The sequence below is a fragment of the Cryptomeria japonica genome, chromosome 9 (assembly GCF_030272615.1).
Source record: "Cryptomeria japonica chromosome 9, Sugi_1.0, whole genome shotgun sequence".
In the NCBI taxonomy this organism is placed as follows: Eukaryota; Viridiplantae; Streptophyta; class Pinopsida; order Cupressales; family Cupressaceae; genus Cryptomeria; species Cryptomeria japonica.
In genome coordinates this window covers 650,449,012-650,521,100 of record NC_081413.1, presented here as the reverse complement: position 1 = coordinate 650,521,100, position 72,089 = coordinate 650,449,012, and the positions used below count along the sequence as shown (strand labels likewise).

The 72,089-nt window shown below is 36.4% G+C and overlaps 1 protein-coding gene across 1 annotated transcript; it reads right to left on the bottom strand.

The window, feature by feature from the left end:
- Nucleotides 1-20,850: 20,850 nt before the first annotated feature.
- Nucleotides 20,851-46,333, bottom strand: LOC131045741 (COP9 signalosome complex subunit 2). Its single transcript, XM_057979333.2, has 12 exons — nt 46,142-46,333; nt 45,883-45,975; nt 24,437-24,515; nt 23,998-24,238; nt 23,835-23,909; nt 23,541-23,675; nt 22,509-22,696; nt 22,323-22,391; nt 22,119-22,209; nt 21,890-22,024; nt 21,407-21,522; nt 20,851-21,299 (listed from the first exon to the last, which is right to left on the bottom strand). The coding sequence occupies exons 1-12, from the start codon at nt 46,146-46,148 to the stop codon at nt 21,209-21,211; spliced, it is 1,320 nt and encodes a 439-aa protein (XP_057835316.2). The 5' UTR covers nt 46,149-46,333; the 3' UTR covers nt 20,851-21,208.
- Between the last annotated feature and the right edge of the window lie 25,756 nt (nt 46,334-72,089).

Sequence of the window (72,089 nt, the reverse complement as noted above, 5' to 3'; positions counted from 1 at the left end):
ATATCTCCAACCACGGTTTTGATCCTTATGTCATATTGTTGAATGGTTTCACCTTGAACCATCCTCATGTCTTCAAATTTTCGTCTTTCTTATTTAGCTTGCTTGACATGCTCATCACCATCATAAATAGTTTCCAATGTGTCCCATACATACTTAGGAGTGTCCTTATCTTGTACATCAATGAACTCAATATCGGACAAACCACTAATAAGGGCTTCCATAACTTGCCCATTTTATTGAATCTCTCTATTCTGATCATCGGTTAGAGTGCCAATGGGGATTACATAGACATTCTCAACATAGCTCCAGTGTTGAGCACCCAAACTCTTGATATAGATCTTCATTCTGTCCTTCCATATTTTGAAGTTATCTCTATTGAACTTTGGACCTTCCCTCTTCATCATTAAGGCATGATCTTTTACCTCAAGCGCTGAAGCTTATATCACCGAGGACCTGGAGTCGCTCTGATACCAATTGATGAATAATGATGAATAGCAAATATCCTAACTGGTACTAAGAGGGGGGGTGAATCAGTACATACAAAAACTTCTCTGCAACTAATCAAGTTAGAAAAATGCTAACCGGTTGTCTTCATTACTGAACTTAACCATGGCAATACCGGTTAAATACAATAAGATTTCAAACAACATAAACCGGTAAAACTGAACACTTCAAATATCATTCAATACTTGATAACTACTTCACCCATAAACATATGCATGTGGTGTATCAGCAATACCATAACCATTAGCTTTGCATGCATAATCACTTAAACAACGAATGCTTAATCATCACATGAAAAATGCACAACTCATGACACACAGATTTTTCACGTGGAAACCCAAATGGGAAAAACCACGGTGGGGATGAATACCCACAATCTTGTTTTGAACTCTTTTAAAGCTCGCTCTGTTAAGAGCCTAGTCCGGTTAAATACTTTACAATAAGGTTCTGCTAGGAACTGATCCTGTTAAAGATCACTCGGTTAAGGGATGGCTATATACCCTGTTAAAGGTTACCTCTCTAGAGGATTTAAAGAACTCAATGAACTTGAGTCGCCTGGTTAGAGGATTTACAGTAAGCCTGTTAAAGCTACCCAACAAAAGGATTTTCCTTCTATTGAAATGGTTAGAAGACAACATGTAAATCTCTGATCTAGATAACAACACTATATGCTAAGGCAGATCCTTTTCAGTTCCTCTATTTTGCAATCACACTCTGCAGTTTTCACTCACTGGTCTGGCAAGTATCTCATCACTCGGATACACACACAACTTTTTCCAACAACAACAATATCAAAACTCATCGACCTTATAGACAAGAATTAGGTCGGTAACTCAAACCCTAAACCCTAAGCATCTTAGGTTACAATTTCAAGCGGTCTAATCCTGACCGTCCAAACACTTTTCATAGAATGAAACAATATCAAATAGATTACAAGTCATTATGGATCGTCCATTCTTCATCACACATAGAAATCAATAACCCATCACGCTTTCTTCTCATACCGCAAAGAAGAATATTCATTCCTGAGGTAGACATTTAATGCATTCGATATTCACATGCAAGATCCTCAAGGAAATCCTTCACGTGCACAAAACTGACGTGGCATCTCAATCTCATCCTTATTTCTTAGCTAACTCATCATAGAATATCATCGATTGCATCGCACAAGCTAGATTTTCAAACCGGAAACGCTAAAGCTGAGACTACCAACAGGTAGTCACACTTAGTGAAACCCTGACACCGGTTCACTACATCTCTTCATACCATTCTCCAACTTGATCATCAATAACAATTTCTTCCAATCTTCATACCGGTTGACCACTGCAACTAAAATATCTTAGTGTAGCATTGCAATTATAAGCATCATAGACCACTGCAACTAAAATATCTTCATCTTATATCATACATCAGATATCTTCTCCCCTATCATATATCTTCTCCCCTATCATGCCAAAGTGGAGGCACAAGCTTCCATACTCCACTATGTTGCTACCCCTATGGAGTAGCATCCTTCAACACATCAATCCTGAAAGATTTGTCACTATGATACCTGACTGATGTGAAGCACACATCTTTAGTTTACTTCATGAAAAGGCAAAACCCCTAGTTCAACTCTCAAATAGGTAAATATAGTCTTCGGTAAGGGCTTAGTGAATATGTCTGCTAGATGCTCCTTACTAGAAACATGTTGTAATATGACCTCTCTGTTTTGAACCTTCTCTCTCAAAAAATGATACTTGAGCTCAATGTGCTTAGTTCTAGCATGCAATACCGGATTCTTGGAAATATTGATTGCACTAGTATTATCACAGAAAATACTCACCAATTCAGATATAGGTACTTTGAAGCAATTCAGTACATGCTTCATCCAGATTGCCTGAGTGCAGTTCATAAATGCTGCCAAATATTCTGCTTCAACTGTAGACTGAGAAATACAGCTCTGATTTTTCCTTGTCTAGGAGACTAGTCTTCCACCAAGAAAGAATGCTCCACCGGTTGTGCTATTCTGGTCATCCACATTACCTGTCCAATCTGCATCGGTAAACACTTTGAGATTAAAATCACCATTGTATGGATACCACAATCCATAGTCAACAGTCCCTTTCAGGTATCTAAGAATCCTCTTTACCGCTACCAAGTGGGATTCTCTTGGACTCTTCTGAAAACGAGCTAATATGCCTGCTGCATGAGCAATATTTGGTCTGTTGCGCACCACATAGTGCAGCTTAGCGATCATTGACCGGTACTCCTCATTCACCAACGCTTAATCATCTTCCTTAGTTAATTTACAACAAGTCACCATCGGTGTACCAACCGGTTTTCTCTCCTCCATGTCAAAGGTCATCAATACCTCTTTGACATACATGGACTGGGTAATAAAGATATCCTCTTTCATTTGTTGAATCTGTAAACCAATGAAGAACTTTATCTCTCCAATCAGAGACATCTCAGACTCTTTCTTCATTTCATCTGCAAAAGCATGGCTCATTTCATCATCTCCTCCAAAGATTATGTCATCTACAAATACTTTACTAATCAAAATCTGATCACCTTCAGATTTTAGGTATATGTTACTGTCCTCACTTGTTCTCTAAAATCCTATTTTCATAAGATGAGAGTGTAACCGTTCATACCATGCCCTTGGTGCTTGTTTCAATCCATAAAGGGATTTGTGTAATCTACACACCATGTTACTATCTTCTGAGAAGGCAAACCCATCTGGTTGCTCAATATACACTTCCTCTTCTAGGATTCCATTCAAGAACACAGACTTCACATCCATCCGGTATACCTTAAATCCCTTAAATTTTGCAAATGCAAGTAGCATTCGAACACCTTCTAGTCTAGCCACAAGAGCAAAGGTTTCTCCATAGTCTTCTCCCTCTTCCTGAGCATATCCCTTGCATACAAGTCTTGCTTTCTTCCTCACAATTGTGCCTTCTTCATTTAGCTTGTTACTGAAGACCCATTTGGTACCTATGACATTCTTGTGTTCTGGTTTGGGTACCAAGGACCATGTTGCATTCTTTTCTATATAGTCTAGCTCCTCTTCCATTGCCTTAATCCACTCTACATCTGTAAGTGCTTCTCAGGAAGTCTTGGGCTCCAATTCAGAAATCATGCGAGAGTTTTCTTTCACCTTTCTTCTTGTGAGTATCCGTGCATCTTTATCTCCTATGATCTGCTTCGGATCATGATGTAGTTTCACATATCTAGGAATGACTACAGTTGGTTCTTCTTGCTTCTCTTCTTCTTCTTCACTTACTTCTTCTTCTTCACCTACTGCAGCTTCTACCAGTACAGAAATATTGAGGTCTTTACTTGTTTCTTTCTTAATCGGTTCCCAAAAGACTATACCCGGTTCATCTTCAACTTTCTCGCTGTAGGTTTCCTCAGGCTCCTCGGGGAATTCATCAACCCTGACATTGATACTACCAACAAATTTTTGAGTCCTATTATTGTAGCATTTGAGAGCTTTGCTCTTAGTGGAATATCCCAAAAATATTCCTTCATCACATTTAGCATCAAACTTGCTCAAATCCTCACATCTCTTGATGTAACACTTACTGCCAAATACTTTAAAATAACCCATAGTGGGAGTCTTCCTGGTCCAATACTCATAAGGGGTTTTATTTTTATCTTTCCTGATGAGTACCCGGTTTATAGTATAGACCGCAAAGCTCACCGCTTTTCTCCAAAAAGTGTGAGCAACCTTTCCTTGGATCAGCATTGTTTTGGCCGCTTCAACTAGAGTCCTGTTATTCCTTTCAGCTATGCCATTCTATTCTGGTGTCCTTGGGGTAGACAACTGCCTCTTGATACCGCTATCTTCACAATACTTGTTGAATTCATCAGAAGTGAATTCACCTCCTTGATTAGTTCTTAGGAATTTTATCTTTTGACCAATTTCCTTCTCTATTAATGCTCTAAAGGCTTTAAACTTTCCAAATGCCTCAGACTTGTCTTTCAAGAATTTGAACCACATCATTCTTGAGTAGTCCTCACTAAGAATCATGAAATACCTATCTCCCTGAATACTTATAGTTTTCACAGGACCACACAAATCGGTATGCACAAGATCAAGTAAGTTCTTTGTTGAAAAAGACTTACCTTTGAAAGTTGAGGAAGACATCTTCCCAAGTTGATATTCTCTGCATAAATCATTCTCCAGTTTGTTCAACAAAGGTAATCCTCTTATTGCCTTGATCTTACTAGCCTTTACAATATTATCAAAGTTCATATGACAAAGTCTCCTACACCATATCCAACTATCATCAAATTTTCCCATCAGACACCGACTAATCTTGGCATTTAGCTGAAACAAGTTACCTCTGGTCTGCTTACCGGTGGCAATAAGTTCACCACTCTTTCCAATTATACTGCAGACTCCACCTTTGAACTCCAAAATGAGTCCTTTATCATTTAGTTGAGAAACACTTAACAGGTTATGCTTAAGACCTTCTACCCAGTAGACGTCATCTGCACTGCTCTTTCCATTCAGTGAGATGGATCATTTTCCTTTTACCAAGCATGGTGCATCGTATCCAAATCTGACAACACCTCCATCATATTCTTCTAGAGACAGAAACTTTCCCTGGTCACCAGTCATGTGGTGAGAACAACCACTATCAATAATCCACGCATTAGTGTTGTCAATGCGATAGACAAGTGCTTCTTTGTCAAACACTTCTTCCTTTACAGCTACAAACACTATGTCCTCATTCTCTTCATCCTCATATTCTTCATCAGTAACACCTTCATCCACTCTAACAAGACAATTTCTTCTATTTCCTCCTTTATACTTTATAAACCTCTTTGGTTTATCCTTATTGTCATTCTTAGGATAGTTAACAGCTATATGTCCTCTCTTATTACAGGAAAAACATTTTAAAGGAATCTCACCTCTGTATTTTCCAGTGCCTTTTGGAAGTCTCTTGGCAAGAAGAGCTTCAAACTCCATCAGAATCTCTTCATCATCCATATCCCTACATTCCCTGGATTCATAACTAGTACTTACTTCTTTTCCTTTTCTGGTTGGTATAGCAGATGCTCTAAAGGTTGACTCATTCTTCTAAACACTTTCATCATAGCTATTCAACTCATATGTAGTCAACTTTGCAATGATAGAGTCTAAGGATACCTTGGTTTTGTCAATAGACCTTAGCTCCTGAATAGCAGCAACTCTGATTGCATAGAGCGGTAACAATGATCTCAAAAATTTACTGGCAACACTAGCATCTTCAATTGTTCCACCAGTGCTCTTGATATCTCCAACCACGGTTTTGATCCTTATATCATATTGTTGAATGGTTTCACCTTCAACCATCCTCATGTCTTCAAATTTTCATCTAAGGCTCTCTTCTTTAGCTTGCTTGACATGCTCATCACCGTCATAAATAGTTTCCAATGTGTCCCATACATACTTAGGAGTGTCCTTATCTTGTACATCAATGAACTCAATATCGGACAAACCGCTAATAAGGGCTTCCATAACTTGCCCATTTTATTGAATCTCTCTTTTCTGATCATCGGTTAGAGTGCCAGTGGGGATTACATAGACATTCTCAACATAGCTCTAGTGTTGAGCACCCAAACTCTTGATATAGATCTTCATTCTATCCTTCCGTATTTTGAAGTTATCTCTATTGAACTTAGGACCTTCCCTCTTCATCATTAAGGCATGATCTTTTACCTCAAGTGGTTAAGCTTATATCACCGAGGACCTGGAGTTGCTTTGATACCAATTGATGAATAATGATGAACAACAAATATCCTAACTGGTACTGAGAGGGGGGGTGAATCAGTACATACAAAAACTTCTCTGCAACTAATCAAGTTAGAACAATGCTAACCGGTTGTCTTCATTACTAAACTTAACCATGGCAATACTAGTTAAACACAGTAAGACTTCAGACAACATAAACCGGTAAAATTGAACACTTCAAATATCATTCAATACTTGATAACTACTTCACCCATAAATATATGCATGTGGTGTATCAACAATAACATAACCATTAGCTCTTCATGCATAATCACTTAAACAAAGAATACTTAATCATCACATGAAAAATGCACAACTCATGACACACAGATTTTTCACGTGGAAACCCAAATGGGAAAAACCATGATGGGGATGAATAACCACAAGCTTGTTTTGAACTCTTTTGAAGCTCGCTATGTTAGGAGCCTATTTTGGTTAAAGAATTTACAATAAGGTTCTGCTAGGAACTGATCCTGTTAAAGATCACCTAGTTAAGGGATGGCTATATACCTTGTTAAAGGTTGAGACCCTGTTAAAGGTTACCTCGCTAAAGGATTTAAAGAACTTAATGAACTTGAGTCACCTGGTTAGAGGATTTACAGTAAGCCTGTTAAAGCTACCCGGCAAAGGGATTTTCCTTCTATTGAAATGGTTAGAAGATAACAGGTAAAATTCTGATCTGATAACAGCACTATATGCTAAGGCAGATCCTTTTCAGTTCCTCTATTTTGCAGTCACACTCTGCAGTTTTTTCTCACTGGTCTAGCAAGTATATCATCACTCGAATACACACACAACTTTTGCCAACAACAACAATATCAAAAATCATCAACCTTATAGACAAGAATTAGGTCAGTAACTCAAACCCTAAACCCTAAGCATCTTAGGTTTACTATTACAAGCGGTCCAATCCTGACAGTCCAAACACTTTTCATAGAATGAAACAATCTCAAACAGATCACAAGTCATTCTACATCATCCATTCTTCACCGCACATAGAAATCAGTAACCCATCACGCTTTCTTCTCATACCGCTAAGAAGAATGTTCATTCTCAAGGTAGACATTTAATGCAGTCGATCTTCACATGCAAGATTCTCAAGGAAATCCTTCACGTGCACAAAACTAACGTGGCATCTCGATCTCATCCTTATTTCTTAGCTAACTTATCACAGAATATCATCGGTTGCATCGCACAAGCTAGATTGCCAAACCAGAAACCCTAAAACTGAGACTACCAACCGGTACTCACACAGTGAAACCCTGACACCGGTTCACTACATCTCTTCATATCGGTTCTCCAACTTGATCATCAATAACAACTTCTTCCAATCTTCATACTGGTTGACCTATACTTATTGACATCAATGACAACATTTATTATTATCATACCGGTTCATCATATGCCAACAACTCTATGGGATAGGTCATTCAAGGATAGCTTTTAACTTGTATGGATTCTAGGACCATCTACTAAGACAATGAATACCAGGTACACCAACTCTTTCCTCACAAGCTACACTTCTTGAAGTTAATCAACAACTTTTTATCTCTTAAATTTTAAAATACCTTACAAATATGCATCAAAATAAAAATATCATCTAAGTAAATAATAACAAATTTACATAAAAACTCTTTTGGTACCTTGTTCATGAGCCGCATGAATGTACTCGATGCTTGGTCAGTACCAAAAGGGCATGACTAACCACTCATACAATCCCTTCTTAACTTTGAATGATGTTTTCCATTCATCTCTTTTTGTAATCCAAATTTGGTGATATTCACTCTTTCGATCTATCTTTGTGAAATACTCAAATCCACGCAAACAATCCATAATGTCATCCATTCTCGACAGGGGAAATCTATACTTGATGGCAATCTTGTTAATAGATTGAGAGTTTGTACACATTGTTCATTCTACATTCCTTTTTCATGTTAGTATTGCAGATATTGCACATAGACTCAAACTATTTTGGATCAATCTCTTTTGCAACAACTCTTGTACTTGTCTATTCAACTCTTTAATTTTTATTAGAGTCATTTTATGGGTTGCCTTATTTTGAAAATTAGCTTTAGGAATTAGGTCCATCTGGTGCCTTATCTTACTCATCGATGGTAATTCTTCAGATACAATATCTTGAAAATCATCCAACAAATTTGCAACTTCTACAGGTACATCTTCTACTTCCTCTTTGTTAACTTTATGAATTGAAACAAAATACATATGCTCATGCTCATGCCATGTAAAAAATTTCTTCCATCTACTAAACATATTCTTGCATTACTACATACCTTTCCCTCTACCTGCTTCAATGACTTCAGTTTGTGTCGAACTCCATGTCCTTTTTGAAAGAATAGGTATTTGCATACCCCTCATGTACAACATGATGATCAAATGATATGTTCTCCCTAAAGATATATGACAAACATCCCTAGGCATTATATCATACAATACCTTATCATGGTTGTTTCCAATTTTGAACTTTACTAGACATTGTTCATGGACCAAAGCATTGTTGTCCTACAACCAAGCAATTCAGTAAGGATTTGGATGCCTTCTCTCTAAATTCGATTTACTAACCACCTCCTCTAAAACAAGGTTATCAGTACTACCACCATCTATAATAACTTTGCAAACTTTACCATTACACTTAATCTTGTCCAAAACAAATTCTTCCTTTGGTTTGGTTCTTTCTCATTATTCAACAAGGCTTTTCTAGTAACACGAACCTCTCCTCTCTCTACATCCTCAAAATGTGAAGACTCGACATGTTCATCTACTCAAGAAAATCGTGCATTACCCTTAGGTCTTCTATTTGTCCTCCCTTGATGTTGGGGACACTCATAGGCTCTATGTCCTTCTCTGCACTAGAAACATGTGACACAAAATCCTCCTCTTCCTAGACCTTGTCCTTGTCCTCTTCCTCTTCCTCTTCCTCTTTGATCTACATTATTTTGATCATGGGGATAGTAGGAATTATTTCCCTTTTGATTCTAATTGTTTCTATATTCTTCATTCTTCTTAAAACCTTCATTTCAGCCTCCATAAGATAACCCACCAGTCCTTCCACCATGACCTCTACCATTTTGCTTGCTCCCATATCTTCAGTTCAACTTCTCTACTACCTTCAAAGCAAATTGATATGTGTCTTAAATGGTAGACATTATTACCAAACTCAATTCTTATTGAATACTTGACTTCAACCCATTTATGTAGCAGACAACTTTCTCCTTGTTGGCCTCATAATGGCTGCTCCCAATCAAGACTCGATAGAACTATTATGTATATTCCTTGATATATTTTCCCACTTGCTTCAACCCTTGTATCTTCTTCAACAAATCAAGCTCATAATCAACAGGAATGAACTATCTCTTCAATTTTTCTATCATCCAATCCAATCTCATTATTATCTTCTTTTCTCTTCTATTAGTTTCTAATGGAACTTCTTTCCACCAAATATTAGTATGACCTTCCAACTTGGTCTTTGCAAATTAAACATCTCCAAATCATCTACTTCATACTCAAAATAGTCTTCCATATCATTAATCCAATTAATCAATTCTTATGGATTAAGATTTCTAGAAAAGGATGAAACTTTAACCTTTTGTCTTTTCCAATCTTGCTTCTTGTTCTTCTTCAAATTGGCCTCCTTTAAATTCATCCTCACTTTCATCTATTGCCCTAATATCAAATTCTCTATGTGGCTCCTCTTGCAGTGCCTAAACTTGTCTCTGGAAGGCTCTAAAACCCTCTTCTATCACAACATCTCTTCCACAATAGTTCCCTTGTGGAGGTATTTTCTCACTTTTCTCACAAACCCACAACCACAATCTTGGTGCAAACGGCTTCACGTTCAACAATCTATTTACACACTAAAGAATTTTTGCTCTAATACTATTTGATGAAGGGTATTGCCCTTAACAACCCAAACACACAACAACAAAAGAGTAATAAATAGAAAATGCAAGAAAAAAACACTTGCTTTTCAGTATCCCTATAAATGAGAACTACAACATTCAAAAGATTACATGCTACAAGCACATGGGCTCAAATCATTATAAAGAAAGGAAACACTTGCTTTCTATTATCCCAGTGAAATGAATTACAACATTTATGCTACAGCCACATGGGCTTTCTCATTACAATAATCCACAAGGTAGAGTCACAATCTGCACTACTAGAACTATGTTTTGTAACCCTTGTTCACCTTCTTTATCTATAATGTATAACCTTCCTAGAATGATTTGGAAAGTGAAATCCCCCATTTTTGGGTGCCAAAAGACTAGTCGGCCACTTTCCCACTTAATAAAATATTTTTTTAGATTTTCAATAATCGAATTTCTCTAGAAGCCATAACTTTCAAACCAACCATTGAATCTTCAATCATCATTTAATGATGGAAATCTGGTGAGGAGACCTACAAAAATGAAGTGTGTCGATGTAACTCCAATCAACTTTTGAGCCCATAAGAGGCCTCTATGACCCTCAAAATTGCATTTGAAGGTGTATTGGGCAATTTTTTCTAGAAAAATTTAATTCTCGAATGCCACAAGATATTGGGATGATTCTTTCACCATTCAGGAGGTCTATATAAGCTTTTGTGCAAAACTAATAACTTACTAAAAATAGTAACATTGTCAAAAATAGTAACCCTGTCATTATTAGCCCTTATTGAAAAATTAAATAAAAACAATTTGGGCGATGCAATATTTCTCTTACACCCTAGATGCTCCTACATCAAAAGTAGACTACTTGTGACATGCGATGTCATGTGAAGGTGTTAAGGTGGACCCTAAAAATATTGCAATAGTAAAAGAATGGCCAAAACCTAAAAAATATCAAAGGTTTGGGAGGATTTTTGGGCCAATAAGTTACTACAGAAGATCTGTTTATAACTATGTTTTATTATTACACCCTTAACAACATTATCAAAGAAGGATTCATTATTATGGTCAAAGCTAGCCACTCAAAGCTTCCAACAACTAAAAGAAGCTCCCAATTAAACATGTGTGCTAGCTACCCTAGACTTCTCTAAAAAATTTATGGTAAAATGTGATGCTTTTGGACATGAGACTGGGGTGGTATTAATGCAAGAAGGGTGTCCCATAGTAGTTGAGATTCGACAGCTCATAGGCAAAAACTTGATAAGATCAACATATGATAAGGAAATATTAGCCATTATTCATGCAATTAAACAATGGTGACAATATTTAATGGGAAAGAATTTCAATGTCAAGATAAATCATGAGTTTAAAATATTTTTTTGAGCAACTATTATCTTCAACATAACAACAAAAAATAAGTTACCAAGATATTAGGGTATGAATTTGAAATTATTTATGAAAAAGATAAGGAAAATATTGTAGTTGATGCTCTTTTTCACCAAAAAGTAGAGGAAGCAAATAATTGTCATTTCCTTATTACAACCTATATGGTTAGCAGTTGCACGAGAATGGTGGTAGCTTGATCCTCAAATACAAAATTTCATTCTAAAACTTCAATGTGACTCATCTTTTTTCAATAAGTAAATTTGGAAAAAGATTCATTATGGTACAAAGATATTATTTTATGTAAAAATCCATAGTTGAAAGATGGCATATTATCTCAAACACATGATTCACCAATAGGACCTATCATTTTATAAAGAAAGAATTGTTCTAGGAAGGTCATAGCAAATGTAAAGAATTTTTTGGTTGAATATTTGATATATCAAAGAAATAAAGGTGAACAATAAATACTCCATGCCTCTTACAACCATTAGGGATTCCAACTCGGTTGTGAGGAAATATCAATGGACTTCATTATGGGGTTACTAAAGTTAGATAATCTTGATGTAATTTTGGTTTTTGTGGATAGACTTGCTAAAAGCTCGTATTTTTGTAGACTCTCACATCCACTTCATGCTAGTATTGTAACCAAAGTATTAATTGGAAGTTTACAAAAACTTCAAGGAATTCCCCAAATCATAGTGAGTATGACCCTATCTTCATCAACATATTTTGGACAAATCTATGCATAGCATGGGTACAAAACTAAGACATAGATCATCTTATCATCCACAATCAAATGGCCAAGTAAAATTCTGAATAAATATTTGGAAGGATATTTATGTTTTTCTACCTCTGATAAAAAATTAAAAAAAAAAAAACACAATGGTCCAAATGGCTATCACTAGCAAACTGGTTGTACAACACATCATTTCACACATCCACTAAAATGTCACCACTTGAGACCCTTTATGGCTACTCCCCACCATCTACTACTTTTTATTTACAATCTCATTCCAAAGCTCATGCAATAGAGGATCATATACAACACTAGCAAGAAAAGCTACAAATCTTGAAGCACAATTTAGTTGTAGCTCAAAATTAAATGAAACAACAAGATGATCAACATTACAGTCAAAGGCATTTTAAAAGAGATTGGGCATTTCTTCAATTGCAAACTTATAAACAAATTTCCATTAAGAAACATAAGAACGTGAAGCTTGCACCTATATTTTATGGTCATTATAAGGTTCGTCATTAAATAGAAGTGTAGCTTATAAGCTAGAACTTCCACCCTCTTCCAAAATTCATCATGTTTTCTATGTCTCTTGTAAAATAGAGTTATCCTTGAGTTTCTAATCAAGTGGAAGAATATGTTAATTGAAGATGCAACATGGAAAGATGAACTGTTCGTATTGAAGCGTCTAGAGTTGTTAAGCATTGAAGACAATATGTTTTTGAAGGGTAGGACCATGTTAGGTTCCTAATATTCTATCTTTATAAATATGACAAGGTGAAGCACTTGTAACATGCCTAATTAATACATTAATCCCTCTTAATTAAGATGAAGGGTTGTTTCCCTACATAGTTAAGCGTATAAATAAATAGATGTTCCCTCCAAACCATAACAAAGATGTTTGCTATTTTACATTTATTTGGAAAAATATCATAACATCTTGAAAAGAATATGAGGAAAGAAATATATAAGCCTCTAAAATATTCTCAGATGTCGCAATGTCAGAAGTACCAATCTTAACTAAAGAAGTTGACTATGTAGAACAATGTAAAAAAAGATGTAGAGCATGCCTCAAAGATGATGATGAGCCCTTCAAATGTTGCTCTAAGAAAATGTGAACTGTGACAAACAGTGATATAAGGAATTAGGTACAACTGCAAAAGATATTAACATGAATGGTGACTAAGTTGAAATTGTCAACTTGTTAGTGTCTAACCAATCATTGTGGAATTTTTTTATTGTAGAGAAAGAACAAGAAAATCTAAATGTACCATCAAAGCATTTGAAGAATGTGATGCAACTTCCTATGAGATGTTACCAAAGAAGAGATGAATGCCCTCACTATTATCGTCAACATTCTCTATGTTGGATTTAATAAACAAATAATGATAAGTAAGCATCTCAATAATCAATAAGAGATGATGCAATGTCCATTTACAAATGCTAAAAATGAAGAGTCCTCAATCTCTAGATGCCGACTCAAAGATGTAGGAGGAGAAGCCTCTATAGGAATCATAAAAGTTGAAGAAAATCATTTAGGGGAACTGACATATCCAAAATAGGATCATCTAGAACTCCATGCATGTCGCAATTTTTAATCAAAAGAAAAATAAGGGAATCAAAATATGAGACGATAGCCTTTGTGTTGGTTTTTAAATTATGACACATAGTTCCAAGAATATAACTAGTCTTAAGATACGACTCTTTATTCTCCCAATCTTCTGTTGGTTGAAGAACTCCTTCATAGAATTAAGACAAGAAGCTAAGCCATCTAAAATGCTCCATCATACCATCTCGCCAAACATTATAATTCCCTATTTTCAATTAAATAACTAAAAGATGATTTGATATACCCATGATATTATCCTTGATGTAGTCAAGGAATAGACTATTTCAGGAAAAGAAAAGCAAAACCACTATATAGAAAGGCCAACGAAGTGACCAATCAAATGGCCATCGACTAAAATCACCCACAGATGATTTTGGACTTGTCAGGAATGGAGGATAATGATTTATGACACAATGAATTAGTGATTGCATGATATCCCGAAATAATTATGAGAAGTCACTAACTAATGTGTTGTATGTGCTTGAATTTGGCAAATGCATAGTAATTATTGCTTGGCCCCTACAAAAATCGAAGCAACCCCAAGTTTTATCTCATACAATTCAACAGAAAAAAGGATACTCGAAAAAGCTCTCGACGAAAAAACGGCAAATGGCCTTCAGGGTGTCATTACTGAGAGGCTAAATTGAAGTGCATATTCAAGGTGCAATCTTCATTAGAGATGTATCCCATTGAGATAATTTTGGGTGAACTATACATGAATTCATCTCATCGCTATCATGTCAACATCGGCGTAGCCGTCTATGTTTCTAGTGCCCTATTGGAATGCAGTGTGGACAAAGAAAATACTAAGAAAATTATTCGAAAGCTCGTAAGAACGGTCAAATGGCTTTGGATGAAAAAAATCTTGCCATCGCTACCATAAAATTGCGACTAGACAATTCGTCGTGGCCCTATCTATCACAGGTATACAATGGGCTATTGGTGTCTTTTATCATACAGGCTACAGACGCTAACTTTTCAAGATGGAAGGTGCGTGTGAAGTGGAGTATTGGCTTCTTGATGACATCTCGAGTTCAGAAAGCGAGGAAAATGCTGAGATGAGGATGAAGATAGATAGGACTCGCAATTTTTGAATAGCTTATGTTGATGCACAATATTCCATTCTTTGTAGCCACGTGAATGTTTTACTAACTTTTATGTTTGATTGTTTTAATTTTTATACTTAACTTATCTCATTGAATTTTTATACTCATAGATGACATACTCGCCGAAAACTCGGGGAGTGACAAAAACTCGTCAATTTTTTGGCCCTGGCAAGTAGAAGTCAAAACTCAGCGAGCGTTAGCATAACAGCCGAAAACGGCAGTCATTTTTTGTTTTTTGATATTGATTCCAAATAGATTTGAAGGGAAAATCAGATTCCCAGGTAAGTTTTTTTATTTTTTTTCTATGTTTTTTTAAAACAATTTGTTTATTTTTTGTTGCATTTAGATTGATTACAAATGATTCCTAGGTAGTCTAAATCATTTATAAGTTATTTACACAAGATTTAACACAAGTTTTGTTGAATTTTCACAATATTTTTGAAGAATCTAGTTTTCAAAAAAAAAATCAAACCCTATTTTTTTTTTTAAAAAACTTCGAATGATGTCTAAATTTATTTAAACTAAAGTAGATAGTTTGATTAGTGCTAAATTGTTTAACTAAAATGTTAAAAAAAAAAATCACTTTGTATGTTTAGGTTAAGTAAGCATTAATCATGGCAAGGGAGCAATGGCCACTAGATCCATGCCCATCTAGACATATAGGCACCCGTCCTAGAGGTGCTAGAGATGGAGCATGGAGTTATGCCTATGAGGGACCCGATTCTGGGTCACTTATATGCATAAGTGTGAGAGAATACTTCATGGAGGCATCAACTGCCTCAAATACCACCTTGCAGGAATAGATAGGCATGATGCTAGAACATGCCCTAGGACCAGTGAAAAAATAAAAAGACAAATGAATGTCCTACTTGCAGCTGGGAAAGAGAAGAAATTGCAAAGAGAGAGGGCAAAGCTAGCCATGAGATCAGTCATAGCTGAATCTCAAGGTGTTTCTATTGACCTTGAAGAGGAAGAAGAAGCACTTGAGGGCATAGTGGGCTCTCGACGTGGTCCACGTATCCGCAAACCCACCATCACCTCACTCATTGCTTCTGCTTCCTCTAGTAGAGTACTTGGCACTGTTCCACTTCCATCACAACGATCAGGGTTGATAGGTGACTATTTTGTGCCCAGGAACACACCTGGAGTACAACCATCATTAGAGGCCACTGGATGGAATAAGGAGGTACATGAGAAAACTGACATTGCAATTGTTGATTTTTGGTACTTCAACAACATTGCATTCAATGTGGCGGAGAATGCTTATTGGCTGAATTTGGTGATTGTTATGATAGTTTCAGGAAAGGGGTACAAGGCCCCTTCTCGCAGGGATTTGAGTGAAAGGTTAGTAAATTACTACATAGTCCACTTGATTTCATTTTTAATTATTTTTTAGATTTCTTGTTTATTAAATCAAAATTGTGTACTAAGACCTAATTTCACTTTGCACTTACAGGTTGCTTACAAATACAGTTGCTAGGGCAAGAGAAGTGATGGAAGATCAAAAAATTGAATGGGCAAATTATGGCTGCACCATTCTTTCTGATGGGTGGACAGATGGCAAGAACCACACCATCATCAATTTTTTGGTCGCTTGCAAGGACAATGTAGTGTTCTTGAAATCTGTTGATGCCTCCAGCAAGGTGAAAAATGCAGAAACATTGGCTGGAATGTTGAGCATGTCATCATGGAGATGGGGGTAGAGAATGTGGTGCAAATCATCACAGATAATGCAGCAGCATATGTGTCAGCAAGTAGAATCCTTTTGAATTATCACCTTTAGGCATTAGCAATATTTTCATTTGTTGCGGGCTTTGTTTTACTTGGTTGCATATTTCTTAAGAATAAATTCTTCTTTTGCAAGAAGAATCCTTCAAGAGAGGCACGCCACTCTTTTTTAGACACCTTGTGCAGCACATGTCCTTGACTTTCTTTTGGAGGACATAGGAAAACTTGAGTGGGTGACTCCAGTTGTGGAAGATGCAAGGAGGATCACCAAATATATTTACAATCACCCTTGGGTCCTAAATTTGATGAGACAACACACTCAAGGAAAAGATTTGGTGAGAGATGGCGTCACAAGGTTTGCAACGATTTTCTTGACGTTGCAAAGCATTCTTGCTGCATTGACTTCTTTGAAACAAATGTTTGTGAGTGGAGAATGGCCTAACTCACCTTAATCAAAGAAGCCTGAAGGAGAGGTTGTTGCATGCATAGTCTTCGACAGCCAATTTGTACAAAGGGTTGCAGAGATTGTGAAGGTTGTTACTAACTTACTTCAAAAGTTTAATTTTTAAATTTTAGTTATTCTTGATTCAAGTCTCTCATTACTAATTTGTAGCTTCATTATTTAAATTTTGATCTTTTTGTAATTTGTATTTTTCAATTGTAGGTGTCAGAGCCCTTGGTTCGAGTTCTTCACTTGGTGGATGGGGATAAAACCCCAATGGGATATCTTTATGAGGTCATGGATAGGGCCAAGGAGTCTATCAAAAATTACTACAAGGGGGATAGGCTCAAATTTGATCCCATTTGAGAAATTGTTGATAGAAGGTGGAACAATCAGCTCCACCAACCCATTCATGCAACAGGGTACTTCCTCAACCCTTGTTTTAGGTTCGGGGGTTCTTACTCAGATTTGAATGGAGAAGTCATGGAGGGCCTCAGTACATGCATTGAGAGGATGGTACCTGATGTTGAGGAGAGAGACCTCATTGTGAGTGAGCTCCAAAATTATGAGGGAAGGATGGAGGGAGGGGTAAGCTATTCTCTTCAGAGCTGGCTAGGAGAGGAAGAACCACTCAAACCCTAGGTATAACATTTGTCATTTGGATTTTGGGATCTAAAGACTAAAATGATTGATAAATTATGTTTTCTCTTTTCTCTTTGCTTACTAACGTTTTCATTTTATTTATTTTGCAGATGCTTGGTGGCAAAATTGGCGTGGAAACACCCATCTCAAAAACTTCGAAGAAGAGCAAGTTAGCGCAGAAACAGCTCAATAACCTTGTCTACGTGCAATATAATCTTTGATTACGCGTAAGGAAGGTAGAGGAACTAGAAGGTGGTCCAATTGACTTGGATGATATAGATCCTTACAGTGATTGGACATCACAGGAGCAGCCTCCATTGTTTTTCGACACTGACATCACTGATTTGGAGAGGCAGGCTATGGAGGAGGGGGGTGGATTTGGTTTCAGGCTGGATGACATTGAGGAGGATGAGGATGAGGACGAGGACGAGGACGAGGATTCATTGCTAGTGCCAGAAGCAGGTGGAGACATAGCTTCATCCAGGATGGAGGATGAGTCTCAATCAACCATACCGAGCGAGGAGGCACAGTCACGCCCAGTCCCACAGCAGACTTATACGACTAGACAGTCTAGACCCTCTAGTTCTACCTCTCCCCAAGTTTTTGCTAGAGTTGGGAAGAGGAAGTTGTAATTGTAATTTGTAATGATGTATTTACTTTTGTTTTTACAAAAACTATTTAGTAATTTACTATTTTGCTTCCAGGCTTCTTCCAAGCATTCCTCATGAGCATGCGATTTTGTAGACACTTTGCGTTTAAATATATCTAGAAACAGCTTGTTTCTTTTGTGTTATCATTTATTGACTCATTGGATGCATCTTCTCATTAAATTTTGCAAAAAAAATGCATTTTTTACTAAGTTTAAGCGTGTTTTCAAGTTGTCGAGTTTTTCGCCGAATTTTTCCAAAGTTTTTGCTGAGTCGCGAGTAGTTCAATTATGGTCCTCATAAACGCCACATTTACTAAATGAAAAAAAGTCTCACACATGTTGATGAGGCACATGATTGGATTGGTTGGAGTAAGACTCGTGTGATGGTTTGAACCCATAATTTTGGGAAACCATTGTGGCTTTTAGGATGTCTTTGGCGAAAATAGTTAAGGCTTGAGATGAAGATTGAATGGTCATCTTTTTTTAAAAGAATTACTATATCAATAAAAATACACAATGTTTACCAAATTAAAGCATTGCAACTCTAAGATTGTAAAATAATCTTATTAATGCATTGGCTGTGTTTTTTTCCTTGTTTTTTTCCTTGTTTTTTCCCTATAGATTAACCTAGAATATATGTTGTGTTTATTGTCACTATTTTGCTAAATTTTCTTTAGACCTATAGGTACTTCTTTGTTTCTCAGGTTAATGTGGATCTAACCTTAGTTTCCTTTTAATATGTGTTTCCTTGAAAGAATATGTCAATTTTTTTATTTATTTTTTTAAAGATTTTATATCATCCACAAGATTCAGGAGCACAAACCTTAGGCTGAAACTTTTTGGCTAAGAACCAAGAGCTTAGGGTGTTTATTCCACCAAATTCGCTCAAAGCATAATCTCCACCGCATTCCTATAATGTCAGGGCCTTCCACTTAAGAAAACTTAATCCCTGATGAGCTCATTCAAAATCATTCAACTTCACCATCAGACCAAGGGCCCATTGACATATGCCAGATATTTTGATTATCAAAAGCTGAAAATAAAAAAATTTAAAGTATTCCATTGACATTGCATAAAACCCAATGTTCTGACTAGTGTGATAATCTACTAACAGTGCTTTAAAGCACAAAATCCTCAATTTGATGTGGATAAAGGAGCAAGAGCAGCATTTAGGACGGAAATCAAATCCCATGGCACTCCCTACAATCTTTTCCAACGGCAGGTTTGGGCCCTATCTACCCAATACCATGATTGCTGGAAAATAGAGCATTAACTTGTTTCTTTCAACATTTATCATGTGTAGACAATTGCATTGCTGAGAATCATATAATTAAACTGAAACTGTAAAATTTAGTAAAGCAAACATTCCTATCATTCAACTGTATTATAAAAATTCAATACAATTTCCAGATGCCTTAATCAATGACATGGACGCAAAAGAATAGCAACAGGTCTGCGTGACTAAGGGACGAAGGATTCTTTTGAGGCAGATAGTCTCCCCCTTCTTGAGAAAATAGCTAGATCCAAAAGGCAGCATTGCTTACTGTTAATCCATGTGGTACAGTGTACTTTAAGGAATAAGCATATTTAAAGCTTATAGCGTATGAAGCCAGTATAGTTAAGATGAAGTATAAAAACATTTTCTGATGCTTAATAGTTCATTGTTCGTGTCAAGGTTGACATTCCATCTTGGGAGAAGAAGAGTTAATTGTGTTGAAAGAGCTTCTGGATAGAATTGTGTATGTTTTTAGCATCAATAAATATTACCAGAGGTATAGCATCACTATGATACTATGTTTCTGTCTTGGAAACCGAAATTCTCAGATAAAGACTTAAATGCCTTCTTATATTACCATTTACATGATGTAAAGTACAATTCTATTTTCTGTTTTAGTATAGAGTCGTCAAAATAAACACTTAGAAAATCAAGAGAAAGAAAGATGAACACCCTAATGATATTCACCACAGTTGGCAACTCTGGAGTTTCCAAAGGTCTGTTTTAATATGGATTCGTCAAAATAAACAAGGAGATTATGAAGAAACGGAAAAGTGATCAGATAAGAGATAGATACAACCTGAACACAACCTAGTCCACCCTAACCATATTCACCACTGTTGGCAACTAAGGAATCTCCCAAGAACATTTAATATATTATAGTATACAAGAATCCTATTATAGATTTGCAGAAAAATAAGTTTTCAAATTGCTAACAATTAAAGCTAATTTTATATTCTAAAATAATCCCCTGCATTCTCTACTCCAGAAAAAAAGCATGCTTGAGTTTTTCAATATTTGAGCTTTACAACTTCAAATTTTGACAAATATATACATAAACTAAAGCTAATAGATAATGAAATGTAATAGCCACAATATCACAAATTACAAGACAACAACTTACCTTATTGTCTAGGAAACAATACCATTTCATTAGGCATTTCTTTTAACAATTAAATATCAATGCAATTTGCCTGGAAAGATAAATTATTTCCTGCAACAGATATGCATTTCAGAGCTCTCTCCAGGATATGTATTACTATCCAAAATCAAATCAATTTTATGACATCCATGTGTAAAACCGATTCAGAAAGAACTGATGAACTCTGTCCATATACATCACGTAACATAGGAGGATAACTCAAAATTTTACAAATGGGAAAAGCCCACCAGCTTCAAACATATAGATGAAGCCTTGGATCAAAACCCATTATACTACCTAATAAAGACAAATGATGGGTGCAATTATAAAGGCACCAGATATCATCCTATCTTGTTTGCAACAGATTGATACAAAACACGAAGCTGTGTATTCCATTTGTCTATGGCATTGTATTTCTTTAACCCTTTCGATCTGAAAAAACAAACAAAAAAAAATGTAGGTAAGTCTATCCCTGACAACCAGTAAAGACACTGTTTTTCCAAAAAATAAAAATGTAATTCCCTTAGTACCAACATTACCTGTCACCACCAAGTTCCAAGAGCTGATTAACCTGATCAATATGACCCTGGATGCGGTTATCAAGAATTAGAGACACCAGAAGTTGCTCCACATCTTTTTCTGGAATGTTAAGCTCCTGAAGTTTTATCAGACACAAAATCAATGATTCATAAATCTAAGAGCTCAATGTATTTCATGCTCAGAAAGCATCCAAACAGATCAACTAGTCTACTAGAGAAATTTTTCATAAGATAACTGCCGAAAAAATGGAAAATGAGAGCAAGGCAATTGTCTTATAATATCCATCCCTCTTCTTACTGCATGAGATGTAGCAGATTATTTCAGAATATCAAAATGCAACTGCTAAGGAAGCATATGTACTTTGCCAAAAAAAAATGTATTTTTTGGATCTGCATACATCCATGTGTATGGTAGATTGAACCCTAACTTTGGAATATTACTTTACTTATGAAAATATGTTAAGACAGAGTCCAGAGACTTGCCTTTGAAATAAAAGGTATCCGAATTCTCGTGTATGGCTTGATAAGTTTCAGAAGTACTTGTGTCCTGATATTCTTCAGGAGATCTTCAATATAGTTGCGAATGAATGGATCATCCATAATTGTTGTTTGATTATCCTGCACGAAATTTAGGAAAGTTATACCCAATATTACTAAAAAAATGCTTGTTTCCTCCATGCTGCAATTTAAGTGATATCAAGCAGTGACAAACCTTTAATATTTTCTCAAACTCAAATATTTCATTTCTCTGGTATGCAGCAACAAGATTAGTCATTGCCAAAATCTCTGGATCATTTTTGTATCTGCAAAATGAGCAATGTTCCTTTCATTGACAACAGACATTGGAAAGAACAAAAATCTCATCCAATGAACAAAAGTTACAAAACCATAAACTTTTGAACCAATTGCAACTTACGGCTTTGCTTCCTGAGCATCAAACGGATTTACTTGAGATTCCATCAGCATGTTTGCCAAAACTAGATATCTGCATGGGAACAATACATGTTCATTATCTAAGTTAGAAATGACACTACAAGACAATAAGCAAAACATTAGTTTCATTTCTTATTGCTAAAAAATATTTGAGCTTATGGCACTCTACTTGAGACATTGAATTCTCCGATGATTCCCAGCTTCATCATAGTTCTTAAAAGCTTCAAAGAAGTCCGTAGCTGCCTCAGCCCAGTGCCGTTCAACCATGTGCATTTTACCCCCACATTCATGAATAATACCCATAATCCGGGGATGAGGTATTGCGGATTTGATAGCAAGTGCTTTGGTGTACAATTGCTGCAATGAAAGAATAATGTTAACATGAAAAAGCATGATGGGCTCTCCATGCTAAGGTCATAAACAAAGTAACATTTCCAATGCCTTTTTACTCAACTCGGGGCTTGGTTATACAATAACCTTAATCTTACATGTCAAAATAAAACACCAGTAACAAGCTTCAGGTATATTTGTTTGAATTCTAAGTAAACCATTATTGGCAATAAACCATATTTTCACATATGTTCAAAGCACAAACAAAAACTGAACAAGAAGAAATACGAACTCTCATAACAATCAATCTTCATATCTATTCATAATTCAACAATGACAGTGCTGAAAAATATAATATAACGGCTTAAACCAATCTTATACAAGCACAGTTATGGAATCTTTATTCCCACCAGTAAGGATCAGCCACAAGTTTAGAAGACTGAATACATCATCGCAACAATATCGTCATTACAAATGAATAAGCTGAAGAACACTGTTGAAAGAAGATTAACACATTTTCTTACGAACATGGAACAGGGAAACATTACTGCAGAGTCCCAACACTAAAGAACCAATAAAACAATTTGAAACAAAGTTGTGTACACAAGACAATCCAAAAAATAGATTACAGTAACAACAAAGAAATTATTATACAATTCAAAAATGACAAAGACAATAAAAAATAAATGATTTCAGAAAAGCTGTAATTTGCTTATTAAATTTTTGACAAAAAAAGTAGATGCCACATAGAAGACATAGTATACATGCTGACATGGACTATAAATAATCATGGCAAGGATAAAAGCAAATGAATCAAGATTTATTTTTACACGAACATGCCAAGAAAAGAACTCAAACAAAAGAGACTTACCATAAGTTTCTTGTTGTTCTTGGTTTTAGTGTACATCTGAATCTCAATTGCGTACACCTCCAATAGTTGAGTGCCTTTTTTATGGTCATCTGACCCATCTGATTTCTGACATGATCTATGAAGCTCCTTCAAAACCTATGAAAGATTAAAAAACGGCACAGATTAACTCATAAGTCGCTCTAATTGCTTCCATTATTCACTCAGCTATATCCAATGGCAATGTAAATGGGCAACATATGAAACAGTACATCAGGACCAAACACATTGACAACAATCGGGTGTTGATCTCAGTACCTTATTCATTCGGCCATATTCTGCCCTGTCAAACCACAGTTTGCAAAGCTTGAGATTTGTTTTGAACCAAAGCCTCTGTAACGCACATCCATAACTTATTAAGAGGAAATAAATGGATTGCAGAAATAAGTTTAAATGCAACATAAAAAATTGTTTATATTACCTCATTTTTTGCCTCTTCAAGTGCCTTCAATGTAGTTTGCAAAAAATCTTGAAGGAGGTCCAGATTCTGACTAGCTGATCCAGAAATAAAATCCATAATATTGTTTATACACTTCTCACTGTAGTTTCTTGTTACCGCAGATTTGATATATGTTAACATTTCGCGATAAGCATCCATCATTTCTTTATAACTTCCCAAACGGTAATGAAGCTTAACCGTTTGTTTCAAAGCCTTAAATCCCCTGATTTTTTTTAAAGAGCAACATTATTTGATTGTTCTTCATCAACAATAAAGCATCTATATATGAAATTAATCATTAATCAGTGTTGATCATGTACTCACTATCCTGCTAATGTTTTCATAGCTCAATGCTAATTACTGGGAATAAAAATTAAGTGCCCTTTATGATAAGTATTTAAAGCAGAAAAAGAAAACTAACCACTGATCTTTCTGAGGTTCCATTCTGACAACTTCAGCAAAACCAGCTAATGCAGCTTGAGGATCAGACTCCACCAAACCTACGATGCAGAAGATTTACAATTCAGATATCCTGCTCTGAAGATATGGTGTTTTAGGAAAAAAAAACATGCAATAATGTTTTTAAGCATAATTTTGTAATTCATAGAGAAAGAACTCAGACACTAAGCCTCTGCTCTATGAATGATTTAAGTAGTAGGAAAATGTAAATGGAATATTATGTCTATAGATTTCAAGACTTCAAGCTGTCAGTGTGAATAAAATTATGTCCTAGCTAATTCCTTAGTGTGGACCTATTTACATGCTAACTTCAGTCCTAAGTGTTATTTCTAGAAGTTAGTTATTAAATAGGGCCATACATCTCATTTACTTCTTCTGTCCTAGGTCATTTAAAATTTGTTTCAAGTTGCTAGACACATAATACCTTGTTACACTGAGAGGCATATTACACTCACATAATGAATTGAAAAACCTCCGCAAAAAAACTTTATGCAATTTAAATTGACACCCGTCTACTTTTTAATATTTTATATATAAATAATTTTAGTTATCTATTTATTTTAAAAAAAATTTATTGTTAATATTTTATCGATATTAAAAAACTATGTTATATTATTTTATCAATATTAAAAACCTATATTATATTTTAAAAGCATAAGAATGATATGGATAAAGATATCCTTCCAAAAAAAAGAATTTTATTTAAAATATTAAATAGTAAATTGTCATTCAATGGACAAGAATATCCTTCCTAAAAATGGATTTTATTTACATCCACTTTGTGTTGCCAATGTGGAATGCCTCTCAACATAATTAAAGTATAAATTATGGATTTTATTAATGTGGAATGCCTCTTTAATGGGCTTGGTAGGATAAATCCTGCAATGGATCCAAAGCAAAGGGTTGTTTGGAGAAAACCAGAGAAGGAGTGGATTAGGATAAAATTTGATGGGGCTTCAAGAGGGAACCCAGGTGTATCGGGCACAAGTTGCATTGCGAGGAACGATGAAGGAATTGTCTTGGCAAGAAGAGCGCAACAACTTTTTGATGGAACAAACAATGAGGGTGAGGTGATGGCAGCCTTATTGGCTATCCTTCTTGTAGACAAATTATCGGTTTCGAAATTACACCTGAAGGAGACTCAAAAATTGTCGCCAAAGCCATTGCTAAAGGGGCCTCACAATGTTGGAAGATAAATAAAATAATTTTCATCATTGGCCAAAAATTAAAAAATTTCCAGGACTTTAAAATTTTGCATGTGCATAGAGAAAGAAAATTTGAAGCAGACAAGTTGTCCAATTTAGGATGTGAACTGGAGGTCCAAGCCGTGAAGTGGTGGGAGAGGGTTGGCGAACACATGGCAATAGCCGTTTGAATGAGTAGGACCGATTTAAAGAGTTGGCACGAGATAGAGTATGATTTCAAATTGCATTGGGAAGAAAATGGTTTGGAGAAATCTGCACGATTAATGCACATGGACAGAGTACACCGCCATTTTTTGTACACATAATGACATGGTGCAGTGTCAAGGGGACTATTGAAGGTGATACATGAGAAGTGAACTCATGAATATGAGTTGGCCAAGAAGGGTGTCCTTGGAATGAGGACATATTTATTAGCAACTGAGTGATGGGACAAGAGGAGACGTGGCTTTTTAAACTATGAAATAGGTGCGAGCTAGCATTCAATAGGTGAGGTTGGTGTAGAGTTCTCTAGACAGTGACAGAAGGCAGAGAGTTAAAAAGACAGGTTGCATCCATGGAAGCGAACTTTTTGCTCCACTCCATAAAGCAATAGTTGGCCTTTTTTGGAAATGTCTCAGAAAAGAGACTTGGGGGCATTTTTAAATTTGATGACCCCTTGTTTCTACAAATCATGGAAACTTTGTTGGGGGAGGAATACCTATTATCAAAATTCCGATACTGCACAAATGCAAATATAATTTTAATGATGTTGGCATGGGGTTTGATGTTCGAAACAAAGGAAGAAGTGGTCTGGGTGGCCAAAGCATGCGTCCCAACGCAAGGTGAGGTTGGTGTAGAGTTCTCTAGATGGTGACAGAAGACAGAGAGTTAAAAACACAGGCTGCATCCATGGAAGCAAACTTTTCTCTCCACTCCATAAAGCAGTAGTTGGCCATTTTGGAAATGTCTCAGAAAAGAGACTTGGGGGCATTTTCAAATTTGATGACCACTTGTAGGAACCCTGCTGGTTCTAACTCTCCTAAAATGCTACTGCTATTGTATTTTTGGATTTTCAAGGTTTTTGAACAAATTTAAATTACAAAATAACACGTGCCAGGCAAGAAATGCACATAAAACCAAATAGAACTAGAATTGAGAGCAACTGTAACTATATTATGAATAAGATACCTGATACAATAAATCCTACTGCTAATTGCATACTCGTGGATCCTTTGCTTATTTTAAATGAAGAAATTTGGTGTTTGCCAGCCAAAACTGGAAAACTGACCAAAAAGGTCGTACAGGTCCAGGAAATGATTTCTCTGAGCCAAAAGTAGGTAGAATAGCTTGAAAGGATGGGAATTGTGCATTCAGAATGCACTTTGGGTAGGCGTTCCAGCCTCCCAGGCAAAACACCTCTTTTCTGGAGGCCCATGTGCCAACCAAATTGGTACGGCCAGCAATGAATCTTGTACGGCTGGTTATTGAACTGAAAGAATGCTGCTAATGAGGCTTCTAAACTGTATTGCCTGCTTCCTTATTCCAAATCTTCAAATAACTAACACAAATAACCTCTGATGAAACACCTGAAAACTTCTGTGTGAAGCCCTCTCAGTTTGCAATAATTCAGCTGATCTTTCACAGCCTCAGAATCACAGATCCGTGAAGAATGAACGTTCTTCAATAGCAAACCCTCTGAAACCCTTGTCTCAGACAATCCACAGAGAAAATAACAAGCAATGTCAAATAATCAATAATAATGAGTTTGAATTGCTAATTCTCCTTATAACTCCAAAAAGCACGACTTCCTAAAAGCCATGCCCAAATCATAATTAAATACATTTAAATGTATTTAATTCATCTCCATAGTTATATTCACCTTGGGCGCACAATTCATTTAAGTGGCTTTTCAAAAGTTACTTTATAAAATTTAAGTGACTTGTAATTTAATAAAGTCACTTTATAATATTTAAGTGGCATTAAATTTAATAAAGTCACTTTATGACTTTATAATATAAGCACATAAGTTAAAGGCCCTAGAACTGAAACCAAGACTGAACTGAAGAAGTGAAACTGCCACTGAGACTCTCTATCCCGAATGTTAGCCTACGAGAGTCCAAATAATAGACTAATCCCTCGAACTCTGATGCTCACGAAAATGGGGAAAGTGCACCCCTTGTTTCCGCAAATCATGGAAACTTTGTATCAGAATTCTGATATTACACAAATGCAAATATAATTTCAATGACGTTGGAGTGGGGTTTGATGTTCGGAACGAAGGAAGAAGTGGTTTGGGTGGCCAAAGCATGCATCCCAAACCACTCTCTGTGTGGTTTAATTTCACTGAAGGCAAGGGCGGTAGCGGATTGTGGGTTGCAGCGTCCGTTTGGAAAGGGGTTGATGTCGAAAGGAATTGAGTTGGAATTCAGACCATTCATGCTGTGGCGAAATGGTGCGGACAAAGAGACAAGGACTAAAGAAGCATGCATAGGGTGGGAAAACTTAAAGGATTACCTCTGGGTGAAGGAGGTGGAGATGAGAAAGGCACAAGATGCAAAGAAGAAGGACGAGGCCAAGAAGACAAATTTTGCTCTAGAGGATTACTGGCAAAAAGAAAATAAAATTGTAAATGTTTGTTGTCTTTTTGCTTTGAACTTTGTGGGTGTTAAAACTTTTCTAGCATATGTTGTATTGACGGTGTCATGTCGTTTTTTTTGGAATGGGGATAGGACTGTTTCACAGATCTAATCCTGTGCGTAGGTAGATTTAGAAAGCAACGGAGAATAGGTTTTTTCTAAAATCTCACAGACAACTTCTCAAGGTTAATCCCGATCTTTTCTTTTCTAAAAAATGTATATTTTACTTTAAATATTAAAAATGAAAAAACATTTATTTCTATCTTTAAAAAATTTTAAATTAATATTTTTTATAAATATTATAATATGATATATATATATATATATATATATTTTATAAATTATAATATTATATTATTTAAAGCTTTTATTCTGATTTTTTTTTCATTTTTAAAACTTTGGAAAAATCATAGCTAGAGAAACGAAAATCTCCCAAAATCGCCTGGACTCAACGAGACCCAAGCCGAGTGAGTCTCATCGAGTCTAGGGGCTCAGACTCAACCAGGCCTAGGGTCCAGACTCGCCTGGACTCGGACTCGCCCAAACTCAGCCAACGACAATGACATTTTGATTTTTTTTTGTTTTTATTTTGCTTTTAGCCTAAAAGTGAACTTCATTTCATTCATTTGGCAAAATAGGAGAAAGGTGAGTTGTGAGGAGAAACAAGAATTCATTGAAGGAAAAACAGCAAGGAGGAAGCTCAAGATTTCGTCCATAAATCACATTTTGAGCCAACCATGCAGCACATCTGGTTGTGAGTGCAATTGGAGTATGTTTGAACACATACACTCCAAGAGGCGCAAAAGATTATTTGTGGAGAAGTTGAACGATCTTGTCTTTGTTCACTACAACCTCCGCCTCAAATAGAAACGGAGTGTGACATCTCCCCTATCATTCTAGAGGAGGTTGATCCTAAAGCCGAGTGGACCACTGAGGCTCCATAACCTGTCTTTAGTGACGACGACATTGATTGGGTCGACTAGGCAAATAGAGAGGCTGAGGCTGTAGCCATGGCAAAGGAGGAGCAGAGAGCACAAGCAAAGACAGTAGAGCCAGAGGCAGACACGGATATTCATATACCTGATGTTGGTGAGGGTGGCATGGTATCACAAGCAGAGGCTATGGCTGCCGAATCATCTAGGACCTACCTTAGACGCCTTCGTAGGAGGGATGCAGGCTCCTCTGAGCCATAGGCTTGTAGTTGTTTTTACATTTGATATTTGTATGGAACATTTGATCATATGATGACATGGATTTGTTATTTCCTTTAGCTACAATTTGTGTTTATGCTTATGTGATTGATGTACACTTGTGTATGTAATCAAATTAGCTTCTATTTGATGATGTTATTATGTCTTTAAGGTGTATTTAATAAAGGGTGCTTGAAACAAGTTTTAAAGCTTTAAAAGTCTCTAAATTTCTTGAGTTTTTCACTTTGCCGAGTCCAACGGAGTCTAAGCCAAGTTTTTTTTGCCAAGTCCGAGTCCCGAGTCGAGTTGGCCTCGCCTAGTCCGACTCCCGTTTCTATGATCACAACATTCCCTTTTTCAACTAGATTTCCATTTGGTATTGAAATGTATTTGTTTTTTTTATTTGAAACTTCCATAAATCTACATTCAATGGCATTAGAAAACCAACTTTCGTTCAGGTTTGTAGCGAACTAAAGCTTTCATGAGAAAAATTGTGGAAATTTGAAAAAATTGAGTGACCAAGAGGTGGTTAATGACGAAGGGATGCTAAGCAAACTGAGCTATGTAGTGTTGGCTTATAGGAAAACTAAAGAAGCAGGTGATACGAGGTAAGAAGATCTACAATTTTTTAAAGTGAAAAGCTTAAAAACTTTCAAAATATGCAGTGAAGTGCTTGTAATATAAGCTTTTGGTTTTCTTTCCAATGTCGTTATTCCTAATGAGTGTTGTCTAATACGACATCAATCTTGGTTTGTTTGTTTCTTTGTAACCTTTGTGCAATATAATTATATTCAAGGTTGTGGCACAAATATATTGGATGTTAGAATTTACATGCATTGACAGTCTAAATATGGAGTTGTGTCCATTTAGATTCATTTAAAAACAATTTTAAATAGAAAAAAGAACATTATCCTTTCATCTTTGAAGTTGGACCCAATTCAGATTAATAAGTTATCATAATTTCAACCAAGTTCTTTTAAGGAAGGAAATGAGTGGGGTTGACACTTGAATGGGGTAGGGCAGTTAAGCATGTTTCAACAGTTGTGATTGTCTGTAAATTTAATGTTTCAAAGTTGAGCAACTACTTATAATAGCATACTTGATCATGTTTCAATAGTTATGATTATGTGTTAATTTAATCTTTAATAGAGAAGACTTCAAAGTTGTTAGTATTGATTATTAATAATCATATAATTAATGAAATGTTATTGTGTTAATTTAAAGTTTCAAAGTTGAGCAACTATTTATAATAGCGTACTTGGCCATGTTTCAATAGTTATGATTATGTGTTAATTTAATCTTTAATAGACAGGACTCCAAAATTGTTTGTATTGATTATTAATACTCATTATTAATGAAATGTATTCTATAGATTTAAAAAATAATAAATCATGTGACGTGAATCGATGTACCAATAAATATGATTTCATCATAATTATTTGTTTATGAGGATGGGAGTGCTTTGAGTGATTTTTGCAACAAGGTCAATATGTGAATGTTGTTTTCCATTTTGAACCTTGTCCTCCCTATTCATGACTCTTATTCATGATTTACACTAACAACAATGAAACTAAAATGAAATGAAAAAACCACACATCCATTTGAAATGATGCAAAAAGAAAACTTGCCCTTCAATCCTTATCTTTTCAAACTAAAAAAAATGATTATTTATCCACAGTAACAGTTAGATTTGCCATAAGGATTGGAGTTAGGATTCAATTAGGTTTAGGGTTAGAGTTTAGCTATGTTTGACTTAGGGTCTAGTTTTAATTATGGTAACGCTATTTTTAGAATTCAATTATAGTTAGGCTTAGGATTAAGGTTTAATTACGATTAGTGTTAGAGTTTGAGTTCATTTAAGATTAGTATTACGTTAGGCTTTAACTATGGTTACAATTAGTGTTACCATTCAATTAGGGTAGAGAATATATATTGTTAGGATTAGGATTACATTTTAAGTAGGTATCTCTCGACATATTTTACATAGATTTTCAAAAATATAGGTTGCTAGTTTAATCCTTTGACTCACCTTTCCTATATAAGCAAGGCTATTGTACACTTTGTAATATATCACATAGATCTTAATACCAAGCAAGTTCATTTTTTGCACTCTCTTGTGGAAGGTTTCTTGTGTTTTTTAGAGGTGGTCTTGGGTGTTAAGCCATGGCCTTGCAAAACTCTTCTCGAATTTGAGGGTAGAGGAACTACCAAATGAGTGATCTTGGTGGTTTTTAATAAGCTCAAGTATGCACTTCTCTTGCATTGTATGGTGCCTTGAAGAATCAGAAAAGCTTGAAAAAAACACCAAATTTGGGGGTTTCCTCTTTGTGGATTTTCATTGCAAGTTCATAATGGAGCATGTTGAAACAAATTTGAGCTCACCATTGAGTTCAAGAAGTCAAAGAAACTAGTTTTGCCTTTTGTTTCACCCAAATTGAGCTTGTGAGTCTAAATCTACAAGGGTTTGAAGTTTAGAAGTGGTTGCCAAAACCAAGAGGTAGCTGATTTTTCAAAGCACTTTAGGCCAAAAGAGACCTTGGCATTGCATCTGAAAGGCATTGCATCTGAAAGGCCCAAAAACCCTAAAACCAATTGTCAAATCGCCAAAATCAAAGAATTTTGCTCCAAGCCTACAAAGGCTTTTTACCCTCGTCGCCTTTTCTATATGGTTGTACAATCATCAATATGGTTCACACAATTGCTAGCGCACGCAGTACCATTGACAAAGTCACAAGGAATATTCTAGCATATTTGGAGGGTATATTCTCCCTCGTGTCAACCTACATACTTTTGCGTACCTTTTGCAATGTTCATGTGCACATTGTCATCAGCAACTAGTACATCGTGTCGGCTTTTTTTTTAAAATAATATATTTTTACTTTTTACACCGACTATTTTGAATTTTCCACCAATGGATTCAACTCTCCAAGTGATTATTTGGCGTGACCAAGTGCTTAAAGGTTTGGGTGGTGCACGCCTCCAACGAGAGGCATGTTTTTTTTCACCCAACCACCTATGTGGTCCTATTGAGAACCAAATGCCAACACATAGGGAACTAAGATTTGGCCCCTCTAAAGCCTTAATTGGGCATTGTTTTCCTATGGGGCATGACTTTTCGCCAGGATATCAGTTTTTTATTAGCAAGATATCGACAGAAAGATGGTTCTACATGCTTGACAATGGTGCTAATCATTTTGCTATATTTTGCTGCAAGTACATTTTATTACAAACTCAAGTGATTTTTCCCCTTTTGGACCTTCAAGCTCATAACTTTTTGCTAATTTATCGGATTTTCGTGATTCCAATGATATTTGAAAGGTATTCAAGAGCTCTATCATTCTATACATGCGCTTTTTCTAGATTCAGCACCAGATATATTTCATTCAGTTTTTGCAAATCTAGCATAATAACTAATTACTTGGACATATTTTCGCCTGAGGAAGCCTTTTTTTGTGGGGGGGACTTCATTTTTTGTATTGATTTAGATTTGGGACACTACATATCAGATTTTATCAATTTTTTGTCTAATCTACTTGTTGCTCTAATGGTTGAGCCAAGGTTTGAAGTACTCACTTCCTCGTGACCATCAACCTGATTTTCCTAGAGAATATGAGAGATTTACTCACAAGAACAAATGTGATGAGGCTATGGGATTGATTGCTATGCATGGTTATAACAGCTTGTTCTTCTACATTGAGGAGTGTAACTCCCAAATAGGTATGAGATAAGTACAAGGATTTGTTTGGTTCAATTAGTGAGGTAAGTGCTTTGCAATTGGAAGCAAAATTGTCATCACTTTCCACTGCACTTTTCCTACCATTGAAGATTATTTGTTAAAATTTAAATCTTTCAATTATTAGAATATTTAATTATATTTTAGTCACCTATATTTTAATTCCTTGTTTAATGGTCATTTAACTTTTTAGTTAATTAGCTTTTAATCTTTATTTAACATTTAGCTTTTTCTTTTTAGTTAATTAGCTTTTAAGCTTTATTTAACGTTTAGCTTTTTAGTAGTTCACTTTAAACGACTTGTTCTTAATTTAGAACGTCGTCCTTGCAAGCCTGCAACCTAGAGGTTTTTTTTTGCAGATTGAAAATTTTCCTAGGGTTTCTGCAATTTTTGACTAGGGTTTTGACCCTTCAGTTCAAGTCGAAATTTTATTCTAGTTGCAGACTCTTGGTGGGTTTTTCGAGACCTCAACTAGGTCATCGTCACATTTTTTGGGTGCATCGTTTTTTGTGCCTCAATTTTTGAGCCGTCGGATCTACATTTTGATTTCAGATTCTTGGTGGGTTTTTCGAGAGCTTTTATGGGTTGGTCTCAAATTTTTCTGTGTGCCTCGTTTTCCATGCCTCAAATGTTTTGCCAATGAATTTGCCTTGGAATTTAAAAACAGTCAACGATTTTTGCTAGTTCTGTGGACGTCGGGAATTTCAATGTCTTCTAGGCGCCGTTTATGTTGTACATCCGACTAAGGGTTTCTGCCCCTTATTTTTTTGTGTTTTTTTTTTTGGAGAAAAAATCGTCAAAATTTTTTTGTTTTTTTTACAAAAAAATCAGAGGTATTTTTTTATTTTCTGCAAATTATTATTTTTTTTCTAATTAATTTCAAGTTTTAAGTTTGCAGAAAATTTTAATTTCTGGTTTTCTTCCAAACCTCGAAATTTGAACCTTGGAATTCGTGCCAGAATTCTCTTCCAAAGTTTCAGTTTTTTCAGCAATTGTTTCTATTTTGTTTTCGTGATGGCATATTTGACCAGCATCATGTTGGAACACAGACAGAAGTTCAATAGCTGCCACAACACCTAGAAACAGTGCACGTTCACGATATCTGAATATCGTTGCCTTGATCAAATTGATTTAGGCCAAACCTCGTCCTACAGATCCCAGGGTTTTCACATTTTTTTTCCTCAAAAATTGTTCGCAGGGTTTAGAATTTTTTCCTAAACAATTATTATCTGTCATTTGCAAAGCTTGCGTGGGTTTTTTTATTTTTCGCCATAAAAAATCATGGGAGGGTTTTGCTTGATTTTTTTCTCAAAAATCAGGGTTTTACCACGTGATGTCTGGTATTTTACCACATGATGTTGTCTAGTATTTTCCCGCATGATGTCTGATGTTTTACCGCGTGATGTTTGGTGTCTTGCCCAAAGAAATGAGACTCGCCCGGACACACCTGAACTCGGCGAGTCCGAGTCCGAGTCATGCTCGGCAAGTCCCTATGACTCGGACTCGTCTGGCGAGTAAACTCGCTAGACTCGCCGAGCTGGCGAGTTTGGCTCAAACTCGCCGAGCTCGGCGAGTCCCGAGCCCCAAACTCGATCGGCGTCAAGCTAAAGTAAAGACCAAAAAAAAAATAGTTTGCAATGCTTTTTCAATTCCGTTTTTTTTTGTTAATTATCTCCTATCCCTAAAAGTGACCTTCATTTCATTCACTTGCAAAAATAGGAGTAAAGTGAGTTGGGAAGAAAAACAAGGGTGCATAAAAGAAAAACCAGCAAGGAGGAAGCTCAAGGTTTCTTCAATTTGTCACATTGGAGCTGCATTGTGTTTGGATTTGGTGCATCAAGAGTTGGATAGGAAGAGTTTGCAGCTCATTTCAAGCTTGTTGTAAGAGGTAAGATTGTTTTTTTTAAGATTATTTTGTTTCTTGTATGCAAAAATTCCATTTTCAATTCATTTATTTTGAAATTTTTACATTTTCTTTCAAAATCTTTTGTATGTTTGTATGTAGCATGTAGTATGTAGTTGTAGTGTTGTACTATGTAGGGTTTGTAAATTTCTTTTTTTTAAAGTAGGGTTTGACAAACCCTACTTTAGTTTTTTTGAATGTATGTATTAATTTTATTTTGTATTTGTAATGTTTTATTGCAACAAACTTCACTTTATTATTTGCCTCAACTTCAAGTTTCACAAAACTATCCTAAAATGTCTACTTCAGCTTCTAGACCCCCCATTAGAAAGGACCCTGCTTGGAAATATCATGAGGATTTTCCAGGGCAAGGAAAGGGGCAAACAAAATGTACATTTTGCAAAACAATATTCCATGGAGGTATATATAGACTGAAATACCATATTGTTGGTGTGCGTGGACATGATGCCGAACCATGCCTAAAAGCACTCCCTGAGGCCGTACGTGAATGTTATGTAATGGTTGAGGAAATTGAAAGGAAAAAGAAACAAAAGGAGGATCGAGTGGCCATTGGGAGAGAGGCAAATTTAAGAAGAGGGACACAGTTAGGTTGTGTTGGAGGCCCTTCTTCCTTACCTTCATATCGTCCCACTCAGTTTGCTACTACTGGTGCTTTCGCTTCTACTTCTATAAATGGCAGTGCCACTGCCACTTCTCATGCTCCTAGCACTAGTAGTTGTAGCGGGAGTGTTAGCATTGGACCTAGGATTCGTAAATCTAGGTTGGATTCCTTCTTTGTGCCTTGCACTACTCCTGGGTCCCAACCGTCGCTTGAGGGCATGGGTTGGAACAAGGAGGTCCATGATGCTGCTAAAATGGCAGTTGGCAGGGTTTGGACCTACAGCAATATTCCATTCTTTGTAGCCAGGTGAATGTTTTACTAACTTTTATGTTTGATTGTTTTAATTTTTATACTTAACTTATCTCATTGAATTTTTATACTTAACTTATCTCATTGAGTTTATTTGCGACAAGTCTCCTTATCGGCAAGAAATGGTTGATGCCCTTACCATATGCGGGGCGGGGTTCAAAGCCCCTAGTGAGAGTGATTTGAGGGGACCCATTTTGTCTCAAATGGTGGATGATGTGAAAAAGGATTTAGATGAACAACGCCAGATATGGAGCACTAAAGGTTGCACCATCATGACTGATGGTTGGACGGATAGGAGAAATAGAACTCTCCTTAATTTTCTTGTTTCTTCCGCAGGTGATCGATTAATTTTAGTTTCATATAGTCTTTAATTTTTTATTTTTTATCTAATGGTTTATTGAATGATCATTGACCTAGCTTTATTTTTTTATTTCAGGGGGCACCGTTTTCATCAAGTCCATTGATGCCTCCGCCCATTGCAAGAATGCCACCTACCTATGTGAGAAGATAGAGGAGGTGCTTGATGAGGTGGGTGAGGAGAACGTGGTACAGGTGGTGACCGATAATGCAGCAAATTATGTTGCTACGGGTAAACTTTTGATTACAAACTAAATTTGTTTGCAAATTAATTACTATCTTGTAGTTTGTACCTCCATTAATTACAATTTACAATGCAACAAATTATGTTGCTGCAGGTAGACTATTGATGGAGAGGCACCCATCTATAGTTTGGACTCCATGTGTTGCTCATTGCATTGACCTCATGTTGGAGGCTATTGGAAAAATCCCATGGATCAAGAGATCTGTAGAAAGGGCAAGAAATGTCTGCAAATTTGTATATAATCATTCATGGGTGTTGGCTCTTATGAGACAATACACAGAGCAGAAGGAGTTGCATCGTCCAGGAATCACAAGATTTGCCACAAACTTCCTCACATTGCAGTCCATGCTTAGGTCTAAGTCTGCCTTCAGACGTATGATTGTTGGTGAGGAGTGGTCTTCCTCATCCTATGCTACCACCCCTGCAGGGAAAGATATGGCAGACTGCATTTTTGATGAGCAAGACTTTTGAGTCCCTTGTGATGAGATAGTGAAGGTAATTTTTTTATAAATTCTACAATTTAACTTCATGTTTTATAGCTTATTATATGTATTCTCTTATTTGCTCATTTTTCTAAATTACACAATATTTTCAATTTTGCAGCTTGTTAAGCCCTTGGTGATTTTGTTGCGAGTTGCAGATGGAGATAAGCCCGCAATGGGCTATATAAATGAGGGCATGGATAGGGCGAAGGAGGGCATCAGATTCGTCTATGGAGGAGATGAGAGCAAGTATGGTCCCATTTGGGAGATCATTGATAGGAGATGGCATCATCAGCTTCATAGGCCCATCCATGCAGCAGCCTATTATATGAATCCGACATTCCGTTTTATCCCTTCTTTCAAGGCTGATGTGGAGGTCCTTAATGGGCTATACTCAATCATGGAGAAGATGGGACCTGCTGGTACTTCTCAGATAGACCTTATTCGAGAGCTACAGTTGTTCTCAGATGCACAAGAGGAGACCTTCTCTTGTCCTGTCGCCAAAGACGGTAGGACAACTATGATGCCAGGTAAAAATAAATTGTAACTTGTAAGGCTTAATTTTAGTTTTATTGTATATTGTAACTTGTTAAATGAGTTCATGAGTGAGACTGATTTTATTTATTTTTCTCATTTCAAACTCAAATCATTGGTGGAGCTTTTTTGGCCCAACGACACCAAATATTCAAAAGTTGGCCATTTGCATCTTGAGCCAACCATGCAGCGCATCAGGTTGTAAGCGCAATTGGAGTATGTTTGAGCACATACACTCCAAGAGGCGCGATAGATTATCTGTGGAGAAGATGAATGATCTCGTCTTTGTTCACTACAACTCCGCCTGAGAATGAAAAAGAATGCATTAGTTGACATCTCTCCTATCATTCTAGATGAGGTTGATCTTGAAGCAGAGTGGGCCAATGAGTCAGACAGATCCTGAGATTCCTGCAGCTATCTTTAGTGATGATGACACTGATTGGATCGACCAGGTAGATATAGAGGTTGAGGATGTAGCCATGGCAGAGGAGGAGCAGAGAGCACAAGCAGAGATATGAAATACTGAGACTCGGAGTGACACAGTTGTTCCTGATGTTGGTGAGCATGGCATGGTGTCACGAGGAGTGACTATGGCTGCTGAATCATCCAAGACCTACCTTAAACGCCTTCGCAGGGGGCTAGGGCGAGAGGGTGCACGCTCCTCTGAGCCATAGGCTTGTAGTTGTATTTACCTTTGGTATTTGTATGAAACATTTGATGATGATCATATGATGACATGGATTTTTTATTCCATGAGTTTTGTAATATTGTATACATTTGACAATATTTATATATCTATGTTTGTTATTTTCTTCAGCTACAATTTGCGTTTATGCTTATGTGATTGATGTATACTTGTGTATGTAATCAAATGAGCCAAGTTTGATGATGTTATTGTGTCTTTAAGGTGTATTCAATAAAGGGTGTCTGAAACAAGTTTTAGATCTTTTAAAATCTCTAAATTTCTTGAGTTTTTCACTTTCCCGAGTCCAACTGAGTCTGACGCCGAGTCCCGAGTCCGAGTCCGAGCCGAGTCTGAGTCTCGTTTCTTTGGTCTTACCAAATGGTGTTTTGGGTCTTTCCATGCGAAGTTTCAGGGTTTTGTTCGATTTTTTCCACAAAAATCGTTTCAAGGGTTTTTACCATTTTTTCCCACAAAAATGATGATTTGTATCTTCGGTTTTGGAGGGTTTGCTGATTTTTCCTCAAAATCATGGTTTCAAGTTTCAATTTGGTTACCCAACGTCAGGTTGGATGGATTCTGGTATTCTTGGTCATTAACACTTTTCAAATCCAAGGAGGGTCTCCACCGCAACGAAGTGTTCTTTTCGTTTGTGATTAAAAGACTTGTAGTGTCTTCTATAGGGTAGTTAGTAGATAGAATGACCATTAAGGGAGGGTATTAGAATATTTAATTATATTTTAGTCACCTATATTTAGTTCCTTGTTTAATGGTCATTTAGCTTTTAGTTAATTAGCTTTTAAGCTTTATTTAGCATTTAGCTTTTTCTTTTTAGTTAATTAGCTTTTAAGCTTTATTTAGCATTTAGCTTTTTAGTAGTTCACTTTAAACGACTTGTTCTTAATTTAGAACGTCATCCTTGTAATCTCTTTATATACACTTGTATATTGTTGAATAGATTATCCGATTATTGAATCATTCATTCAATTTATTTTTCATCAATTGGCTGGTTGTGGAAAGGATAAAATTGATAAGGAATGCATATTCTTGATTTCTAAGTTGGTCTATTTGTATAGCTCTCTATTTCCTTCAATTCTACAATGACTGGATTAGGTGATTCATTTGATATGACTTCTTTTGAGACATTTTGTGAAAGATTGGCTAGAGAACAAGCTTAGCTTGGTCAACTTGATGCACTTATTAAGAATAAGGCATTAACTGCACAATCACCTAAGGATAAAGGAAAGAAGAAGAATACACCTAAGACAAAATCTAATGATTGCTCCCACCTCTTCTGAAGAGGACAAACCTAAGAAAGAGAAACCCAAGAGTGGATACTGTGATAAACCTAGAAATGGTGAATGTGATTGCTATAAGAAACAATTTAGAAGAGATGAAGCAACTCCTTAGGGAAAATAACATTATTTTTCCTTAACATTATTTTTCCTTCTCTACCTTCAAGTTAACCTTTTTCTTCACATCCTTGATCATCCACCCATTCAAGATCAACAGGTCTTGCTAATGGAGATAATAAGATGAAAGGTAATGCTCATGTTGTAGCTGATGTTGACAGTCTATTGGATGTATACTTGACTCTTGTGCTTCAAATCATATGACGATATCACTAAACCAGCTCTTGTCACTTAGGCCTTCATGGACGACTAAGATCTTGATAGCTAACAGTGGTTATTTTGATGTTTTTGCTAGGGGGAATATTGATATGATTAATGGAAGTCTCAATGGTGTTCTTTTCATTCCTAATATTTCCCATAATCTTCTTTCAATTTATCAGATAGCTCAGAGTGATAAGTCTATTGAGTTCACTCCAGATTAAGTGTTCATCCATGTATTGTATAGCAGACAACTTGTTGCAATGGGTAAATATAATCATAATAATCAAATCTACACCTTTTCCCATTTTGTTTATGATGGTGAATGTTCTAAGGTATATTTGTCCTGAACCCAGTGTGGGTAGTAATTCAAAAGGCTATGTTAGTCATTTGAACCTCAATGTTCATCAGCCCAATGATGAGGTTCTATCATCTCCCACATCTTCAAACTTCAAAGTTGCCTTGGTTACCAGGACTTTAGTTGAGCAAGATACTTTTTGTTTTAAGATTTGGCCTTGTGGGATGGCTTCATGACAGATATATCGGATTTGTTTTGTCATTCTTCTTCTGCAGATTTGGAGGACATGTTTGAAGGGGTCTCTCTCCTCTTTGATGAAGCATCTTCTTTGGAGATTGTTCTTGAGTTTCTACATTCTGTCTTTTCCTTGATTGAGGTCACACCTAATTTTGAGACATATTCCGAGGAACCTGATCAGTTTTTAGAGATACACTTTTGAAGGCTTCTTCCCTCTCACTTATTTTTGTCTTTGTTCAGCATCTGCAAGTTGATTTCTTTCTTTCCAAGGGGAGACTCATTGTTTGTAGGCATTGGATTGTTTTTTGTCTTCTGACAATCTCCAATGGCTTTGGATATACTTCATTATGGGGGGCTATATAGTCTCCATCTTTCTCTCCTATTAAAGGACTTTTGTATTGTATCTTCGTGATGGATGTAATTCTTGGGGGGTATTGATGAGTCTTCCATACATCACTTATGTACATGATTGTTTTCTGCATTCTCTCTTTTGCAGAGGGGTTTTTCCCATGTTTTTTATCTCCTCTATTGGATTTGTGAGATTTTGTACATGGGTACCTAAAATGGGTGCATCTTGCATCCTTGCATCATTTGCATTGATTTTGTTCCTCCCTAAGTTGCACTTAAGGGGGGTGTTAGTGAGAATAAAATTATGTCCTAGCTAATTCCTTAATATGGACCTACTCACATGTTATGTTAAATTAGGTCCTAGGTGTTATTTCTAGAAGTTAGTTAAATGGGATCAAGTATCTCATTTACTTCTTGTGTCCTAGGTCATTTAATGTTTGTTTTAAGTTGTTGTTTCATAACATACGATTAAAACACATGTCAACATCTTGTTTAATCTTATCACTCACCTTGCCTATATAAGCAAGGCTATACACACATTGTAATATCTCATAGATCTTAATATCATGCAAACTTATTTCTTGCATACTTTCTTATGGAACGTTTCTTGTGTTTTTGCAGGTGGTCTTGGGTGTTGAGCTTATCTTCATCTCCTACACAGCCAACTTCTAATTGGAAAAAAATGCTTTATGGTAATTTTTTTAATAATTATCATAATTCCTTTAACTACAAAAAAGGACAAGCAAAAGAATAAATACCTAAAGGGAATAAAGACATTATTCCAAAGATGTAGACCATCACTGACTGGGTGTAAATTTGAAAGTGCTTTGATAATAACTTTATCTTTATCATCACCAATAGTGTAGAATGAACTTTTTATGTCATAGTGCACTCAAAAGAAGATAATACCATTTTAACTTAGCAATGCTAAACTATAGGGTGATGGAAAAACAAACACAATACAAAGCTATCTTGAACCTTTCATAACCAGAATTTTCCAATGGAAAGTTATTTTATGTTGTCACCAGGATTAGACGCATCTTTTTCCAAAAAAAAAAGGCTTCTAATTCTTACAAAGATGGTTAGAAGGTATTTCTTTGAGAGAGTGTTTGCATCAAGTGTCGGAAATAAACCAAGAGAACCTAAAGGACCACTAGACTAGCAAATATTGTTATTGTCAATACCCCCAGATTTCCTAAACTGTTGAACATTCCACCTTATGTGCATGCATGGTAACAACCTGAAAAAATTTAACAAAATTCTTCTCACTGCAAGAGAATAGTCAAGTGTGGTTCTTTAAGCATTATAAACTGCATCGGCATAGGGATAAAAGATTAAAACAAATATGATTATTGACACAAAAATATGATATTACATTTTAAAACAAGATATGTGAAACCACATTGCCAATAATTAGCCTTACAATGTGTTTAGCATACAGACACTAGCCAAAGACCTAATAGCCACAAGATATGGGCTTTAAAAATGATGATATTTCAATATTCTATTAACCAGCCAAAAAGGTGAATATACACAATATACATGTAATTACAAATAACTACATAATGGAACCTCCTCCATAACTTCCAATGGACATTTTTCTATTAGCACTTGCAGCTAAACTAACATACTAACTACATGATGTAATATTTCCCACATTCCTCACCTGGATTGGAACAAACACAGCAGCCCAAATCTCTTGTATCACTTGATGAACTAGGACATACACTTAGTTCAACAAACTAACAAAAATCATGGACTAGGACATACACTAGAATCCATAACTCCCTATACCATCCATCAGCATTGATCCTTATCCATGTATACAACTCTTCTTATGAAGTGCAACAGACACACTAGTCACAAGTACTACAATTCTCTTGTAAATTGCAACACACACACTATTCGCAAGTACTACAAATCTCTTGTGAATTGAGACATATTCACTATCCACAAGTACAATTGCAAATAGGAACACACTCTACTAGTTTCAAGACATCTGTGATCAGAGAGATGCTCAACCAATCACAGCTACAAAATTTGGTGAATAGAACACACAATTATTCACCATTTCATATGAGGGAGAAATTACCCCATCAAACTGAACAATGTACACTAGCAGTGACAGATCCTTTGACTTGTCTAGTCCCCATTATCTTCAATGTCTACTTCACATCCAACTTCCAACTTGCTCTTCTCATGTTATATGCAGCACAGGCTTCAAAAATGAAATACTCCAAAATTCTGCTCAAGACCAAAAGGTAAATTCAAAGGTCCTCTCTCTCGAAGGACCATGCAAAGAACATAAGAGAAACTGTACTTTGCAGTTTCAGACGTGGGATAATTTTACAGAGCAAACATATATACACTTCACCAGCTTTACAATGCTCCATCAAAATATACTGTTCTTCAACTTCAAATATATAAGGAATCACTTAACTATGTAAACCACAAAATGGCTCCCTGTCCATACAATGTGAGATAAAAAAGCAGATTGATTTGGAGAAAAAGAAAACAATCCCACATGCAACTTGCTCCCTAAAAATTAATATATCATGCATGCCAATGTTGCTGGGCACAAATTGTCCTTGCTCGACATTCGAGCTGATCAATACTTCATATTTACATATGCCTTAGAATGCAGGTTGGATGATCTTCAACAACATTCACAGTTATTCAACATAATCAAAATGATTGTATTGCTGCTTGCCATTGGTGACTCAATGGCCTTCAAAGGTTAATAGTGTCCAAACCACAGAAGTTTATGGTACCCAACTATTGGGATTTCTTGGTGCCACAGGTTGGAGTTTTGACCTGTGGCTCAAATTCTCCCCTCCATCCACAGCTGCATGAGAAATGCAGCAATCTTGCATCCATGTGCTTCTAGATCTGGGCATCTTCTGTGCAGCAATATACATTATTTCTCAACTTTGAAAGGTGCCGAGCAATTTCTTATAATCTCCAACATCATTTTGTATGATTAATCCACATTTTGCTTCCTTTAAAATGCACAAATGATCACATGCAACCCTTCTACAAGCTGCAGCTATGAAAATGGATCTGCTAGGGCAATCCTTTTCCCAAAATGGTATATAAATCTGCTCTCAAACTGACAGATGGGTTGCAATCTTGCTTTTAAATCCTGGTCGCAAACTTCTCCCTCCAATCTACAACTCACTCTTCTTCAACCACATTCTTCAATGGCTGAAACTTACTTTCACTTGCAACTACTCTAACATCCCAAGAGAAGAATTACCTTCTCGTTCACCATATTATCTTACGATTCTTACCTGCTCTGTTACCATGTTAAAAATGACAATGCCTCATTGCTCTACTGATCAACCAAAAAGGTGAATATAAGCCACATGATGGAACCTACTCCATCTAACTTCCTACAGGATATTTTATTATTACCAACAACTAAACTAAAACACAAACTATGATTTGTAAAATTTCCACCAATGAGTTCGTTAAGTTCCATCAGCAAAAGAGATATTCATATAGTTAAACCATTTTTATGTCTTCCCTTCAAATTGACAATGTTCAATCTTGCATATTCCTTCTATGGATTAATTCCAAACAGAACTTCAAGGTAGCAGACAAAAGCATTATGGTACCACCTTCTTTAACATATCAATTGCAATGGACAATCTTAATTCACGATATTTGGGTCCTTTGGTAAGATGTTGCTTGCTATTAATTTTCCGGTAAATGTCAAGATAAAAGATTCCTTAAAAACGATCAACAAGAGGCTGTTATAGCATAGAATCCATTGAATTGTTAAATTACCCAAGCACTTATCAGCCGTGTCTATTTATGGACCAGATATGCTTAGAAATGTCAACAAGTATAAAGAAAACATTATAATATAATAAAATTTATGGGAAGGAGCAAAAAAGTATAGGAAAGCATTGCAAGAGTTCAAAAAATGCAAAAAGATAAGCCATGGTGCTATAATATGGTAGAAATATCCTCAAAAGAGAGAATTTTAGGGCTAAATTCATTTCTCAAATCTAACCTAAAAGAGAGGTAATATAAGATATCATTATTGGATTTGCTACATAAGAGTATTTTATAATCAAGTCATTCATCCAATGACACAATTTTTTATTTCATAGTAGTGAGTCACAAGTCCCCATCTCTCATGTTTGAATGATCCACATGGCATTTATTGCATTTAATGATGAAATAGTGATGAAGAGGTGGGATGGGAACTAGCAAAATGATCCTTTAAAAAGCTTCAATTTTCGACACTGATACCATCACTTGGTAACTCAGACTTCCCAGTTGCCACATTCATGCAACTATTTTGACTAGTTGATGATGACTCGGATGTTTTAGATAATATTCTTGGGTGTAGAATTTCAGAAGTAAACTCCATTAAAGGGAGCATACTGGGGTGATAAGATGGGTATACTGATGATCCGGATTCAAATTTAAGTGTGACATAGGAGTTGGCTTTCAACAAATACTTAATGTGAGGGCCGTCTAACAAGATAACAGAATACTCCTTTCAGAGACTCTAATAGTCTAAAGTGTAATGAGCTTCCAGGTACTGAACAGGCTAGTTTAGCTAGACAAGTTGATTCCGATAAAGAGATGGCAAAACGGATTGCAGTCAGTTACAAAATGTTACAACAAACTGTACCCTAACTTACACTCTGGATCAATTAGTTCAAAGCCACGTCTCATAAGAACGTACACCATAATGCATCTTTATATGTTCTCGATGTTAATTAAACTCTGGTTAGTAATGAAGTGAACGGAGCCTTTTAAAGACAATGGACCAAGGCTCTCTCATTAGTCATCAATATAACGGCCATTCACTGAAATCTAGTCAAAACTCGTAAAATTCAATATTGATAACAGAGAATCAGGCAATACAAGAAACAGCATAATGCTTAATGCAAAATAATAATCGTCACCCTAACTTCTAGGGCCTGTGAGTGTTTCTACAAATGCCAAATTTTTACTCAAAAATAAACAAAATTCATTACCATTTTTTCAAAAAAACGAAAAAGAATCAATTTATTTGGTACCTTTGGAGTTGTAATACTGGTTTTCAATGGCGACATCTTCTTCATCCGGATCCTCATCGGAGTACTCGAATCCATAATCCATTTCGTCCATGTCTGAAACGATCCCCGTTAAAGAAAAAACACTTTAGAATTTAGGGTTTTATTCATTCAAAATCCTTTGAAGAATTTTTTGCACAGAGGGTTTCTCATCCACACTAACCACAACAGTTGAATTCTAAGACGGAAAGAACAGAAAAAAATGGGGATTTTTCAACAGTACCTGACATTCTAAACAGCTGAGCAGCAAAATAACCGAACAACAAAGAATAAACGGATAGATGATATTTTGATAAGAAATCTTTCTCTGTTACCGTTACTGCTACTGCTGCTTAGAAAACCTGCAATTTATAACATAACTGTAAAAGAAATCTCAAGGAACCAACTCTTTAGTTTGCCCAAGCTATATGATTATAGCATCATAAAATTAAATTAAATAAAAAAATTATATTACCACTTGCACATCCAAAAGGTATAATGGATGCGTCTATAAGAAACTTAAGGGAACTGATTAAGATTATTTTTATAAAAATATATATTATCAATTTTATTTTGATGTGATTGTAATATAAATTTTAACTGAATTAAAGTTTGTATATTTAAAATTGAAATGATTAATAAGGATAAAATTTAATCACAATTGATTAATATTATGTTTTTTAATTATATCATTAGAAGTCAAATAAGATTCATGAGTCTACTAGAATAGATGGACGATACATGTGTCCACTAAAATAAATGAAAGTTTAGGATATAAAATTATGAAAACAAAGAGTTGATTAGACACTCAATTAGTTCTAAAAATAATTTTCAATGACTTAGCATTAAAATTACCATCAACACAATACCAAAATTAAATCATATGATATTGTTTTGTCCTCTTCTCTATTATCAAGCAAGTTGCAAAATAGGAGCGAGTGTATGCTTACATTATGAAAGAGACAAGAAAATAAAGTAAGAAGAGTCCATCCCAGCTCATAACAAGCATTATCATACACTTCAAATATATCCCTAGTCAAATAATTCATGGGCATCTCCATAGGTGAATGGGGTTTAATATTTTAATTCATACTTCCTCCACCAATGTTTCTCCTTCCTCATCATCACTCACAAATATGTCACACTGTTAGTCCACCCATAATTTTTCCCTTTTTCAATATTCAAATTCATGGGTTGCCTTTTGTGCTTTTACTTCCGTCGGGTCATATGTTCTCCTCGTACTTGAACCGTTGAACTCTTTTTGTCAAAAGGTTCAAATGGTTCAAGGTTCAGAGCGCGATTTAAAAAGAAAGTTGTGTCGGTCTTTGTCATAGTGTGACAAGCGCGCTTTTTGTTTTCGGTCATTGAAGTTTTGAACCCGTTGAACCAAATTTCAAGAAGTTCAAGGTTCAAGGTTCGAAATACCTTTTTGTGAGTCGCGGCAATGTATTGTTATATGATGAGCGCGAGTTTTTTTATGTTGAGTTGATATGCGGTCTTGAGCCTTGAACCAAATTTCAAGCAGTTCAAAAGGTTCAAGGTTCACTTCAAATAGTCCTTTTCTTTTGCCGCTCGTTCCCGGTGTTGTTTATGTGTCGACCGTTACTATTATACTTCTTAAGTGAACTTGAACCATTGAACCTTTTCTTCAAAGAAGTTCGAGGTTCATAAGTTCATTTCAACTAACACGAAAGCTTTTTAGTGGAAATAAAAGTGGCGCGACAAGAAGGAATATTCCCTTATTCGGCTTTTTGAAATTCTAAATGAGGAAAGTAATCATGCAAACGTCAAATTGCCTGTGCGGAAGCGATGGATAATTAAGAAGGTGTCGAGTTTGTCATTTCACCATTACTTCGCACGCTTGGGTAAATCATGATGAAACGTGTGTGGTCCTATAGATATTTACCCGTCTGATCAAAGGAAAAGATGTATGAGTTTATTTTCGTATTTAGAAAGGTCGCAGTTGCCATACTTCAATAAATTGGAGGCGCTGAAGGTAAATCCAGTTCTGTTCTCCGGAAGAATTCCCAGTTTTCATGGTGTTATCGGGTAAGTTCAGTTGCTCTCTCCTATGTTATGTTTCTTTGTGTACTGGAGTTTTATCAGTATAGAAAAGGGGGAAATCTGAAAATTGTTGGGGTAGCATACTATATTGCTGTTAAATTTTCTTGGTAAAGAAAATAGTTAGTAAAAATGAGGCCAGTGCTGCCAAAGCTTGATCGAACCTCATGTTTGGTGAGTATCTTGTCGGAAATGGAAGACACCTCCTTAGTTCATGTGGATCTGGTGGATTTCCTTGAAAGGACTAAGAATCCTCAAGCTGGTTCATTAATGGAGAAAATAGTTAAGAGCGGTCTTGTGGAAGCTGTTGCATTCCCACTCGTCGCACCGTGTCCAGATTTAGTGTTGTCTTGCATGACCAAATATGACTCTGAGAACAAGTGCATCAGAAGCAATGATGGTGGGGTATTATTCAGCATTAATATGGAAACAGTGATGGCAACAATGGGTATTCCGCATAAAGACGAGTATGAGGATTGGACCATTGGAAATTCATGCGCCTATTTCTCTGAGAAGAAGAGCAAATACAGAAGTGTAATTGCAAGAAATTGACTCTTGAGAGTTCAGAAAGGAGAGTCACGATTACCGGCCAAACCCCTAACCAGATAACACCTCATCACAGAGGTGCGAGACATCATTGTGCTTTTGAACAAAGTACAGGGGAATTCACATTCCTTCTACTGGGAAGACTGGATGTACTTCTTCATCCAAGTGGTTCTATCTGGTGACAGATTTCTGGATTGGTCTCAAGTAATTGTGGAGACATGGGGATGACTGGGTTTTACATGTCTTCTTACTTGTTTTATATTTTAGCCTACACAAGAGATTGGCCTTACCCAGTGAACCCTGGATTGATGGAATGAGGGTTTACAATTATTACCCCTTGTTGCAACAACAAAGATATATTGAACAAATTGACAGATGGAATGGAGTCTTTGCGGGAAGGCTGACCTTTGACCTTCAAGGTGATGTAAACAAGAGAATGTCTGTTGAGGCTATGGAATTTGTAAGTATATATGGGAATTTCTTTATCCAATTTCCATGGTTTACTTACATAAAGGTAGGTGGTTTTCAAGGCCAACCATTCAAATTACCCAGGTATGCCTTTGATAGCTACGTGCTTACAGAAGTGAGCAGGCAGTTGACTTATATAGATAAAAGATTAAGGGTAAAGGGTGGATCTGGGGTGGTATTTCCCGTTGAACTTGGGTATTATAGTTGCAAATTAGTATCAGATGCCTTGAATCTGGAACTAGAGTTCAAAAGGATGAACCTGCGGCCATATGTGGCTAGGCGAAGATTCGACAACAAAGGTTATGCAAGGGAGAACCTTAATATAGACAATCATTTCTGCCATGAACCTCAGATAGAGGATTATTGGGAAAACTGCAAGGATGATCAGGAAGTAAGAAAGAGGTTGTGGTCAAGATTCACTTTACGACAGATAGCTATCTTGAGGCTCCCGATTAATACATTGGATGTATTGGAAGATACAGAGGAAGACGTCTTGGATTCTGAGTTTGGTACCGAGATTGAAGGGAAATCGATTCCAGAAATTGATTGGAGCAAAAAAGAAGATGATAGCATCCAAACAAGGACCTTCAATGTTGTCAGGAGAACATAGAGATGGTTAAGGAAACTGAAATTCAAGGAGGGTCCTCACATGCCCTCACACGAATCAAGAAGTGGTTCACACATTGTGGTTCAATCTCTTGTTTCTACCACTAATGAAATTGTTGATGTTGCAGGTGTCTCAAAGCCCGTTGTAGAGAAAATACTGCCAAGAAGGTCAGGAAGGTCGTCATCCAGTCTTACAGCTACCCGAGTAACTCGGTCAAGGAGCAAAAAGAAGAGTAGGGAGCTGCTTCTGCAACAGGTCGTGGTGGACTTAGACCCCAGCGAGGATCCTGAACAAACAATGAACTCACAAGATCAAGGTGAGCCCTGGATGCAAGAAATGGATACAAATGAAGAAGTGGGAATCCAACAGAATCCCATGAATACTCTGGCAATCGTTACTTCCTCAGATGCACGGATCATGCCGCCACCTAAAGAACCTACCCAGGCACCAAGATGGCTGGAGGCCACCATTGGAAAGAAAAGGAGCATGGTGTCGGTCACCATTCCACTGGAAGACCATAGATGTAGACAAAAAGATGAGCAAGGTATAGGAAGAGATCAATAAACTTTCAGATAATTTTGTTAACTCACCTAATACATTATCAGTTTTTGAGGAAAAGATAACAAATTTTGAGGAAGAAGTACTCAAATTGGAAAGAGAAAATAATAAACAAGGCAAAACTCTTGAGATCTAAACTAAGTCCAAGATTGGACTATTTAGCATCTCTGCAGAAGGAAATCTCAGAGGCACTAACACAGGGAAGCAAAACACCGACAGAGCACTTGTAGTATCTCACCGGTACAGTAAATAGAACTGAGGCAGCAATAAAAGACAGTAAGAAGTTTATGGATGGCATAAACTTAATTTTGGGAGATCTTCTTCAGATAATAACTACCCAACTACAAGGTTGAGGTTATGGATTGGTACAACTACAAACTCTACTAACCTTTGTCATTGATGCCAAAGGGGGAGTAGTAGGATGAGAAAATTCAAAAACACAGGGATCATATGCTCAAGGGGAGTTCTCACATTTTTGGTAACATTTTTGGTCTACACATTTTTGGATATCCTTTTGAAATTTCTCATGAGTGTTGCCATCAATGCCAAAGGGGGAGATTGTTGGCATATGGACACTCCAATGAGACATTGTATGTGATTGAAGGTTTTGTCATTGATGGCAACCTTGCAATCCTATGGCACCGGCAAGACATTATACCGGCAAAGCATTATTAAAACAAGACAGTGCACCGACATCAGTAAGATCAATCTACACCAGCACCGGCACAGAAGATGTACACCGGCAAAGCATTATTAAAACAAGACAGTGCACCGGCATCAGTAAGATCAATCTACACCGGCACCGGCACAGAAGATGTACACCGGCACAGAAGAGAACATGTATACCGACACAGAGGCCGATAAGATTTTTGATATGTAATATTTTGTTTATTATTGTAAGCCGACTTGGCAAATTGTAAAATGACTCTTGTATATAAAAGAGATCATTGTAGTCATTTGTGGGATATGGATAAAAAGCATAAAGAAAATTATAAGGCAAACCTAATGTGCGAATTGTAGGTCAAGGGTATATGTAAAGAATAGAGCAAGAACCGGTACTGAATTTGGCATTGAAGATGCTATTGTAAAGCAGTACAGATCATTGGATTTGCATAATCCTCATTGTAAGTCAGTGTGACTTCTTATTGAGCAGTGTGCTCTAGGCAGTTGGCCTTCCTGCATGTGCAGGCCCCTATTGTAAGTAATATTCTCTTATTGGCCAGTAAGTGAATATCGTGGGTCACAAATCCCACCGAGGTTTTTCCCACATCGGGTTTCCTCGTTAAACATCTTGTGTTATGGTGTTCTTTTCATGTTGATGTTTTTGATTCTGTTATTTACATTAATTCTTGCATACCGGTATACTGTTACTTTATGTTCTGCATGTTCTATTTTAAGAAAATCTCATTACCGGTCAGATACTGATTCACCCCCCCTCTCAGTATCTGTGGGAACCCTAACAACGGTAGCGGCGCCCTAGGTGTTTGCAGTGGCGTCGAAGCCGTAGCGCCGACGGTGCCTACGGTGGCGCCTGCGATGCCTCCCGCGGCGCCGACGGCCTGTGGTGTCGGCCGCCGCTAGGCCTCCACCTCCGCCCTTTTCCCGCCCAAATGCTCAAATTTCAAAAAATCATTTTTTTTAATGTTTTTTTTTTTTTTTAAATGCATACATAAATATATTATTTATTTTTAATTCAAATTGGAAAATTTTTGAAAATCCGGAAAACCCATCTCACGAATCGAAAAACCCATTTCAAATATAAAAAAAATTTCCCAACCCATTTGGTGAAAACACTAAAAACTGAATTTTTATGCAAATAGCTAATTTTTTCAAAAATCAACTAAAAATTTACAAAGCTGGGTTTTCTCGAAGTACATACCAGTGGCCCATATGTCAGAGGACGCTTGTATCGCCGAACTTGCTTGAACCTATGCTGGTGGTATGGGATCCCCATTCCTTCCTCCAAAGCAATTTTTCTCAAATAGCTGCAGTGTGCAAATGAGGAGTGGTAAAAGGAATTCAACTTTTTAAACTCATAACGGGGCATTTAAGTGGGATTTTTATTCCTTATTTTTAATCATCTAATCAACTAATCAGCCTGGCAGGGCAGCATTTTCAAATTTCTTATCGGGAAATGAATCGGATTAACTATAAAAATCGAAAAATCATTGAAAATCTAAAAATCGAAAGAATCTCAAAAAATTTCAAAAAAATCAAAAAATCGCAAAAAATTCACAAACATTCGAAAATTATCCGATTCATCTCCCGAGGGGGCATCTTCACATCAATATCTATCAATCAGCGTCTGGGGCATCATATCGAGATTTATCATCTCCAAACTCGAAACCGCATCATATCGAGATTTATCATCTCCAAGATCGAAATCGCATCATATCGAGATTTATCATCTCCAAAATCGAATCGACATCATATCGAGATTTATCATCTCCAAATCAAATCAGTATCATATCGAAACCAAATCCACATCAAATCAAGATCGAATCTACATCCTATCAAAATCAATATCAACAACATCATCAATCAAGTTTTCTTTGAACCAACGCGTCGTCACACATCGCTTCAAAGAGGAGCAAAATGTATACACCTAAAAATGGTCTGAAGATAGTTAATTAAATACGCAGTTATTTGATTAATTCCCCTTTCCAATTAGTTGAATTCACAAGCAATTTAATTAATTTCTCTATTCATCTACTAGTAAATAAATCTAAATGATTTATTTATATAGTTCATCTCATATCCCCATTTGATTAATTAATTCTAAATTAATTAATGTCTCCCCATATTAATCAATTCTTCTAATCCCTAATTAAGATTAACAAACTCAAGTTTGTTGAGATTAATTATCATTTTCCAATTATTTGAATTTCTAAATTCAAATGAGCACATGGCTCCTAATTTTAACCACCCAACCTAACCATCCCCTAACTTAACCCATTCAATCTAATCTTGGGTCTAACTAACCCTATCCTATCTTGCACATTCTAACCTCCTTATCCTAACCTCCCATGGTGTGGATATTCTCTCCTTGAGACACATGGCACTTTTGCCACATGTCTCTTCCCTTGGACACTTGCCCTCTCATGAGCAAGGCTCCTTGACACTTGTCACCATAGAGATGACAAGTGTCCCTTCCTTCAACCTCTTCTCCAACTTCCTCAATCTTGGCCCTTGATATTTTCAGATCAAATCTGGACTATTGATTCCTGCCACCTCAGCTTTGGCCTTGGAATTCCTATAAATATCCCCCATTTTGGAGAAATATGGATCCCATCTCATATCAATTTAGACATCATTACTATAGGCAATTTGCATTTCAATCATCTAGTAATTAGCTTTTGGATTTAATCGTAGCATGTTAATCTAATTTCTTAAATCATGCATTTCATATCATCTCCATAGTCAATCATGATCAAATAGCTACTCAACTCTTGAATTGTCACTTTGGAGGTCATTGCTCCGCTGAGAGCCCATCAATCCAACACCTTCAAGGTCCTCAAGAATAGAGGAAAATGGGACATTTCAAGGAAGGCTTGTGGTTTGCATTTCTAATCTAGTTTTCAATTAAGCTTTTCAATTACATTTTATTGTCTCATTGTATGTGTATGCCTCCTATATACCACATTTTTAGCATCACACTATCATTCAGGAGTTTCAATCATAAAATCTTCATTAGTCAGGGGGGTTCATCTCAGCCTATCCTATTGATGACCTAGTCAATGAACCTATCAACTATCAAACTGAACTCTCCTATTAGTGACGCAACTCACGCTGTCTGATACCAGTCAATTCATCTTATCCTATCACATCAATTGACCCATATCAGTGACTCGATGACTCATATCGACATACAAGTGACCTATATCAAATCACAATTATCCCATATCAAACACAAAGTTATTTCCTATCGACTCAAGAGACCCATAACGAACCCATATCGAAATCAAATTATCCCATAACGAAAATCAAGTTAACCCCTATCAGTGACGAAAGTCATGCTATCATTTTAGAGTTTTGATCTTAAACTCTCATCAAGGAGGGAAGGTTCATCTTAGCCTATCATTTCAATGACCTAGTCATTAACCTTATCAACCACTTGGAGTGTCGATCATACACTCTCGAGCAGACCTCTCCTATTAGTGACACAAGTCACGTTATCAAATCTAGAGTTTCGATCATAAACTCTATCTATCCAAAAACACACAAACAGACACAACATCGAGTCCTATCAAAATAAAACGTCAACATGCTCGACAAAAAAGGATGAAAACAAGACCTTTTGACCATTGCACCAAGTATCCGACATCATCTACATCCCAAAAATAAAAAATTGCCAACTTAAAAATTTCTAAAACATATCAAAATCTACTCACTGTTTTAAATGCACTAAAACAATCATCATATGCGCTAATTCAAATGCGCTATAACATCTATCACATGCGCCATTAAATCCATCAAAAGCACCACACAAACTATCATATGCGCAACAACAGTTTATCTATGCACTAAAATACAAAACATATGCGCTAATTTATAAATTAGATGCGCTCCACAATAAATCTTATGCACTACGAGGAAAATCTTATGCATTATGATAAATATCAAATGTGCTACATAAAAAAATCATATGTGCAAATCAAATGCGCTAAAACGTACACCTAACCTAGGGCATGAAAATATGGAAAATGGCTTAAAATCTTAAAAAATCCACACAAAACGCTCAAAAAATAGACATAAGAGGTTAGAAATTCCACTTACCGAAGGTCCATACGCTGCTGGCCTCTCATAAGGGTGAACCCACTCAAATCTGTGACTTTGATAAGGGGGTTTCATCTTGCTTTCTCTTCTCTTCTCCTTTCCAAGCTCCAATATCCAAATGCCATGTGCACAAATGAGCTAGAATGGGACCCTTGGAGGCTTATATAGCCCATGGTGATGTCAGCAGGGTGTGTTGCCTAGATGGATGTGTGGGGCATGTTCGCACCATATTTTCACCATTTTTAAATACTTTTTATCGACAAATTAATATCGAATTGTTTTATTTTTATTTTTTTTAAAAGTCATCAAAAAACAACAAAATCACCCCAAGCAGAATTTTTTTCTCAATTCATCTCCTGAGGGGGCATCATTATCATATCAGCATCATATCAATATCAGTATTCGTATCCGAGGCATCATATCAAAAATTTTGGAAACGACAAGAAAATCAAAAATTTTGAGGACATATCAAGGATTTTCTTTGAATCAACATGTGGTCACACGTCACTTCAAAGAGGGGCAAAATGTAGACAACTAAAACTGGCACATCTAATTAAATGAATTTTATTTGTTTAATTATTTCTTATTCACCTATTAGTTAAACTAAGGTTTGATTAATATCCCATTCTCTTCTATTTAACCATTAATTAAATACAACATTTGATTAAATCCCCCTTCTTCCATTAATTAAATAAATTATATTTATTTAATTAAAATCTCTTTCCACATTTTAATTAAATTTATATTTAATCATTTTTGGTGTATAAATAAATCAAATTTATTTTTAAACCTCCCCCCACTTGCACTTTCCTACAAATGCAAGTTGAATCCATTTTTAGTTGAAATAAAACATTTTATTTCAATTAAAATCCTAATATATCCCACTTGCATTCTCCTAAATTCATGACTAGACCTCTTCTAGAGCCTTCTAGATTCTTCTAATCCTCCTAATTAGCCTAATCCACCCTTAATCATTTGCACATTCATTAAGAAAAGGTCACTTCTCACAAAAGCCTCAGAGTCTTTGAAATGCATTGAAGGCTTGATGTCTCCAGCAAGATAACCCTCAAAGTCTCCCAAACCATTAATGGTTAACTCAACCTTACCACATGATTAGAGATTTTCCATCTAACTCAACCTCATCTAACCGAGGGGTCTCATCAACCACTCATTGCTTTGACCCTAGTTATCCTATTAACCCTTGCACAAGAGTTTACCCTTTGGGTAAAAGCTTTATCCATTGGTTATCCATTAACTAAACCATGACCTTACCTCCTAAGGTAACCACCATGTCTTCTCAGGCATTTAATGCCTCTTACATCTCCTCTCAAGCCTCCTCAGGGTGACATTTGTCAACCTAGGATTGGATTGAAAACCTCACAAGGATCGAATAACTTTCAATCCTAACCCTTGTTAAGATTATTCAATCTTGACCATCCATTTGATCATTTCTTCTATAAATAGAACTCCATTTCCTCCATTTTAGATAATCCAAGTTTTCATGCATCTACACTATAGTCACATAACACTAATCATTTTTCCTCTCTTTGTTAGAATAAGCATTTTAGCTCATTTTGTTGGTGTAAATAATTATTCATCATGGATATTATTACACTATACTTAAGTTTACTTAGGAAATGCATTTCATAGTAGTTTGGGTATGAGATACTTGGGTGTTTGTGCCACATTGGGATAGTGTATGTAGGAGAATTTCCACCTTTTATGGTGTTGATCTTGTTGTTACACTCCACGTTCAGTGGGTGATCCACCTCATGTGGACTATTATATTATTTCTCCTATCTACCCACACTTATTTCCTACCTACTCTTGTTTCTTATTGAGCCACATGTCATGTTTGTGTGCTCACATATCCATATAGCCTTGCCTATATAAGCAGGCTCATATTCATTGTATATAATGCTTAATGATCCAGTTGATCACATTTTTCATCTTGATAGAACACAGATTATTTATATCATCTATTTTGTTCTCTCTTATTTGTGATTTCCATTGCCTCTTGATCTTGACAAAATCTCACATGGTATTAGAGCCATTAGAGTGTCATTGGTTTGCTAATTGAGAGAAATTTGATGTTATTTGGGGTTTGCATTTTAGAAATTTCTATTGCAAGTTATTATTGAAGCTTGATGGATCAAATTTGAGGTTACCATTGGATTGAGGAGGTCCAAGAAAGTCAGATTTGCCTTTTGTTTCATCCAAATCGGACTTCGGAGGCCAAATCTAGAGGCATTTGAAGTTTGACACTGCGGCGGAAATTTTCCAAAAATTATAATTTTGCAGGCATTTTTCAAATAGTGATATCTCACTCATCCGAACTCATTTTTTTGAGCAATTTTTTTTGTTTTGGGGTAGAATTTCGCGATCTATACAGTGGTGTAGGAGTTTTCTGATTTTTGGATACAGGTTTTTCAGAAATCGCGAAATCTCAATTTTTACAACTTTGGAGGCTTCGTTTGGGCTCATATGGACTCCTTTTCAGGTGCCATTTTTTTTGAAAGTGCATATTTTTTCATCTAATTTCATAGTCTGCCATCTGTTTGCAGTGATTTTAAGTAGAAATTGTACTTTCAGTATTTGGCTATTTTTGGCATATTTGGTACTTGCATTTTGCTTGGATCTCAGTTTAGATCACTAGCAGTATTTGTTGAAGTCTCTTAGATCTTATTTTGAGAAGTTGTAAATTGAAATCAAAAGTCCACTTAGCCTTGTTTTGCAAGTGGCCTATTGTGCACGTACTACATATAAAGTGCCAAAATCATCATTTTTGGGGGGTACTTTGATTGAGTTAATTTGGGGGGGGTGTCTCTTGTGCTTTTGTGCTCTTGTGTTCCTTCCTTTTTGCTGCTATGGGTTCTTCTAAGTTTCCTCTCTTAACTCCTCATAATTATGCTACTTGGAAAATTGATGCATGGAGTAAACTTATGGAAAAAGGACTAACTCATTACATTGTTGGAACTATTGTTGCTTCGTTGATCCTAAGGTTGATCCAGTTGGTCACTTAGATTGGCTCACTAAAAATATCATGGCAATTGGTACCTTAAGAAAGTATGTATCAAAGGATCTCATTTTTTATATTGAGAAGTGTACTCTAATCAAGGATGCTTGGAAAAAATTTCAAGACTTGTATGGTCAAGTTGATGAGATTAGGGGATATCAGATTGGCAGTGATCTCACCATGTTAGATCCCAAGAACTTTGATACTATACAAGATTATGTCACTAAGGCAAATGAGTTGAGGGCACAACTCAAAGATTGTGGCATTGATAAGAAGGATACTCAATTGATATTCAACTTGGTAGGCAAGCTTCCACAAGAATATGCAACATTTGTTTCTAGTTTCCAAACACATAGGATGACAATGGGTTCAAGCTACACAATGCCTACATTTGATGCTTTCAATGAAATGTTGATGATGGAACAAACTAAGTTGATAAGAATGGGCATTCTTAAGGCTTCTAAGTCTCAAGCATTAGTGGCAAATCAAGGGAACAAAGGAAATCAAGGAAAGGACAACTCAAACAAGAAGAAACGACAATCAAAGCCTAAGGACAAAGCATCATCCTCTCCACAACAAGGAGATACATCCTCTTCCAAGAGGGATAACTCACCAAAGAGGGAGAGACCTACTTGTTCCTATTGTAAAAAGTTTGGTCATGAGGAGCATCATTGCCATTATAAGAAGATTGATGAGCTCACACATATCATCAAAAAGCATAACATTGATTTGCCTATTGTCTACAAGAAGGATGATTCATCAACTTCCACTTCCTCACATTCAAAAGGAAAAGGGCAAGCATTCATGGCTTCTACAAGTGGGAAGACTCACTCTTTTGGGACAAGAAAAGGAAAAGCTCTGTGTGCTACTATCAGTCATGATTCAAAGAGATGTCTTCTAGATTCAAGGGCTTCTCATCATATGGCATCTTCGCAATCTATGTTCTCTACATTTGAGCCTTGCACCATGTCGCAGATTTTGATGGGCAATCATACATACGTGGATGTGATTGGGAAAGGATCTGTTGACATTGGGGATAACTCCTTCAATGATGTGTTGTGTGTACCCCACTTGACAAACAATCTCCTTTCTATCTATCAAATCACACATGGCGCAACTAAGAGAGTTGTGGAGTTCACACCTGAGTCAGTTTTCATTAGAGACTTGGAGATGAGCTATCATTGCGACTGGGGTGGTTGATCATGCATCTCGGTTATACTCCTTTTCAGATTTTGTTGATGATGATGATTTCACATTTGATGATTCTACACATGATGATCACACTTCTTGTGATGGTTCAGATTTTGAAGAGAACTTTGGGCACTTGAACATGGGGATTCTCACTTGTGAACCCATTCTTGAGCCTTGTATTTCATCTCCTCATATTGATATCTCATCACCTATTGCACCTGATGATGCGGATAGTGCGACAGTTTTGCCTTCACGTGATTCAGTGCAACAGGATATTCATTGTCTTCCAGCTTCAGATTCATGGGATGATTACTTGACAGACATTGCAGGTTTATTTATGGAATCCTACATTACAGATTTGGGAGACATCATTGATGACATTCATCTTCTCTTTGATGAAGGTGATCCTTCTTCGATTGTTGTGAGGGAACACTCTGACCCTCTTGTTCATTCTCTACATGATCATTCTTTTGAGGTTGACATGATTGTGGATACTTATGTACAACAGTTGGAGGAGGTCTCTTTATCTTTTGAGGAGACATGTGAGTCTTTGGGACATGTTCTACATCCATCTCCACTAGATCTTGGAGTGCCTTTTTCAGCTGTGTGGCATAGTTTACCACCTTTGGAGGGGGTATCTTTCAGCATCAACATGGGGACACTTGAGTAGTTTTCAGAGATTCCTTTCATCATGAGTTTTCTTCATACATCTTCCCTTCATGATTGGGGAGACTTCATGGATACACCTTTGGTTTTGTTTCTTCCTAAGGGGAGGAATGTTGTTCGACGTTCATGGAGCAGTTTCTTCATACATCGAGCTTCTATCATTGGTGCAGATTCCACATTGAGGGGGGGCTTCCTAGCTTCTATTCTTCTCTCATATGGGGGGGACTTTTTCCTCACATGGGTTTTGTCCTTCACATACTTCTATGAGAGTTCTTTGTATCTAGCTTTCATCTCTCTTTTGGGGGAGGGTTTTTTCCCATTGGGTTTTTCTCTCTTTCCCCGCTTTGTGAGAGATTTCATTGCATTGGTTTGCATGCTTTTGCATTTGTACATGGGTACCTAACATGGCCTCGTAGCTGGGACCCATCTTGCATTGCTTAGTTGCATTGTAGATTTAAGTGCATTCCCCTAAGTTGCACTTAAGGGGGGGTGTTGGTGTAAATAATTATTCATCATAGATATTATTACACTATACTTAAGTTTACTTAGGAAATGCATTTCATAGTAGTTTGGGTATGAGATACTTGGGTGTTTGTGCCACATTGGGATAGTGTATGTAGGAGAATTTCCACCTTTTATGGTGTTGATCTTGTTGTTACACTCCACATTCAGTGGGTGATCCACCTCATGTGGACTATTATATTGTTTCTCCTACCTACCCACACCTATTTCCTACCTACCCTTGTTTCTTATCGAGCCACGTGTCATGTTTGTGTGCTCACATATCCATATAGCCTTGCCTGTATAAGCAGGCTCATATTCATTGTATATAACGCTTAATGATCTTGTTGATCATATTTTTCATCTTGATAGAACACATTTTATTTCTATCATCTATTTTGTTCTCTCTTATTTGTGCTTTCCATTGCCTCTTGATCTTGGCAAAATCTCACACATTTGAATAACATCATATCATAGATTTTATCATGTTTTAGCTTATCATGTTAGTTTCATTTTCATTCTAGATCAATATCATCTTCATGTCATACTCATGCTAGTTTAATATCATACTAATATTGTTTTCTTGCACCATATCAAGTTTCATATCCATAGCACATCACTAAGATCTTAGTTGCATTCATTTAGATCTTAGATCATACACTATCTCTCATTCTTTAAGTAGTCGTCCCAAGATCAAGTGCTCTTCCAAGCTGAGAGCCACCTTGAATATAAGGGATCCTTGGAGATAGAAGACAATGGGACATGCTTTGATTTTGGTTTCATTTGTTTGTTTTATGATTTCAATCCTTTAACATAATGTTTTATTGGTGTGCTTGACTCATTTCTCTCTTGTAGGATTCCACACTTCCAAGCATACAATGGATAAAGAGGGCCAATTCCAAGAAAGATTAAGTGGCCTCTGATTGGTCAACCTTAATGATATAACTGGTTGAGCAAGTCAATTAAAAATTAGAATTATGGCCAAAAAATGATTAGGGCATAGGGTCTAGGGTTTTAGACTGGCAGAGGGGTTTAAAACCATTAAGGATGTCATAAATCAATTATAACCAATGGCTTAAGGGTGGCATAAAATGTTTACATTTCTAGTGACTTGGAGGGGATGCCAACATGTCTTTCATATGACTAGATGCTTGAAAATCCATTGGGCATAGAGTTCAGACCACAACGTATTGAGAAAACCCATATCGAAATGCACCATTCTAGGGAGGAACAACTTGTGCTCGTGCACTTCTTGAAAAACAAGAAACCTAACTAATATTCACAATATCTTAAGACCTCCTTCAAAAGCAAGGTTTAAGATATATCCCAATCACAAGAATGGGTATTAGTTCATTGTTTGTCCTGGACAATTGAAATGAGTTAGCCTCTTTACAGCTGGTAATGGCATATGGGCCACTCCAGATGTCATCAAACTGGGAGTGTCAACTAGGCTTAGCTTTGTCTACATCCCTTTTGAGGACTAAATCACCCTCCTTGTAAGTTCTTTTGGTGGCCTTCTTGTCAAAGCCTCTCTCGACCTATTTTTGGTGTGAGTTTAATGTTAACATGTCTTGATTTCTGACTTCTTCAAGTTCTATTAGCTTGTCTAGCTTGACTATTATTTCATCATTCTTTGTTAGCTCTAAATGATGTTCCAACCCAAGAGAGGGCGACTCAAGAGATAGTAGGAGTCTACCTTCTCTCCCATATACCAACATGACAAGAGATTTACCAATATCCCTCTCGGGTGTAATCTTATCAGCCCACAATGTCATTCTTAAGCTGATATGCCAAGATTTTTAATTATATTTAATGGTCCTCTTGATTATCCTAATGATATTCTTGTTGGAGGACTCAACCAAGCTATTGCCTTGGGGATAATAGTTTGATGAGGTCTTTAGATAGATACCCTGCTTAATAGCCCATTGACTGATTTGGACGCCAATGAACACCTTGGCATTGTTTGAAATGACGGTGGAAGGAGTGCCAAACCTTGTCACAATACGATTAAGAAAACCAAGAATTGAAGTCTCAGTGGCATCTCTTAATGCTACTACCTTTGTCCATCTTGTGAAGTAATTCGTGGTTGTCAATATCTATTTATGACTAGCACTTGATGGAGGATTGATGGGCCCAACGGAGTTTAATCCACATTGTGAAAATGACTGGTCTGCTTGAATAGGATGAAGAGGGAGGGCAACTAATCTTTTTTTACCTGAGAAGAAGGCACACTTGTGACACTTCCTCACCCATTTATATGAATCTTTGAATAGGGTCGGCCAATAATAGCCAACCCTCATTATCTTTATTGCCATGATCCTTGCAGAAAAATGGCCACCCAAGGAGTCATCATGAAATTCTTTCAGTAGTCTGTTGATCTAATATTCTTTTATGCACCTTAGTAGCACACCATTAAGGTCTTTCTTGAAAAGAGTTCCATCCAACAAGGCATAGGGAATGGACTGTGGTCTAAATTATCTTCTTTTTGTTCTATCAATACCTTGAGGATATTTACCTTCTCTTGAGAAGGTAGCAGAGTTCCATCCAACAAGGCATAGGGAATGGACTGTGGTCTAAATTATCTTCTTTTTGTTCTATCAATACCTTGAGGATATTTACCTTCTCTTGAGAAGGTAGCCATCTCTTATATCCATTTGATCTGCCTATCATCATTGTTGGCTTGTTATTCTTCTTCCTGTAGCATAAGGATAGCCTCTGGTTGAGCTTCGAATGATGAAACAAATTGTTCACATAGGCCCCTCCCTCTTATAAGTTTACTGATTTTTATATCTAGGTCATATTCCATGACCTTTGTGACCCATCCAACTCTTTTTTTCACTAATATCATTGTTGAAAAGGAAGTCTTTAACACTTGCACGAGGAACTAATAGATGGATCTTCTGAACTTTTTAAAATAGGTTTGAAGACACACCATATTCTCTGCACTTTTCAAACACTCGTTTGAGATTATCAAAATTATCAACTGCTACTTTGAGTAAACAATTAGATCATCAATATATACTAGCACATCTTTTTCTAATACACCCTTAAAATCCATATCCATTACCCTTTGAAATGTAGCCCCTACATTAGTTAGACCAAATAGTATTTCACAATAGGCATAAGTCCCCATTCAGTAGTGAATGTTGTCTTATATTGGTCTGATTCTTAGACTAAAACTTGATTGTAACGTGAATACCCATCCAAGAATGGAAATCTTTCAGAGCCACTAAGCTTTGATAGAATTTGTTTCATAGATGGTAGGGGATAATGGTCTTTCGAGGAGGCCCTATTAAGATCTCTAAAGTCTACACATAATCTATTTTCCCCGTTCTTTTTTCTTACAGGAACAAGGTTAGCTACCCATGAAGAATGCTTGATAAGAAATGTTATATTCACCTCTATGAGCTAGCTAGATCTTTCTTCATTAAGGGTTCTATCTTGGGATTGACAGGCCTTTGTTATTGTCTAACTGCTTTTGCATTAGCGTCTAATTCTATAGTATGTTGGGCCAAACTAGGATCAAACCCTTTGAGATATTCATAGGTCCAAGCAACTACATATCTATATTCTTGACAAAGATTGACAAATATGTGTCGTTCAGTTTTGGAGCATACCTTTCCCAAGTTGAGTGTTCTTCCAACAATAATATGGACTAGCTTGTAATCACCCTTTTTTGCAGCTAATTTCATTCCTTTATTCTTTACTTGATCATCTTAATTGAAGATGCCTTCTAAGGTGATCAAACCTTTAGGAAACTTATTAGACTTGAGCTGCATGATTTGATATTTGCATTGGTCTTGTAGCATAGACCGATTTTTAGTAGGTAACTCTCCATCATCTTGTAAGAATTTGACAATTTGTTTATCTAAATCAAATACTTGCCAATTTGTTTGGTTGTCTGGGACAATAGGCCTCACAACAAGCCTAATATATTGTTCCTTTACAGTCACAATATATGCTAGTATGTCATATTGTGCACCAACTGTTGCAAGTCTATCAACATGTTTGTTCTTGCTTCTAGGACCACTTCAAATGTTGAAGGCCTCAAATCCTTCAATCAAGTCCCAAACTTGATGTTTGTATGACTTGAGTAGGTTGTTCTTTATTATGATTTGAGCTCTGATATGATTAACAACCAACTCACTGTCTCCAAAGACCATTAGAGCCTTGATCTTCCTTCTTTGTGCCATTTGAAGACCCTGGATCAATGCTTCATACTTAGATACATTATTAGTGCAACTAAAATGAAGTCTCAATAAAAAGTAACATTTCTCCTCATTTAGAGAAATGAGCATTACACTAGCACCCGCATCGTTCTTGTTTATCGAACCATCAAAAAATATGCTTCATAATCCCTTCAGATTTTTTTGTATTTTGGTGAGATTTGGAATAGGAGTATCATCCTTGTGAATGTCATAAGTGCCAAGGTCAATCTCTTTAGCTTCACCACTAGAATCCAAATGAAAGGTATAAGCCCATTCATCTAATAGAAAATCGAGAACCTTCAGGAGAGCAGCAAGCTCGAAAATTATAAACTCATCCTCTTCATCATGTAAAGTGTAGTTCATGATTACAGGACTAAAAGTATAGGGTTCAATATGAACAGTCACAATAGGCTTTTCTTTAATGACAACCTTTGTGCTATATCTAGTTCTAAATAACACATGAGACCAATCCAAGGATAAGTAACCACCTATTTTAGCTATGAATTATCTAGATAAGTAGATGACAAAGAAAGTAGGGAGGTCTATGACTAAAATATCTTGCAAAATTGTGCAACTAGGACAAGCATGCAAGGCCAATTTGATTTTTTTTATTACCCCTATTATTTTAACTAAAGTTCCATCTACTTGGACAACCCCTTTAGTCACAAGGTCCTATTGTATACCAAGCATATCAACTATCTTCTTAGGCATGATTTAGCTACTGGCTCTTGAGTCTATTATGCAATTGTGAACTAAATGACTTCCTATTATTATAGAGAGATATAAAGGAGGTGGCTTACTAGTTTTTCTTTAATTTCTTCCCCCTTGGGTTGTACTAAGCTGGTAGAAGCTAGAGTCATACTTGTCATTGTTGCTCCCTCTTATTGATTGATGTCTTTTAATGCCTCTAAAAGTAAATCTCTCTGAGATGGAATGGAGAGAGAATCCCACATGGATACATTGAGACTGACCTTCTTCATTTGTTCCACAATGTTGAAAGGAACATTCACTGGCTTTGAGGACCTTTAACAACAACAAGGTCTATCTTTGATATCGGAGCAATCTTAGGCCCCTTTGGCTTCTTGCTACCCGAATTTGTATTTTGATTTGGATCTGGAGTTGCGACCTTGTCCAGTGTTTTTGGGGCTAAGTTGTGTGTGGCAACTTGAGAAGTTGAAGCTTGAGACATCATGGAAGGTGTATCATTTTCTACAACCCTTCTCTTTGAGCTAGCATTATGCACCACAACATCATTACTTCACTTGTTAACACCACAAAAAAATGACTCTTGCCAATTAACAAAGATTGAATCCCCTTGTGCATGATTTTGATTTCCAACATTTGACTGATCGTGCTCATATTGTTATCCCGAGGTTGTTGATTCATTTTGAGCAACTAGAGCTTGAGAAAACTCTCCATTTTGACATGCAATCTAACTATGAGGCTGATTGCAGGGAACCAATCTTGCTCTTGAGAAAGGTTATTTTGCACTGGAACAAGTGCTTTTGAATTATTTGCAGCTTGATAGCCCACACTATTCAAAGGTTTTGGGTTATTCCGTTGGTTTTGCCCTTGAAAATAAGGTCTATTATGCTAATAGTTATAGTTTTGAACCTGATATGGTCTATTGCCCTGAGCTTGTTGCCTTTCATTGTCACCACTTCATTTCTAAAATACATAGCATATTTTTAATCTCATCAAATTCATTTGAGTACGTAGAGGGTGGTGGAGGGCCCTAGCTTGCAGGTGGAGTAACTACTAGGATGAGGGCCAAAGTGGGTTGAGGGGATGGAAACTCTAGAAATAAAGGCATGGGAGGCCTTGGGGATATGTTACTGACCTATATTAAATAACTCTCTACCCTTATGGGTATTGTCGACCAAGAAATTGAGTATGAAACCAAAGAGCATGAATGTCAATCTAAGCTAATCATGAAAGCTTAAACAAACATGCAAATCAAACCTAATCTAACCAACAAAATTATTGAAACAAAGGATGATCAAAATATAGATCAACTCATCCATTCTTATGCTTATTCAATAAAACTCTATTGCTTTTTCTTTCTTCTCTAATACAAATATGTTGCTTTCCAAATGCAAGATGCACAAATATAGATGAAAGCAATGGATGTGATAGCGAGATTGCTAGAAGTGCGGTTATGAAAATTACACTGAAAAAATAGATTGATAATTGGATAGAATAAGGATGCAAATAATTAATTCCTAGATGATTCAACAAAATAACAATGCTAAAACTAGACCGAGTTGAATTAGAAGGATGAGGCCTCCTTCTATAGAAATTTGAATTTTGATGGACAACTAGTATCGAATTGATTTTTGAAGAATTGAATGGATATGATTGAATGCACGACAAAGATACCATTTAGGAGATGTGTAAAAATGAAAAAAAGTCAAGGAGAAGATATTATGGATAATTAATAAATAAAATCATTAATTATATAAATAAATTTAATTATTAATGTATTACGCAAGCTCTGATCCGAGTAATGTGAATCTCGACTTTTCCTACTACCAAAATGGATCCAATGCAAAACAATGAGGAAGGATAGTGATGGGTTGTCCTGGGAAGAAAGGCCAAGAGGAGGTTGAATACTCAAAGGAATCACTCGGCTGCTATGGTTACGACTGCAAACACGAGCGACCCCCTTCTGTATGGCACCAAATATGCTTGTTTCCCGCCACCTCTCCCTAACTCATCTGGTATCGCCAACAACTCTATAAGGAATGCTCACAATTATAGAAATATCCCGAATGATAGATGGTTAAGGTTGGAATATGTTGATTTTCCCCCACATCGGTCAAACCCTCATTAGCAGGCGCACAGATTATCGCAGGGAAAACGCGGTAATCCTAGGGCTTATTCTAACCCTAACATAACTTTTCTTCCTGCTCAACCAACTAATCCAAAAAAATATACATCACCTCCAGTGGAAAGCATTTCCAATGAAGGTATTTTTCATGACAAGTAGTAGAATAAGAAGAGAATCTACCTTCAGACCCTTTGCTGGAATACTGTGATTTTTTTTTCCAATAAGGGCATCATAGCATTCTGGTATGGGCAACATCGGATCTTCCATGAAATGAAAAAATGGTGGAAAGAGGAATTCCCCAATCAGGTATGCATCACTAACCTAGGTTCAAACTATTTCCTCATTACCTGCGCAAACAATAATATTAAAAAAACAATTTTGGAAATTGAAGTAAAGCTGATAGAAGGATATGTATTTCAGTGTTTTGATTGGATGCCAAATTTCAATCCTAAAATATTTCAGCCAAAGAAATATGTTAGATAGGTTAATATAGGTCCTCTACCCGTAGAATTCCATTGCCCTAAATTATGGAATTTTTAGGTTCGCAATTAGGAGTCTTTATTGGGGTTGAAGGTTTGTATAAAAATTTGGCAAAAGACATTAAGTTTCTTATACAATTTGACATTATAAAACCATAGTTGGATACGATCGAGTTAATTACAAAGATGGGTGTTTGGATTCTAAACCCCTCCTTTTATGAGGGCAAAATTAATGCCTCTAATATTTTCCTAAGCAACCTCCACGATTGAGAACATGTCTCTAATAATGATGTCCCTATCTCAAACTTAGACAACATAAGGAAACTCGAACTTGAATTCTGTAGATTATAAGTTGTCCTTTAGGACCCCCTCAAAGACTGACAGGGCAGTTGAGAATCGAAGTAAGTCCCAATATAAGAGAAAAATCCTGAGAAGCTCCCAGACTAATAAAGCTCCATCTAGGTATCCTGATGAAACCCCCTCTCTAGCGCCAGTTAAGCCATTTTCCTCAACATGTAAGGATTTGGGTCATGAAAACTCCGATGTCGGGGTTTGTAGTACAAGCAGAAGTATCAACTCCTCTAAGAATAGAGATAAGAGGCCAGTGGTTTTGGATAGCAGAGCTGAATTGCAAAATCTGTTGATAGGAGCTGAGGAAATGAAAGTGGATGTGCAGGAGCAGTTGGATTTATTGGAACAACATATAGAGCTAGATAAGAATATAGCTAATAGCCCAGCTCTGGATGAGTTTGAAAATCCTGGTTCTGGGGCTCAATGTCTCTTTGATCAATTTACGGCTTTAGAAGAAGTTAAAGTTGTCTTGGTAGGAAATCAACCTCTTGAGGCTGAAAACCTGATTGTGGCTCAACCCTGAAAAAGAGAGGCAAGAAATCTACAACTGAGCTTAGAAATATAGATGGGGAAGTTGTTGGGTAGGCTAAAATAACCTTGATTCTGAATATAGGGAAGGGGAAGTACCTTTCTACTCAGCCATGAAGATTCTAACATGGAATGTTAGGGGCCTTACAAACAACACAAGCAACACATTCTAAAGCATTGCATCCTCACCTCAAAGACAAAATTAACCTTAATCTAGGAGACCAAACTTAATCAATCCGAGATTCAAATTTTCCAAAAGAAGTTAGGCTACTTAGAGTAGGAAGCGATTCCTATGACAGGAGCCTCAGGGGGTCTGGGTATCATTTGGGACCTAGAAGGATTACAATCAAACATATCGCTAGCAATAAGTTCTAGATGCGTTTCTTTGTCAAGCACCTTAGTTGTAACATAAACTTTACCCTCTTCAATATTTATGGTCCCATACCCACAAATGAGAAGCTAGTAGTGTGGCATGAAGTGGGTCAGTTGTTAACATCCCATCCATAGTGGAACTGTTTTTTAGGGGCAGATTTCAATGCCATTTCTGATATCTCAGAAAAAATTGGGTGGCTTGAGAAGAGAAACCCAAGCTTTAATATATTTCATAAATTGGATCAACCCTCATAACATGATAGATATTAGAACTGATAATGGCACCTTTACATGGAATAATAGAAGGCAAGGCTTCAACCACATATCAAAAAGACTAGATAGGTTCCTTTTTAGAGGTAATATCTTGGATTTAAACTATCTTTTCCAAGCCTCTATCCTTCCCTTCTCAAGCTCAGATCACTTCCCGGTACAACTAATCATTGAAGAGGACTTAAAACCTAAGAGATGTCCCTTCAAATTTGAGAAAATATGGATGAAAAATGAGTCCTTCTTGGAGAATGTTGAGAAATGATGGAAAGAGGTTGAGGTTGTGGGGTCAAAGCTTTATTGTTTCATTACTAAAATCAAATATATTAAGAGAAAACTTCTCCAGTGGAACAAGGATTGGTTTGGTGATATCTTCGCTTCTAAGAAGGACATAGAATCCGCCTCGGCTCATCTAAATGATAAATTCATTAAGGAAGGAATGGACCAAAATAGTTTCTGTTTATGGTGAAAATGGATAACAATAATAACAAAATTGAAAGGCTAAATGAATTCAACCACCAAACCCTAGCCTAACAACAACAAAGATCCACCATAACATATGAAGATTACCTAAGACAATGCAAATCACATGAAATCACAAAGATTATACCATCACATGTCCAATAGGGTTTTGATCTCCATTCTTCCTATCTCCATTGATCTTGCTTGATATATTTGCTCTCAGATTTTTGTATGCACAAGAGCTCAACAAAGAACGGAATGTGGTTGCAAGTAGGATCGTAGTGTAGCCAAGTCCTCCAAAATTGTTGATTAGGATGAGTGATTAGGATGCATAGAATGATTAGGGTTTGATAATGAAGAAGGCATCTCCTTAAATAGAAGACACAATATGAAATGGAGGGATAAGATTGAGAGGTGTAAAAAGGAGGTCGGCTAGGATTAGAGGGTAGGTAAAGGAAATAATAAAATAATGAAAGGGGTAGGTAGTGTATGAATTAAGAGATGAATGACATGTGTCATGGGTAGAAAAAGCTAATGAATTAATTAAATAAATAAAGATTTATTTAATAAATAGAAGAAGTAGGATAATTAAATAAATAAAAATATTTATTTAATTTAGGAAAAGGATAATTTAAATAAATAAATGTATTTATTTAAATGAGAAATAAGGCTAGAAGAGGATAAATGAATTAATTAAATAAATAAAGATTTATTTAATTAATAGAAGAATTAGGCTTAGATAATTAAATAAATAAAATATTTATTTAATTAGACATGACAATTTTAGGTGTCTACAGTTTCTTCTTAGAAAAAGAGTTACTCCGCAAGTATGAAGATATTATGACAAAGGAGGAAATCTTTTGGCGACAGAAATCTAGGACTACTTGGATTTTTGAAGGTGACCAAAATACTAAATTTTGCCATGCTACAACAAAATCCAACAATAGGATTAATAAAATAACCCACATTAGGGGTGAATTTGGAGTTCTTCTAGATGATCCTATAGGTATAGCATCAGAAGTAGTGTCTTTCTTTCAAAATTTACTAAGTAAAGAAATGCTCTTTGATCGGGTAGCTCAAATCAACCTGCTTAATAACATTCCCAAAATGATCAATGATAGTCAAAACCACCTTTTAAACCGGAATTTCTCCAAGCAGGAGATAGAAGAGGCCTTATTTCAGATTCATTCGGATAAGGCACCTGGTCTAGATGGATTTCCTGCATGCTTCTTTCAGGTTTATTGGCATTGCATAGGTGATGAGTTGGTAGAAGCTTTAGAAGGAGCAAGACGATCTGGCAAATTCCTTATAGAAATAAATCACACCTTTTTAGCCCTCATTCCCAAAAAGGAGAAGGTGGACAATATGAATGACCTTGGGCCTATTTCACTTTGTAATACTATCTATAAGGTCTTTTCAAAAGCGTTAGCCAACCGACTGAAGCCTTTTCTCCCAAACATTATATCAGAGGAGAAAACAAGGTTTGTTCTAGGTAGGTCCATTTTTTATGGAGTTATAATATCACAGGAGGCTATACACTCTGTCCAGCACAATCATCAAGCCTGCATGCTCATGAAATTAGATATGAGAAAGGCACATGACATGGTAAATTGCATATTCCTTTGCAAATGCTTAGAAGCTTTTGGTTTTAACATAGCTTGGATTAATTTAACTTTTCAATGTATTTCAAATCCCAAGGTTTCAATTTTAGTCAATGGAACGCTTGAAGGCTTCTTTGGAATATCGCGAGGTCTGAGGTAGGGTAACCCTTTATCTCCCTTTATTTTCATCATCATGGCAGAGGCCCTAGAAAGAACCATTCAAAAAGCTCAAGAACTGGGTAACATCTTAGGGTTAAACATCACTAGCAGTCTCCCTTCTATCACCCATCAACAATTCGCTGATGATACTTTACTGTTTGGGGAAAGCAGTTTGGTAGAAGCTAAAAATTTCAAGCTCATTTTAAATTGGCTATCTAGAGCGTAAGGGCAAGTGGTCAATAAGGAGAAGTCAAACCTAATCTTCTTTAACACAGATGTGAAGGTATGTAAAACTATTGCCAATGTGTTAGGCTTTCAATTAGGATCTTTACCCCGCAAGTATTTAGGTCTCCCAGTGGATAAGGGTCAAAGGTCCTCCAATTTATTGGGACATATTTTTACCAAGCTCGATAAAAAAACTCCAAAACTATAAGGGCAAGTGGTTGTTAGCGGCAGGTAGAGTTATCATATTATGATCAGTACTCTCTGCCATTCCCCAACATCAGATGTCTTGTCTCCCCTTGTCGATGGGAGTTAAAAATAAA

Excerpts from the sequence above, each read along its gene's own strand:
- LOC131045741 (XM_057979333.2), bottom strand. Across the intron at positions 23,676-23,834 it reads AATATGGCCGAATGAATAAG|GTTTTGAAGGAGCTTCATAG; the intron begins GTACTGAGATCA and ends AATCTTTCATAG. Across the intron at positions 21,300-21,406 it reads TTGGAACTTGGTGGTGACAG|ATCGAAAGGGTTAAAGAAAT; the intron begins GTAATGTTGGTA and ends TTGTTTTTTCAG.